Below are 72,089 nucleotides of genomic sequence, written 5' to 3'. Positions count from 1 at the left end.
CTTTGATCGTTTCCTGGATGACCAGTAGTAGTTTCCGATGCACATCTGGGGGCATTCTGTAATGTGTGGAATATCAGAGTGTTGATGAAACACAGAAATTGCATCGGGATTGAATACAACAGTCAACATGCGCACTTACCTCCATGGGAGTAATGTCTCAAACATTTACGCTTTGATGGTTTCCTGGAAGACCAGTAGTAGTTTCCGATGCACATCTGGGGGCATTCTGTAATGTGTGGAATATCAGAGTGTTGATGAAACACAGAAATTGCATCGGGATTGAATACAACAGTCACCATGCGCACTTACCTCCATGGGAGTAATGTCTCAACTATTTACGCTTTGATCGTTCCCTGGAAGACCAGTAGTATTTTCCGATGCACATCTCAGGCATTCTGTAATGTGTGGACTATCAGGATGTTGATGAAACACAGACATTGCTCGGGATTGAATACAACAGTCACCATGCGCACTTCCCTCCATGGGAGAAAGTCTCAAACAGTTTACGCTTTGATCGTTCAGTAGAAGACCAGTAGTAGTTTTCGATGCACATCTGGGGGCATTCACTAATGTGTGGAATATCAGAGCGTTGCTGAAACACAGAAATTGCATCGGGATTGAATACAACAGTCACCATGCTCATTTTTTTCCATGGGAGTAATGTGTCAAATAGTCTACGCTTTGATCGTTCCCTGGAAGACCAGTAGTAGTTTCTGATGCACATCTAGAGGCATTCTGAAATCTGTGGACTATCAGAGTGTTGTTGACACACATAAATTGCATCGGGATTGGATACAACACTCACCATGCGCACTTTCCTCCATGGGAGTAATGACACAAACAGTCTACGCTGTGATCGATTCCTGGAAGACCAGTAGTAGCTTCCGATGCGCATCTGGGGGCATTCTGTAATCTGTGGACCTTCAAAGTGTTGATGAAACACTGAAATTGCATCAGGATTGAATACAAAGGTCACCATGCGCATTTTCCTCCATGGGAGTAATGTCTCAAACACTCTACGATTTGATCGTTCCCTGGAAGACCAATAGTAGTTTCCGATGCACATCTGGAGGCATTCTGAAATCTGTGGACTATCAGAGTGTTGATGAAACACAGAAATTCCATCGGGATTGAATACAACAGTCACCATGCGCACTTTCCTCCAAAGGAGTAATGTCTCAAACAGTTTACGCTTTGATCGATTCCTGGAAGACCAGTAGTAGTTTCCGATGCACATCTGGATTCTTTCTGTAATCTGTTGACCTTCAAAGTGTTGATGAAACACAGAAATTGCATCGGGATTGAATACAACAGTCACCATGCGCACTTTCCTAAATGGGGGTAACGTCTCAAACAGTTTACGCTTTGATCGTTCCCTGGAAGACCAGTAATAGTTTCCGATGCATATCTGGTGTCATTGTGTAATCTGTGGACTATCAGAGTGTTGATGAAACACAGAAATTGCATCGGGATTGAATACAACAGTCACCATGCGCATTTCTTCCATGGGAGTAATGTCTCAAACAGTTTACGCTTTGATCGTTCCCTGGAAGACCAGTAGTAGTTTCCGATGCACATCTGGTGGCATTCTCTAATGTGTGGAATATCAAAGCGTTGATGAAACAGAGATATTGCATCGGGATTGAATACAACAGTCACCATGCGCATTTTCCTCCATGGGTGTAATGTCTCAAACAGTCTACGCTTTGATCATTCCCTGGAAGACCAGTAGTAGTTTCCGATGCACATTTGGAGGCATTCTGAAATCTGTGGACTATCAGAGTGTTGATGAACCACAGAAATTGCATCCGGTTTGTATACAACAGTCACCATGCGCACTTTCCTCCATGGGAGTAATGTCTCAAACATTTACGATTTGATCGTTCCTTGGAAGACCAGTAGTAGTTTCCGATGCACATCTCTGGCAATCTGTAACGTGTGGACTATCAGGGTGTTGATCAAACACAGAAATTGCATCGGGATTGAATACAACAGTCACCATGCGCACTTTCCTCAATGGAAGTAATGTCTCAAACAGTCTACACTTTGATCGTTCCCTGCAAGTCCAGTGGTAGTTTCCGATGCACATCTGGAGGCATTCTGTAATCTGTGGACCTTCTAAGTGTTGAAGAAACACAGAAATTGCATCGGGATTGAATACAACAGTCACCATGCGCACTTTCCTTCATTGGAGTAATGTCTCAAACAGTCTACGCTGTGATCGTTCCCTAGAAGACCAGAAGTAGTTTCCGATGCACATCTGGTGTCATTGTGTAATCTGTGGACTATCAGAGTGTTGATGAAACACAGAAATTGCATCGGGATTGAATACAACAGTAACCATGCGCACTTTCCTCCATGGGAGTAATGTCTCAAACAGTCTACGCTTTGATCGTTCCCTGCATGACCAGTAGTAGTTTCCGATGCTCATGTTGGGGCCTTCTGTAATGTGTGGACTAACAGAGTTTTGATGAAACACAGAAATTGCATCGGGATTGAATACAACAGTCACCATGCGCACTTTCCTTCATTGGAGTAATGTCTCAAACAGTCTACGCTGTGATCGTTCCCTAGAAGACCAGAAGTAGTTTCCGATGCACATCTGGTGTCATTGTGTAATCTGTGGACTATCAAAGCGTTGACGAAACACAGAAATTGCATCGGGATTGGATACAACAGTCACCATGCGCACTTTCCTCCATGGGAGTAATGTCTCAAAAAGTCTACGCTTTGATCGATTCCTGGAAGACCAGTAGTAGCTTCCGGTGCACATCTGGGGGCATTCTGTAATCTGGTGGCTTTCAAAGAGTTGATGAAACACTGAAATTGCATCGGGATTAAATACAAAGGTCACCATGCGCATTTTCCTCCATGGGAGTAATGTCTCAAACAGTCTACGCTTTGATCCTTCCAATGGAAGACCAGTAGTAGTTTCCGATGCACATCTGGAGGCATTCTGAAACCTGTGGACCAGCAGAGTGTTGATGAAACACAAAAATTGCATCCCGATTGTATGCAACAGTCACCATGCGCACTTTCCTCCATGGGAGTAATGTCTCAAACAGTTTACGCTTTGATCGTTTCCTGGAAGACCAGTAGTAGTTTCCGATGCACATCCGGGGGCATTCTGTAATGTGTGGAATATCAGAGTGTTGATGAAACACTGAAGTTGCATCGGGATTGAAACAACAGTCACCATTCGCACTTTCCTCCATGGGAGTAATGTCTCAAACAGTCTACGCGTTGATCGTTCCCTGGAAGACCAGTAGTAGTTTCCGATGCACATCTGGAGGCATTCTGTAATCTGTGGACTATCAGAGTGTTGATGAAACACAGAAATTGCATCGGGATTGAATGCAAAAGTCACCATGCCCACTTTCCTCCATGGGAGTAATGTCTCAAACAGTTTACGCTTTGATCGTTCCCTGGAAGACCAGTAGTAGTTTCCGATGCACATCTGGGGGCATTCTCTAATGTGTGGAATATCAAAGCGTTGACGAAACACAGAAACTGCATCGGGATTGGATACAACAGTCACCATGCGCACTTTCCTCCATGGGAGTAATGTCTCAAAAAGTCTACGCTTTGATCGATTCCTGGAAGACCAGTAGTATTTTCTGATGCACATCTCAGGCATTCTGTAATGTGTGGACTATCAGGATGTTGATGAAACACAGACATTGCTCGGGATTGAATACAACAGTCACCATGCGCACTTCCCTCCATGGGAGAAAAGTCTCAAACAGTTTACGCTTTGATCGTTCAGTAGAAGACCAGTAGTAGTTTTCGATGCACATCTGGGGGCATTCACTAATGTGTGGAATATCAGAGCGTTGCTGAAACACAGAAATTGCATCGGGATTGAATACAACAGTCACCATGCTCATTTTCCTCCATGGGAGTAATGTGTCAAATAGTCTACGCTTTGATCGTTCCCTGGAAGACCAGTAGTAGTTTCTGATGCACATCTGGAGGCATTCTGAAATCTGTGGACTATCAGAGTGTTGTTGACACACATAAATCTCACCGGGATTGGATACAACACTCACCATGCGCACTTTCCTCCATGGGAGTAATGACACAAACAGTCTACGCTGTGATCGATTCCTGGAAGACCAGTAGTAGCTTCCGATGCGCATCTGGGGGCATTCTGTAATCTGTGGACCTTCAAAGTGTTGATGAAACACTGAAATTGCATCAGGATTGAATACAAAGGTCACCATGCGCATTTTCCTCCATGGGAGTAATGTCTCAAAAACTCCACGATTTGATCGTTCCCTGGAAGACCAATAGTAGTTTCCGATGCACATCTGGAGGCATTCTGAAATCTGTGGACTATCAGAGTGTTGATGAAACACAGAAATTCCATCGGGATTGAATACAACAGTCACCATGCGCACTTTCCTCCAAAGGAGTAATGTCTCAAACAGTTTACGCTTTGATCGATTCCTGGAAGACCAGTAGTAGTTTCCGATGCACATCTGGATTCTTTCTGTAATCTGTTGACCTTCAAAGTGTTGATGAAACACAGAAATTGCATCGGGATTGAATACAACAGTCACCATGCGCACTTTCCTAAATGGGGGTAACGTCTCAAACAGTTTACGCTTTGATCGTTCCCTGGAAGACCAGTAATAGTTTCCGATGCACGTCTGGTGTCATTGTGTAATCTGTGGACTATCAGAGTGTTGATGAAACACAGAAATTGCATCGGGATTGAATACAACAGTCACCATGCGCACTTTCCTCAATGGAAGTAATGTCTCAAACAGTCTACACTTTGATCGTTCCCTGCAAGTCCAGTAGTAGTTTCCGATGCACATCTGGAGACATTCTGTAATCTGTGGACCTTCTAAGTGTTGAAGAAACACAGAAATTGCATCGGGATTGAATACAACAGTCACCATGCGCACTTTCCTTCATTGGAGTAATGTCTCAAACAGTCTACGCTGTGATCGTTCCCTAGAAGACCAGAAGTAGTTTCCGATGCACATCTGGTGTCATTGTGTAATCTGTGGACTATCAGAGTGTTGATGAAACACAGAAATTGCATCGGGATTGAATACAACAGTAACCATGCGCACTTTCCTCCATGGGAGTAATGTCTCAAACAGTCTACGCTTTGATCGTTCCCTGCATGACCAGTAGTAGTTTCCGATGCTCATGTTGGGGCCTTCTGTAATGTGTGGACTAACAGAGTTTTGATGAAACACAGAAATTGCATCGGGATTGAATACAACAGTCACCATGCGCACTTTCCTCCATGGGACTAATGTCTCAAACAGTCTACGCTTTGATCGTTCCCTCGAAGAGCAGTAGTAGTTTCCGATGCACATCTGGTGTCATTCTGATATCTGTGGACTATCAGAGTGTTGATGAAACACAGAAATTGCATCGGGATTGAATACAAAAGTCACCATGCGCACTTTCCTCCATGGGAGTAATGTCTCAAACAGTTTACGCTTTGATCGTTCCCTGGAAGACCAGTAGTAGTTTCCGATGCACATCTGGGGGCATTCTCTAATGTGTGGAATATCAAAGCGTTGACGAAACACAGACATTGCATCGTGATTGGATACAACAGTCACCATGCGCACTTTCCTCCATGGGAGTAATGTCTCAAAAAGTCTACGCTTTGATCGATTCCTGGAAGACCAGTAGTAGCTTCCGGTGCACATCTGGGGGCATTCTGTAATCTGGTGGCTTTCAAAGAGTTGATGAAACACTGAAATTGCATCGGGATTAAATACAAAGGTCACCATGCGCATTTTCCTCCATGGGAGTAATGTCTCAAACAGTCTACGCTTTGATCCTTCCCATGGAAGACCAGTAGTAGTTTCCGATGCACATCTGGAGGCATTCTGAAACCTGTGGACCAGCAGAGTGTTGATGAAACACAAAAATTGCATCCCGATTGTATGCAACAGTCACCATGCGCACTTTCCTCCATGGGAGTAATGTCTCAAACAGTTTACGCTTTGATCGTTTCCTGGAAGACCAGTAGTAGTTCCCGATGCACATCCGGGGGCATTCTGTAATGTGTGGAATATCAGAGTGTTGATGAAACACTGAAGTTGCATCGGGATTGAAACAACAGTCACCATTCGCACTTTCCTCCATGGGAGTAATGTCTCAAACAGTCTACGCGTTGATCGTTCCCTGGAAGACCAGTAGTAGTTTCCGATGCACATCTGGAGGCATTCTGTAATCTGTGGACTATCAGAGTGTTGATGAAACACAGAAATTGCATCGGGATTGAATGCAAAAGTCACCATGCGCACTTTCCTCCATGGGAGTAATGTCTCAAACAGTTTACGCTTTGATCGTTCCCTGGAAGACCAGTAGTAGTTTCCGATGCACATCTGGGGGCATTCTCTAATGTGTGGAATATCAAAGCGTTGACGAAACACAGAAACTGCATCGGGATTGGATACAACAGTCACCATGCGCACTTTCCTCCATGGGAGTAATGTCTCAAAAAGTCTACGCTTTGATCGATTCCTGGAAGACCAGTAGTAGCTTCCGATGCACATCTGGGGGCATTCTGTAATCTGTTGGCTTTCGAAGAGTTGATGAAACACTGACATTGCATCGGGATTAAATACAAAGGTCACCATGCGCATTTTCCTCCATGGGAGTAATGTCTCAAACAGTCTACGCTTTGATCGTTCCCTGGAAGACCAGTAGTAGTTTCCGATGCACATCTGGAGACATTCTGAAACCTGTGGACCAGCAGAGTGTTGATGAAACACAAAAATTGCATCCCGATTGTATACAACAGTCACCATGCGCACTTTCCTCAATGGGAGTAATGTCTCAAACAGTTTACGTTTTGATCGTTTCCTGGAAGACCAGTAGTAGTTTCCGATGCACATCCGGGGGCCTTCTGTAATGTGTGGACTATCAGAGTGTGGTTGAAAAACAGAAATTGCATCTGGATTGTATACAACAGTCACCATGCGCAATTTTCCTCCATGGGAGTAACGTCTCAAACAGTCTACCATTTGATCTTGCCCTGGATGACCATTAGTAGTTTCCGATGCACATCTGGGGGAATTCTGTAATGTGTGGAATATCAGATTGTTGATGAAACACAGAAATTGCATCGGGATTGAATACAACAGTCACAATGCGCACTTTCATCCATGGGAGTAATGTCTCAAACAGTCTACGCTTTGATCGTTCTCTGCAAGCCCAGTATTAGTTTCTGATGCACATCTGGAGACATTCTGTAATCTGTGGACCTTCAAAGTGTTGATGAAACACAGAAATTGCCGCGGGATTGAATACAACAGTCACCATGCGCACTATCCTCCATGGGAGTAATGTCTCAAACACTTTACGCTTTGATCGTTTCCTGGAAGACCATTAGTAGTTTCCGATGCACATCTGGTGTCATTCTGTAATCTGTGGACTATCAGAATGTTGATGAAACACAAAAATTGCATCGGGATTGAATACAACAGTCACCATGCGCACTTTCATCCATTGGAGTAATGTCTCAAACAGTCTACGCTTTGATCGTTCTCTGGAAGACCAGTAGTAGTTTTCGATGCTCATCTTGGGGCCTTCTTTAATGTGTGGACTATCAGAGTGTTGTTGAAACACAGAAATTGCATCGGGATTGGATACAACAGTCACCATGCTCAATTTTCTCCATGGGACTAATGTCTCATGCAGTCTACGCTTTGATCGTTCCCTGCATGACCTGTAGTAGTTTCCGATGCACATCTGGAGGCTTTCTGTAATCTGTTGACTTTCAAAGTGTTGATGAAACACAGAAATTGCATCGGGATTGAATACAACAGTCACCATGCGCACTTTCCTCCATGGGAGTAATGTCTCAAACAGTTTACGCTTTGATCGTTCCCTGGAAGACCAGTAGTAGTTTCCGATGCACATCTGGGGGCATTCTGTAATGTGTGGAATATCAAAGCGTTGACGAAACACAGAAATTGCATCGGGATTGGATACAACAGTCACCATGCACACTTTCCTCCATGGGAGTAATGTCTCAAAAAGTCTACGCTTTGATCGATTCCTGGAAGACCAGTAGTAGTTTCCGATGCACATCTGGGGGCATTCTGTAATCTGTTGGCTTTCAAAGAGTTGATGAAACACTGACATTGCATCGGGATTAAATACAAAGGTCACCATGCGCATTTTCTCCATGAGAGTAATGTCTCAAACAGTCTACGCTTTAATCGTTCCCTGGAAGACCGGTAGTAGTTTCCGATGCACATCTGGAGGCATTCTGAAACCTGTGGACCAGCAGAGTGTTGATGAAACACAAAAATTGCATCCCGATTGTATACAACAGTCACCATGCGAACTTTCCTCCATGGGAGTAATGTCTCAAACAGTTTACGCTCTGATCGTTTCCTGGAAGACCAGTAGTAGTTTCCGATGCACATCCGGGGGCCTTCTGTAATGTGTGGACTATCCGAGTGTGGTTGAAAAACATAAATTGCATCTGGATTGTATACAACAGTCACCATGCGCAATTTTCCTCCATGGGAGTAACGTCTCAAACAGTCTACCATTTGATCTTGCCCTGGATGACCATTAGTAGTTTTCGATGCACATCTGGGGGAATTCTGTAATGTGTGGAATATCAGATTGTTGATGAAACACAGAAATTGCATCGGGATTGAATACAACAGTCACAATGCGCACTTCATCCATGGGAGTAATGTCTCAAACAGTCTACGCTTTGATCGTTCCCTGGAAGACCAGTAGTAGTAATCGATGCAGATCTTGGGTCCTTCTGTAATGTGTGGACTATCAGAGTGTTGATGAAACACAGAAATTGCATCGGGATTGGATACAACAGTCACCATGCGCAATTTTCCTCCATGGGACTAATGTCTCAAGCAGTCTACGCTTTGATCGTTCCCTGCAAGACCAGTAGTAGTTTCCGATGCACATCTGGAGGCTTTCTGTAATCTGTTGACTTTCAAAGTGTTGATGAAACACAGAAATTGCATCGGGATTGAATACAACAAACACCATGCGCACTTTCCTCCTTGTGAGTAATGTCTCAAAAAGTCCACGATTTGAACGTTCCCTGGAAGACCAGTAGTAGCTTCTGATGCACATCTGGGGAAATTCTGTAATGTGCGGCTTATCAGAGCGTTGATGAAACACAGAAATTGCATCGGGATTAAATACAACTGTCAGCATGCCCACTTTCCTCCATAGGAGTAATGTCTCAAACAGTTTACATTTTGATCGTACCCTGGAAGACCAGTAGTAGTTTCCGATGCACATCTGGGGGCATTCTGTAATGTGTGGACTATCAGATTGTTGATGAAACACAGAAATGGCATCGGGATTGAATACAACAGTCACCATGCGCTCTTTCCTCCATGGGAGTAATGTCTCAAACAGTCTACGCTTTGATCGTTCTCTGCAAGACCAGTATTAGTTTCTGATGCTCATCTGGAGACATTCTGTAATCTGTGGACCTTCAAAGTGTTGATGAAACACAGAAATTGCCGCGGGATTGAATACAACAGTCACCATGCGCACTATCCTCCATGAAAGTAATGTCTCAAACGTTTTACGCTTTGATCCTTTCCTGGAAGACCATTAGTAGTTTCCGATGCACATCTGGTGTTATTCTGTAATCTGTGGACTATCAGAATGTTGATGAAACACAAAAATTGCATCGGGATTGAATACAACAGTCACCATGCGCACTTTCATCCATTGGAGTAATGTCTCAAACAGTCTACGCTTTGATCGTTCTCTGGAAGACCAGTAGTAGTTTTCGATGCTCATCTTGGGGCCTTCTGTAATGTGTGGACTATCAGAGTGTTGTTGAAACACAGAAATTGCATCGGGATTGGATACAACAGTCACCATGCTCAATTTTCTCCATGGGACTAATGTCTCAAGCAGTCTACGCTTTGATCGTTCCCTGCATGACCTGTAGTAGTTTCCGATGCACATCTGGAGGCTTTCTGTAATCTGTTGACTTTCAAAGTGTTGATGAAACACAGAAATTGCATCGGGATTGAATACAACAGTCACCATGCGCACTTTCCTCCATGGGAGTAATGTCTCAAACAGTTTACGCTTTGATCGTTCCCTGGAAGACCAGTAGTAGTTTCCGATGCACATCTGGGGGCATTCTGTAATGTGTGGAATATCAAAGCGTTGACGAAACACAGAAATTGCATCGGGATTGGATACAACAGTCACCATGCGCACTTTCCTCCATGGGAGTAATGTCTCAAAAAGTCTACGCTTTGATCGATTCCTGGAAGACCAGTAGTAGTTTCCGATGCACATCTGGGGGCATTCTGTAATCTGTTGGCTTTCAAAGAGTTGATGAAACACTGACATTGCATCGGGATTAAATACAAAGGTCACCATGCGCATTTTCCTCCATGAGAGTAATCTCTCAAACAGTCTACGCTTTGATCGTTCCCTGGAAGACCGGTAGTAGTTTCCGATGCACATCTGGAGGCATTCTGAAACCTGTGGACCACCAGAGTGTTGATGAAACACAAAAATTGCATCCCGATTGTATACAACAGTCACCATGCGAACTTTCCTCCATGGGAGTAATGTCTCAAACAGTTTACGCTCTGATCGTTTCCTGGAAGACCAGTAGTAGTTTCCGATGCACATCCGGGGGCCTTCTGTAGTGTGTGGACTATCCGAGTGTTGATGAAACACAGAAATTGCATCGGGATTGGATACAACAGTCACCATGCTCAATTTTCTCCATGGGACTAATGTCTCAAGCAGTCTACGCTTTGATCGTTCCCTGCATGACCAGTAAGAGTTTCCGATGCACATCTGGAGGCTTTCTGTAATCTGTTGACTTTCAAAGTGTTGATGAAACACAGAAATTACATCTGGATTGAATACAACAGTAAGCATGCGCACATTCCCCCATGGGAGTAATGTCTCAAACAGTTTACGCTTTGATCGTTCCCTGGAAGACCAGTAGTAGTTTCCAATGAACACCTGGGGGCTTTTGTAATGTGTGGACTATCAGAGCGTTGTTGAAAAACAGAAATTGCATTTGGATTGTATACAACAGTCACCATGCGCAATTTTCCTCCATGGAAGTAACGTCTCAAACAGTCTACCTTTTGATCTTGCCCTGGATGACCATTAGTAGTTTCCGATGCACATCTGGGGGAATTCTGTAATGTGTGGAATATCAGATTGTTGATGAAACACAGAAATTGCATCGGGATTGAATACAACAGTCACAATGCGCACTTTCATCCATGGGAGTAATGTTTCAAACAGTCTACGCTTTGATCGTTCCCTGGAAGACCAGTAGGAGTAACCGATGCAGATCTTGGGTCCTTCTGTAATGTGTGGACTATCAGAGTGTTGATGAAACACAGAAATTGCATCGGGATTGGATACAACAGACACCATGCGCAATTTTCCTCCATGGGACTAATGTCTCAAAGAGTCTACGCTTTGATCGTTCTCTGCAAGACCAGTATTAGTTTCTGATGCACATCTGGAGGCATTCTGTAATCTGTGGACCTTCAAAGTGTTGATGAAACACAGAAATTGCCGCGGGATTGAATACAACAGTCACCATGCGCACTTTCCTCCATGGGAGTAATGTCTCAAACACTTTACACTTTGATCGTTTCCTGGAAGACCATTAGTAGTTTCCGATGCACATCTGGTGTCATTCTGTAATCTGTGGACTATCAGAATGTTGATGAAACACAAAAATTGCATCGGGATTGAATACAACAGTCACCATGCGCACTTTCATCCATTGGAGTAATGTCTCAAACAGTCTACGCTTTGATCGTTCCCTGGAAGACCAGTAGTAGTTTTCGATGCTCATCTTGGGGCCTTCTGTAATGTGTGGACTATCAGAGTGTTGTTGAAACACAGAAATTGCATCGGGATTGGATACAACAGTCACCATGCTCAATTTTCTCCATGGGACTAATGTCTCAAGCAGTCTACGCTTTGATCGTTCCCTGCATGACCTGTAGTAGTTTCCGATGCACATCTGGAGGCTTTCTGTAATCTGTTGACTTTCAAAGTGTTGATGAAACACAGAAATTGCATCGGGATTGAATACAACAGTCACCATGCGCACTTTCCTAAATGGGAGTAATGTCTCAAACAGTTTACGCTCTGATCATTCCCTGGAAGACCAGTAATAGTTTCCGATGCACATCTGGGGGCCTTCTGTAATGTGTGGACTACAAGAGTGTTGATGAAACACTGAAATTGCATCGGGAGTTTATACAACAGTCACCATGCGCACTTTCCTCCATGGGAGTAATGTCTCAAACAGTCTACGTTTTGATCGTTTCCTGGAAGACCAGTAGTAGTTTCCGATGCACGTCGGGGGGCATTCTGTAATGTGTGGAATATCAGAGTGTTGATGAAACACAGAAATTGCATCGGGATTGAATACAACACTCACCATGTGCACTTTCCTCCATGGGAGTAATGTCTGAAACATTTACGCTTTGATCGTTCCCTGGAAGACCACTAGTAGTCTCCGATGCACATCTCTGGCATTCTGTAATGTGTGGACTATCAGGATGTTGATGAAACACAGACATTGCATCGGGATTGAATACAACAGTCACCATGCGCACTTTCCTCCATGGGAGTAATGTCTCAAACAGTTTACGCTTTGATCGTTCCCTGGAAGACCAGTAGTAGTTTCCGATGCCTATCTAGAGGCATTCTGTAATCTGTGGACTATCAGAGTGTTGTTGACACACATAAATGGCATCGGGATTGGATAGAACAGTCACCATGCGCACTTTCCTTCATGGGAGTAATGTCTCAAGCAGTCTACGCTTTAATCGTTCCCTGGAAGACCTGTAGTAGTTACCGATGCAGATCTTGGGTCCTTCTGTAATGTGAGGACTATCAGAGTGTTGATGAAACACAGAAATTGCATCTGGATTGAATACAACAGTCAGCATGCGCACATTCCCCCATGGGAGTAATGTCTCAAACAGTTTACGCTTTGATCGTTCCCTGGAAGACCAGTGGTATTTTCCAATGAACATCTGTCGCCTTTTGTAATGTGTGGATTATCAGAGTGTTGTTGAAAAACAGAAATTGCATCTGGATTGTATACAACAGTCACCATGCGCAATTTACCTCCATGGGAGTAACGTCTCAAACAGTCTACGCTTTGATCTTGCCCTGGAAGACCATAAGTAGTTTCCGATGCACATCTGGGGGAATTCTGTAATGTGTGGAATATCAGATTGTTGATGAAACACAGAACTTGCATCGGGATTGAATACAACAGTCACAATGCGCACTTTCATCCATGGGAGTAATGTCTCAAACAGTCTACGCTTTGATCGTTCCCTGGAAGACCAGTAGTAGTAACCGATGCAGATCTTGGGTCCTTCTGTAATGTGTGGACTATCAGAGTGTTGATGAAACACAGAAATTGCATCGGGATTGGATACAACAGTCACCATGCGCAATTTTCCTCCATGGGACTAATGTCTCAAGGAGTCTACGCTTTGATCGTTCCCTGCAAGACCAGTAGTAGTTTCCGATGCACATCTGGAGGCTTTCTGTAACCTGTTGACTTTCAAAGTGTTGATGAAACACAGAAATTGCATCGGGATTGAATACAACAGTCACCATGCGCAATTTTCCACCATGGGACTAATGTCTCAAGGAGTCTACGCTTTGATCGTTCCCTGGAAGACCAGTAATAGTTTCCGATGCACATCTGGGGGGCTGCTGTAATGTGTGGACAATCAGAGCGTTGATGAAACACTGAAATTGCATCGGGATTGAATACAACCGTCACCATGTGCACTTTCCTCCAAAGGAGTAATGTCTCAAACAGTTTACGCTTTGATCGTTCCCTGGAAGACCAGTAGTAGTTTCCGATGAGCATCTGGGATCATTCTGTAATGTGTGGACTATCGGAATGTTGTTGAAACACATAAATTGCATCGGGATTGAATACAACAGTCACCATGCGCACTTTCCTTCATGGGAGTAATGTCTCAAACAGTCTAAGCTTTGATCGATTCCTGGAAAACCAGTAGTTGTTTACGATGCACATCTGGAGCCTTTCTGTAATCTGTTGACTTTCAAAGTGTTGATGAACACAGAAATTGCATCGGGATTGAATCCATCAGTCACCATGTGCACTTTCCTCCATGGGAGCAATGTCTCAAACAGTTTACGCTTTGATCGTTCCCTGGAAGACCAGTAGTAGTTTCCGATTCACATCTGTGGGCCTTCTGTAATGTGTGGACTATCAGAGTGTTGATGAAACACAGAAATTGCATCAGGATTGAATACAACAATCAGCATGCACACATTCCCCCATGGGAGTAATGTCTCAAACAGTTTACGCTTTGATCGTTCCCTAGAAGACCAGTAGTAGTTTCCAATGAACATCTGGGGGCTTTCGTAATGTGTGGACTATCAGAGTGTTGTTGAAAAAAAAAAATTGCATCTGGATTGTATACAACCGTCACCATGCGCAATTTTCCGCCATGGGAGTAACGTCTCAAACAGTCTACGGTTTAATCGTACCCTGGAAGACCATTAGTAGTTTCCGATGCACATCTGGGGGAATTCTGTAATGTGTGGAATATCAGATTGTTGATGAAACACAGCAATTGCATCGGGATTGTATACAAAAGTCACAATGCGCACTTTCATCCATGGGAGTAATGTCTCAAACAGTCTACGCTTTGATCGTTCCCTGGAAGACCAGTAGTAGTTACCGAAGCAGATCTTGGGTCATTCTGTAATGTGTGGACTATCAGAGTGTTGATGAAACACAGAAATTGCATAGGGATTGGATGCAACAGTCACCATGCGCAATTTTCCTCCATGGGACTAATGTCTTAAGCAGTCAACGCTTCGATCGTTCCCTGCAAGACCAGTAGTAGTTTCCGATGCACATCTGGAGGCTTTCTGTAATCTGTTGACTTTCAAAGTGTTGATGAAACACAGAAATTGCATCGGGATTGAATACAACAGTCACCATGCGCACTTTCCTCCATGGGAGTAATGTCTCAAAGAGTCTACGCTTTGAACGTTTCCTGGAAGACTAGTAGTAGTTTCCGATGCACATCTGGGGGCATTCTGTAATGTGTGGAATATCAGAGTGTTGATGAAACACAGAAATTGAATCGGGATTGAATACGACAGTCACCATGTGCACTTTCCTCCAGCGGAGTAATGTCTCAAACATTTACGCTTTGATCGTTCCCTTGAAGACCAGTAGTAGTTTCCGATGCTATTCTCTGGCATTCTGTAATGTGTGGACTATCAGGATGTTGATGAAACACAGACATTGCTTCGGGAGTGAATACAACAGTCACCATGCGCACTTTCCTCCATGGGAGTAGTGTCTCAAACAGTCTACGCTTTGATCGTTCTCTGCAAGACCAGTATTAGTTTCTGATGCACATCTGGAGGCATTCTGTAATCTGTGGACCTTCAAAGTGTTGATGAAACACAGAAATTGCCGCGGGTTTAAATACAACAGTCACCATGCGCACTTTCCTCCATGGGAGTAATGTCTCAAACACTTTACGCTTTGATCGTTTCCTGGAAGACCATTAGTAGCTTCCGATGCACATCTGGTGTCATTCTGTAATCTGTGGACTATCAGAATGATGATGAAACACAAAAATTGCATCGGGATTGAATACAACAGTCACCATGCGCACTTTCATCCATTGGAGTAATGTCTCAAACAGTCTACGCTTTGATTGTTCCCTGGAAGACCAGTAGTAGTTTTCGATGCTCATCTTGGGGCCTTCTGTAATGAGTGGACTATCAGAGTGTTGTTGAAACACAGAAATTGCATCGGGATTGGATACAACAGTCACCATGCTCAATTTTCTCCATGGGACTAATGTCTCAAGCAGTCTACGATTTGATCGTTCCCTGTATGACCCGTAGTAGTTTCCGATGCACATCTGGAGGCTTTCTGTAATCTGTTGACTTTCAAAGTGTTGATGAAACACAGAAATTGCATCGGGATTGAATACAACAGTCACCATGCGCACTTTCCTAAATGGGAGTAATGTCTCAAACAGTTTACGCTTTGATCATTCCCTGGAAGACCAGTAATAGTTTCCGATGCACATCTGGGGGCCTTCTGTAATGTGTGGACTATCAGAGTGTTGATGAAACACTGAAATTGCATTGGGATTGTATACAACAGTCACCATGCGCACTTTCCTCCATGGGCGTAATGTCTCAAACAGTCTACGCTTTGATCGTTTCCTGGAAGACCAGTAGTAGTTTCCGATGCACGTCGGGGGGCATTCTGTAATGTGTAGAATATCAGAGTGTTGATGAAACACAGAAAATGCATCGGGATTTAATACAACAGTCACCATGTGCACTTTCCTCCATGGGAGTAATGTCTCAAACATTTACGCTTTGATCGTTCCCTGGAAGACCACTAGTAGTCTCCGATGCACATCTCTGGCATTCTGTAATGTGTGGACTATCAGAATGTAGATGAAACACAGACATTGCATCGGGATTGAATACAACAGTCACCATGCGCACTTTCCTCCATGGGAGTAATGTCTCAAACAGTTTACGCTTTGATCGTTCCCTGGAAGACCAGTAGTAGTTTCCGATGCCTATCTAGAGGCATTCTGTAATCTGTGGACTATCAGAGTGTTGTTGACACACATAAATGGCATCGGGATTGGATAGAACAGTCACCATGCGCACTTTCCTTCATGGGAGTAATGTCTCAAGCAGTCTACGCTTTAATCGTTCCCTGGAAGACCAGTAGTAGTTACCGATGCAGATCTTGGGTCCTTCTGTAATGTGAGGATTATCAGAGTGTTGATGAAACACAGAAATTGCATCTGGATTGAATACAACAGTCAGCATGCGCACATTCCCCCATGGGAGTAATGTCTCAAACAGTTTACGCTTTGATCGTTCCCTGGAAGACCAGTAGTATTTTCCAATGAACATCTGTCGCCTTTTGTAATGTGTGGTATTTCAGAGTGTTGTTGAAAAACAGAAATTGCATCTGGATTGTATACAACAGTCACCATGCGCAATTTTCCTCCATGGGAGTAACGTCTCAAACAGTCTACGCTTTGATCTTGCCCTGGAAGACCATTAGTAGTTTCCGATGCACATCTGGGGGAATTCTGTAATGTGTGGAATATCAGATTGTTGATGAAACACAGAACTTGCATCGGGATTGAATACAACAGTCACAATGCGCACTTTCATCCATGGGAGTAATGTCTCAAACAGTCTACGCTTTGATCGTTCCCTGGAAGACCAGTAGTAGTAACCGATGCAGATCTTGGGTCCTTCTGTAATGTGTGGACTATCAGAGTGTTGATGAAACACAGAAATTGCTTCGGGATTGGATACAACAGTCACCATGCGCAATTTTCCTCCATGGGACTAATGTCTCAAGGAGTCTACGCTTTGATCGTTCCCTGCAAGACCAGTAGTAGTTTCCGATGCACATCTGGAGGCTTTCTGTAACCTGTTGACTTTCAAAGTGTTGATGAAACACAGAAATTGCATCGGGATTGAATACAACAGTCACCATGCGCACTTTCCTAAATGGGAGTAATGTCTCAAACAGTTTACGCTTTGATCGTTCCCTGGAAGACCAGTAATAGTTTCCGATGCACATCTGGGGGGCTGCTGTAATGTGTGGACAATCAGAGCGTTGATGAAACACTGAAATTGCATCGGGATTGAATACAACCGTCACCATGTGCACTTTCCTCCAAAGGAGTAATGTCTCAAACAGTTTACGCTTTGATCGTTCCCTGGAAGACCAGTAGTAGTTTCCGATGAACATCTGGGGGCATTCTGTAATGTGTGGACTATCTTAATGTTGTTGAAACACATAAATTGCATCGGGATTGAATACAACAGTCACCATGCGCACTTTCCTCCATGGGAGTAATGTCTCAAACAGTCTAAGCTTTGATCGATTCCTGGAAGACCAGTAGTTGTTTACGATGCACATCTGGAGGCTATCTGTAATCTGTTGACCTTCAAAGTGTTGATGAAAGCAGAAATTGCATCAGGATTGAATACAACAGTCACCATGCGCACTTTCCTAAATGGGAGTAATGTCTCAAACAGTTTACGCTTTGATCATTCCCTGGAAGACCAGTAGTGGTTTCCAATGAACATCTGGGGGCCTTCTGTAATGTGTGGACTATGAGAGTGTTGATGAAACACTGAAATTGCATCGGGATTGAATACAACAGTCACCATGCGCAATTTTCCACCATGGGAGTAACGTCTCAAACAGTCTACGCTTTGATCGAGCCCTGGAAGACCATTAGTAGTTTCCGATGCACATCTGGGGGAATTCTGTAATGTGTGGAATATGAGATTGTTGATGAAACACAGAAATTGCATCGGGATTGAATACAACAGTCACAATGTTCACTTTCATCCATGGAAGTAATGTCTCAAACAGTCTACGCTTTGATCGTTCCCTGCAAGACCAGTAGTAGTTTCCGATGCACATCTGGAGGCTTTCTGTAATCTGTTGACTTTCAAAGTGTTGATGAAACACAGAAATTGCATCGGGATTGAATACAACAGTCACCATGCGCACTTTCCTAAATGGGAGTAATGTCTCAAACAGTTTACGCTTTAATCGGTCCCTGGAAGACCAGTAATAGTTTCCGATGCACATCTGGGGGCCTGCTGTAATGTTTGGTCTATCAGAGTGTTGATGAAACACTGAAATTGCATCGGGATTGAATACAACCGTCACCATGTGCACTTTCCTCCAAAGGAGTAATGTCTCAAACTGTTTACGCTTTGATCGTTCCCTGGAAGACCAGTAGTAGCTTCCGATGAACATCTGGGGGCATTCTGTAATGTGTGGACTATCAGAATGTTGTTGAAACACATAAATTGCATCGGGATTGAATACAACAGTCACCAACGCACTTTCCTCCATGGGAGTAATGTCTCTAACAGTCTAAGCTTTGATCGAATCCTGGAAGACCAGTAGTAGTTTACGATGCACATCTGGAGGCTTTCTGTAATCTGTTGACTTTCAAAGTGTTGATGAACACAGAAATTGCATCGGGATTGAATCCAACAGTCACCATGCGCACTTTCCTAAATGGGAGTAATGTCTCAAACAGTTTACGCTTTGATCGGTCCCTGGAAGACCAGTAGTAGTTTCCAATTCACATCTGTGGGCCTTCAGTAATGTGTGGACTATCAGAGTGTTGATGAAACACAGAAATTGCATCGGGATTGAATACAACAGTCAGCCTGCACACATTCCCCCATGGGAGTAATGTCTCAAACAGTCTGCGCTTTGATCGTTCCCTGGAAGAGCTGTAGTAGTTACCGATGCAGATCTTGGGTCATTCTGTAATGTGTGGACTATCAGAGTGTTGATGAAACACAGAAATTGCATCGGGATTGGATACAACAGTCACCATGCGCAATTTTCCTCCATGGGACTAATGTCTCAAGCAGTCTACGCTTCGATCGTTCCCTGCAAGACCAGTAGTAGTTTCCGATGCACATCTGGAGGCTTTCTGTAATCTGTTGACTTTCAAAGTGTTGATGAAACACAGAAATTGCATCGGGATTGAATACAACAGTCACCATGCACACTTTCCTCCATAGGAGTAATGTCTCAAAGAGTCTACGCTTTGAACGTTTCCTGGAAGGCTAGTAGTAGTTTCCCATGCACATCTGGGGGCATTCTGTAATGTGTGGAATATCAGAGTGTTGATGAAACACAGAAATTGAATCGGGATTGAATACAACAGTCACCATGTGCACTTTCCTCCCTCGGAGTAATGTCTCAAACATTTACGCTTTGATCGTTCCCTGGAAGACCAGTAGTAGTTTCCGATGCTATTCTCTGGCATTCTGTAATGTGTGGACTATCAGGATGTTGATGAAACACAGACATTGCATCGGGATTGAATACAACAGTCACCATGCGCACTTTCCTCCATCGGAGTAATGTCTCAAAAAGTCTACGATATGATCGATTCCTGGAAGACCAGTAGTAGGTTCCGATGCACATCTGGAGGCTTTCTGTAATCTGTTGACCTTCAAAGTGTTGATGAAAGCAGAAATTGCATCAGGATTGAATACAACAGTCACCATGCGCACTTTCCTAAATAGGAGTAATGTCTCAAACAGTTTACGCTTTGATCATTCCCTGGAAGACCAGTAATAGTTTCCGATGCACATCTGGGGGCCTTCTGTAATGTTTGGACTATGAGAGTGTTGATGAAACACTGAAATTGCATCGGGATTGAATACAACAGTCACCATGCGCACTTTCCTCCATGGGAGTAATGTCTCAAACAGTCTACGCTTCGATCGTTTCCTGGAAGACCAGTAGTAGTTTCCGATGCTATTCTCTGGCATTCTGTAATGTGTGGAATATCAGAGTATTGATGAAACACAGAAATTGCATCGGGATTGAATACAACAGTCACCATGTGGACTTTCCTCCATGGGAGTAATGTCTCAAACATTCACGCTTTAATCGTTCCCTGGAATACCAGTAGTAGTTTCCGATGCACATCTGGAGGCTTTCTGTAATCTGTTGACTTTCAAAGTGTTGATGAAACACAGAAATTGCATCGGGATTGAATACAACAGTCACCATGCGCACTTTCCTAAATGGGAGTAATGTCTCAAACAGTTTACGCTTTAATCGGTCCCTGGAAGACCAGTAATAGTTTCCGATGCACATCTGGGGGCCTGCTGTAATGTTTGGTCTATCAGAGTGTTGATGAAACACTGAAATTGCATCGGGATTGAATACAACCGTCACCATGTGCACTTTCCTCCAAAGGAGTAATGTCTCAAACTGTTTACGCTTTGATCGTTCCCTGGAAGACCAGTAGTAGCTTCCGATGAACATCTGGGGGCATTCTGTAATGTGTGGACTATCAGAATGTTGTTGAAACACATAAATTGCATCGGGATTGAATACAACAGTCACCAACGCACTTTCCTCCATGGGAGTAATGTCTCTAACAGTCTAAGCTTTGATCGAATCCTGGAAGACCAGTAGTAGTTTACGATGCACATCTGGAGGCTTTCTGTAATCTGTTGACTTTCAAAGTGTTGATGAACACAGAAATTGCATCGGGATTGAATCCAACAGTCACCATGCGCACTTTCCTAAATGGGAGTAATGTCTCAAACAGTTTACGCTTTGATCGGTCCCTGGAAGACCAGTAGTAGTTTCCAATTCACATCTGTGGGCCTTCAGTAATGTGTGGACTATCAGAGTGTTGATGAAACACAGAAATTGCATCGGGATTGAATACAACAGTCAGCCTGCACACATTCCCCCATGGGAGTAATGTCTCAAACAGTCTGCGCTTTGATCGTTCCCTGGAAGAGCTGTAGTAGTTACCGATGCAGATCTTGGGTCATTCTGTAATGTGTGGACTATCAGAGTGTTGATGAAACACAGAAATTGCATCGGGATTGGATACAACAGTCACCATGCGCAATTTTCCTCCATGGGACTAATGTCTCAAGCAGTCTACGCTTCGATCGTTCCCTGCAAGACCAGTAGTAGTTTCCGATGCACATCTGGAGGCTTTCTGTAATCTGTTGACTTTCAAAGTGTTGATGAAACACAGAAATTGCATCGGGATTGAATACAACAGTCACCATGCACACTTTCCTCCATAGGAGTAATGTCTCAAAGAGTCTACGCTTTGAACGTTTCCTGGAAGGCTAGTAGTAGTTTCCCATGCACATCTGGGGGCATTCTGTAATGTGTGGAATATCAGAGTGTTGATGAAACACAGAAATTGAATCGGGATTGAATACAACAGTCACCATGTGCACTTTCCTCCCTCGGAGTAATGTCTCAAACATTTACGCTTTGATCGTTCCCTGGAAGACCAGTAGTAGTTTCCGATGCTATTCTCTGGCATTCTGTAATGTGTGGACTATCAGGATGTTGATGAAACACAGACATTGCATCGGGATTGAATACAACAGTCACCATGCGCACTTTCCTCCATCGGAGTAATGTCTCAAAAAGTCTACGATATGATCGATTCCTGGAAGACCAGTAGTAGGTTCCGATGCACATCTGGAGGCTTTCTGTAATCTGTTGACCTTCAAAGTGTTGATGAAAGCAGAAATTGCATCAGGATTGAATACAACAGTCACCATGCGCACTTTCCTAAATAGGAGTAATGTCTCAAACAGTTTACGCTTTGATCATTCCCTGGAAGACCAGTAATAGTTTCCGATGCACATCTGGGGGCCTTCTGTAATGTTTGGACTATGAGAGTGTTGATGAAACACTGAAATTGCATCGGGATTGAATACAACAGTCACCATGCGCACTTTCCTCCATGGGAGTAATGTCTCAAACAGTCTACGCTTCGATCGTTTCCTGGAAGACCAGTAGTAGTTTCCGATGCTATTCTCTGGCATTCTGTAATGTGTGGAATATCAGAGTATTGATGAAACACAGAAATTGCATCGGGATTGAATACAACAGTCACCATGTGGACTTTCCTCCATGGGAGTAATGTCTCAAACATTCACGCTTTAATCGTTCCCTGGAATACCAGTAGTAGTTTCCGATGCACATCTGGGGGCATTCTGTAATGTGTGGAACATCGGAGAGTTGATGAAACACAGAAATTGCATCGGGATTGAATACAACAGTCAACATGCGCACTTTCCTAAATGGTTGTAATGTCTCAAACAGTTTACACTTTGATCGTTCCCTGTAAGGCCAGTAATAGTTTCCGATGCACATCTGGGGGCCTTCTGTAATGTGTTAACTATCAGAGTGTTGATGAAACACTGAATTTACATCGGGATTGAATACAACAGTCACCATGCGCACTTTCCTCCATGGGAGTAATGTCTCAAACAGTCTACGATTTGATCGTTCCCTGGAAGACCAGTAGTAGTTTCCGATGCCTGTCTAGAGGCATTCTGTAATCTGTGGACTATCAGAGTGTTGTTGACACACATAAATTGCATCGGGATTGGATACAACAGTCACCATGCGCACTTTCCTCCATGGGAATAATGTCTCAAGCAGTCTACGCTTTGATCGTTCCCTGCAAGACCAGTAGTAGTTTCCGATGCACATCTGGAGGCTTTCTGTAATCTGTTGACTTTCAAAGTGTTGATGAAACACAGAAATTGCATCGGGATTGAATACAACAGTCACCATGCGCAATTTTCCTCCATGGGAGTAACGTCTCAAATAGTCTACGCTTTAATCGTGCCCTGGAAGACCATTAGTAGTTTCCGATGCACATCTGGGGGAATTCTGTAATGTGTGGAATATCAGATTGTTGATGAAACACAGAAATTGCATCGGGATTGAATACAACAGTCACAATGCGCACTTTCATCCATGGGAGTAATGTCTCAAACAGTCTACGCTTTGATCGTTCCCTGGAAGACCAGTTGTAGTTACCGATGCAGATCTTGGGTCATTCTGTAATGTGTGGACTATCAGAGTGCTGATGAAACACAGAAATTGCATCGGGATTGGATACAACAGTCACCATGCGCAATTTTCCTCCATGGGAATAATGTCTCAAGCAGTCTACGCTTTGATCGTTCCCTGCAAGACCAGTAGTAGTTTCCGATGCACATCTGGAGGCTTTCTGTAGTCTGTTGACTTTCAAAGTGTTGATGAAACACAGAAATTGCATCGGGATTGAATACAACAGTCACCATGCGCACTTTCCTCCATGGGAGTAATGTCTCAAAGAGTCTACGCTTTGATCGTTTCCTGGAAGACCAGTAGTAGTTTCCGATGCACATCTGGGGGCATTCTGTAATTTGTGGAATATCAGAGTGTTGATGAAACACAGAAATTGAATCGGGATTTAATACAACAGTCACCATGTTCACTTTCCTCCCTCGTAGTAATGTCTCAAACATTTACGCTTTTATCGTTCCCTGGAAGACCAGTAGTAGCTTCCGATCTATTCTCTGGCATTCTGTAATTTGTGGACAATCAGAGTGTTGATGAAACACAGAAATTGCATCGGGATTGTATACAACAGTCACCATGCGCACTTTCCTCCATTTGAGTAATGTCTCAAACAGTCTACGCTTTGATCGATTCCTGGAAGGCCAGTAGTAGGTTCCGATGCACATCTGGAGGCTTTCTGTAATCTGTTGACCTTCAAAGTGTTGATGAGAGCAGAAATTGCATCAGGATTAAATACAACATTCACCATGCGCACTTTCCTAAATGGGAGTAATGTCTCAACAGTTTACGCTTTGATCGTTCCCTGGAAGACCAGTAGTAGTTTCCGATGCACATCTGGAGGCATTCTGTAATGTGTTGACCTTCAAAGTGTTGATGAAACACAGATATTGCCGCGGGATTGAATACAACAGTCACCATACACACTTTCATCCATGGGAGTAATGTCTCAAACAGTCAACTCTCTTTGATCGTACACTGGAAGACCAGTAGTAGTTTCCGATGCACATCTTGGGGCCTTCTGTAATGTGTGGACTATCAGAGTGTTGATGAAACACAGAAATGGCATCGCGATTGAGTACAACAGTCACCATGCGCACTTTCCTCCATGGGAGTAATGGCTCAAACATTGTACGTTTTGATCGATTCCTGGAAGACCAGTAGTAGTTTCCGATGCACATCTGGAGGCATTCTGTAATCTGTGGACCTTCAAAGTATTGATAAAACACTGAAATTGCATCGGGATTGAATACAACAGTCACCAAGAGCACTTTCCTACATTCTAGTAATGTCTCAAACAGTCTGCGCTTTGATCGTTCCCTGGAAGAAGAGTAGTAGTTTCCGATGCACATCTGGAGGCATTCTGAAATCTGTGGACTATCAGAGAGTTGATGAAACACAGAAATTGCGTCGGGATTGTGTACAACAGTCACTATGCGCGTTTCCTCAATGGGAGTAATGTCTCAAAGAGTTTACGTTTTCATCGTTTCCTGGAAGACCAGTAGTAGTTTCCGATGCTCATCTTGGGGCATCCTATAATGTGTGGTCTATCAGAGTGTTGATGAAACACAGAAATTGCATCGGGACTGAGTACAACAGTCACCATGCGCACTTTCCTCCATGGGAGTAATGGCTCAAACAGTCTACGCTTTGATCGATTCCAGGAAGACCAGTAGTAGTTTCCGATGCACATCTGGAGGCATTCTGTAATCTGTGGACCTTCAAAGTGTTGATGAAACACTGAAATTGCATCAGGATTGACTACAACAGTCACCATGCGCCCTTTTCTCCATGCAAGTAATGTCTCAAACAATCTACGTTTTGATCGTTCCCTGGAAGACCAGTAGCAGTTTCCGATGCACATCTGGAGGCTTTCTGAAATCTGTGGACTATCAGAGTGTTGATGAAACACAGAAATTGCTTCGGGATTGTATACAACAGTCACCATGCGCACTTTCCTAAATGGTTGTAATGTCTCAAACAGTTTACACTTTGATCGTTCCCTGTAAGGCCAGTAATAGTTTCCGATGCACATCAGGGGGCCTTCTGTAATGTGTTAACTATCAGAGTGTTGATGAAACACTGAATTTACATCGGGATTGAATACAACAGTCACCATGCGCACTTTCCTCCATGGGAGTAATATCTCAAACAGTCTACGATTTGATCGTTCCCTGGAAGACCAGTAGTAGTTTCCGATGCCTATCTAGAGGCATTCTGTAATCTGTGGACTATCAGAGTGTTGTTGACACACATAAATTGCATCGGGATTGGATACAACAGTCACCATGCGCACTTCCCTCCATGGGAGTAATGTCTCAAACAGTTTACGCTTTGATCGTTCCCTAGAAGACCAGTAGTAGTTTCCAATGAACATCTGGGGGCTTTTGTAATGTGTGGACCATCAGAGTGTTGTTGAAAAACAGAAATTCCATCTGGATTGTATACAACAGTCACCATGCGCAATTTTCCTCCATGGGAGTAACGTCTCAAATAGTCTACGCTTTAATCGTGCCCTGGAAGACCATTAGTAGTTTCCGATGCACATCTGGGGGAATTCTGTAATGTGTGGAATATCAGATTGTTGATGAAACACAGAAATTGCATCGGGATTGAATACAACAGTCACAATGCGCACTTTCATCCATGGGAGTAATGTCTCAAACAGTCTACGCTTTGATCGTTCCCTGGAAGACCAGTTGTAGTTACCGATGCAGATCTTGGGTCATTCTGTAATGTGTGGACTATCAGAGTGCTGATGAAACACAGAAATTGCATCGGGATTGGATACAACAGTCACCATGCGCAATTTTCCTCCATGGGAATAATGTCTCAAGCAGTCTACGCTTTGATCGTTCCCTGCAAGACCAGTAGTAGTTTCCGATGCACATCTGGAGGCTTTCTGTAATCTGTTGACTTTCAAAGTGTTGATGAAACACAGAAATTGCATCGGGATTGAATACAACAGTCACCATGCGCACTTTCCTCCATGGGAGTAATGTCTCAAAGAGTCTACGCTTTGATCGTTTCCTGGAAGACCAGTAGTAGTTTCCGATGCACATCTGGGGGCATTCTGTAATTTGTGGAATATCAGAGTGTTGATGAAACACAGAAATTGAATCGGGATTTAATACAACAGTCACCATGTTCACTTTCCTCCTTCGGAGTAATGTCTCAAACATTTACGCTTTGATCGTTCCCTGGAAGACCAGTAGTAGCTTCCGATGCTATTCTCTGGCATTCTGTAATTTGTGGACTATCAGAGTGTTGATGAAACACAGAAATTGCATCGGGATTGAATACAACAGTCACCATGCGCACTTTCCTCCATTTGAGTAATGTCTCAAACAGTCTACGCTTTGATCGATTCCTGGAAGGCCAGTAGTAGGTTCCGATGCACATCTGGAGGCTTTCTGTAATCTGTTGACCTCCAAAGTGTTGATGAGAGCAGAAATTGCATCAGGATTGAATACAACATTCACCATGCGCACTTTCCTAAATGGGAGTAATGTCTCAACAGTTTACGCTTTGATCGTTCAATGGAAGACCAGTAGTAGTTTCCGATGCACATCTGGAGGCATTCTGTAATGTGTTGACCTTCAAAGTGTTGATGAAACACAGATATTGCCGCGGGATTGAATACAACAGTCACCATACACACTTTCATCCATGGGAGTAATGTCTCAAACAGTCAACTCTCTTTGATCGTACACTGGAAGACCAGTAGTAGTTTCCGATGCACATCTTGGGGCCTTCTGTAATGTGTGGACTATCAGAGTGTTGATGAAACACAGAATTTGCCTCGGGATTGAATACAACAGTCATCATGCGCATTTTCCTCCATGGCAGTAATGTCTCAAACAGTCTACGCTTCGATCTTTACCTTTAAGATCAGTAGTAGTTTCCGATGCACATCTGGAGGCATTCTGTAATCTGTAAACTATCAGAGTGTTGTTCAAACACAGAAATTACAACGCTATTGAATACAACAGTCACCATGCATACTTTCCTCCATTTGAGTAATGTCTCGAACAGTCTATGCTTTGATCGTTCCCTGGAGGAAGAGTAGTAGTTTCCGATGCACATCTGGGGGTATTCTGTAATGTGTGGAATATCAGAGTGTTCATGAAACACAGAAATTGCATCGGGATTGAATACAACAGCCACCATGCGCACTTTGCTCCATGGGAGTAATGTCTCAAAACATTTACGCTCTGATCGTTCCCTGGAAGAACAGTAGTAGTTTCCGATGCACATCTCTGGCATTCTGTAATGTGTAGACTATCATGGTGTTGATGAAACACAGAAATTGTATCGGGATTGAATACAACAGTCACCATGCGCACTTTCATCCATGGGAGTAATGTCTCAAACAGTCAACCTTTGATCGTTCCCTGGAAGACATGTAGTAGTTTGCATCTTGGGGCATCCTGTAATGTGTGGTCTATCAGAGTGTTGATGAAACACAGAAATTGCATCGGGACTGAGTACAACAGTCACCATTCGCACTTTCCTCCATGGGAGTAATGGCTCAAACAGTCTACGCTTTGATCGATTCCTGGCAGACCAGTGGTAGTTTCCCATGCACATCTGGAGGCATTCTGTAATCTGTGGACCTTCAAAGTATTGATGAAACACTGAAATTGCATCGGGATTGAATACAACAGTCACCATGCGCACTTTCCTCCATTGGAGTAATGTCTCAAACAGGCTACGCTTTGATCGTTCCCTGGAAGAAGAGTAGTAGTTTCCGATGCACATCTGGAGGCATTCTAAAATCTGTGGACTATCAGAGTGGTGATGAAACACAGAAATTGCATAGGGATTGTATACAACAGTCACTATGCGCACTTTCCTCCATGGGAGTAATGTCTCAAACAGTTTACGCTTTGATCGTTCCCTGGAAGACCAGTAGTAGCTTCCGATGCACATGTGTGGGCATTCTGTAATGTGTGGACCTTCAAAGTGTTGACGAAACACTGAAATTGCATCAGGATTGACTACAACAGTCACCATGCGCACTTTTCTCCATGGGAGTAATGTCTCAAACAATCTACGTTTTGATCGTTCGCTGGAAGACCAGTAGCAGTTTCCGATGCACATCTGGAGGCTTTCTGAAAAATGTGGACTATCAGAGTGTTGATGAAACACAGAAATTGCTTCGGGATTGTATACAACAGTCACCATGCGCACTTTCCTCCATGGGAGTAATGTCTCAAACAGTTTACGCTTTGATCGTTCCCTGCAAGACCAGTAGTAGTATCCGATGCACATCTGGGGGCATTCTGTAATGTATGGAATAGCAGAGCGTTGATGAAAGACAGAAATTGCATCGGGGTTAAATACATCAGTCACAATGCCCACTTTCCTCCATGGGAGTAATGTCTAAAACAGTCTACGCCTTGATCGTTCCCTGCAAGACCACTAGTAGTTTCCGATGCAGATCTGGAGGCATTCTGTAATCTGTGGACCTTCAAAGTGTTGATGAAACACAGATATTGCCTCGGGATGAATACAACAGTCATCATGGGCATTTTCCTCCATGGTAGTAATGTCTCAAACAGTATACGCTTCGATCTTTCCCTTTAAGATCAGTAGTAGTTTCCGATGCACATCTGGAGGCATTCTGTAAACTGTAAACTATCAGAGTGTTGTTCAATCACAGATATTAGATCGCTATTGAATACAACAGTCACGAAGCGCACTCTCCTCCATGGGAGTAATGTCTCAAACAGTTTATGCTTTGTTCGTTCCCTGGAAGACCAGTAGTAGTTTCCGATGCACATCTGTTTGCATTCTGTAATGTGTGGACTATCAGAGTGTTGATGAAACACAGAAATTGCATCGGGATTGAATACAACAGTCACCATGCGCACTTTCCTCCATGGGATTAATGTCTCAAACATCGACGCATTGATCGTTCCCTGGAAGACAGGTAGTAGTTTCCGATGCACATCTGGAGGCATTCTGTAATCTGTGGACTATCAGACTGTTGTTGAAACACAGAAATTGCATCGGGATTGAATGCAACAGTCACCATGCGCACTTTCCTCCATGGGAATAATGTCTCAAACAGTCTACGATTTGATCGTTCCCTGGAAGGCCAGTAGTAGTTTTCCATGCCTATCTGGAGGTATTCTGTAATCTGTGGACTATCAGAGTGTTGTTGAAACACATAAATTGCATCGGGATTGGATACAACTGTCACCATGCGCAATTTTCCTCCATGGGACTAATGTGTCGAACAGTTTACGCGATGATCGATTCCAGGAAAACCAGTAGTAGTTTCCGATACACATCTGGAGGCATTCTGTAATGTGTGGACCTTCAAAGTGTTGATGAAACACTGTAATTGCATCTGGATTGAATACAACAGTCACCATGCGCACTTTCCTACATGGGAGTAATGTCTCAAACAGTCTACGCTTTGATCGTTCCCTGCAAGACCAGTAGTAGTTTCCGATGCACATCTTGGGGCCTTCTGTAATGTGTGGACTAAGAGTGTTGATGAAACACAGAAATTGCATCGGGATTGAGTACAACAGTCAACATGCGCACTTTCCTCCATGGGAGTAATGTCTCAAACAGTTTACACTTTGATCGTTCCCTGGAAGATCAGTAGTAGTTTCCGATGCTCATCTGGGGGCATTCTGTAATGTGTGGAATATCAGAGCGTTGATGAATCACAGAAATTGCATCGGGATTGAGTACAACAGTCACCATGCGCACTTTCTTCCATGGGAGTAATGGCTCAAACAGTGTACGCTTTGATCGATTTCTGGAATACCAGTAGTAGTTTCCGATGCACATCTGGAGGCATTCTTTAATCTGTGGACCTTCAAAGTATTGATAAAACACTGAAATTGCATCGGGATTGAATACAACAGTCACCATGAGCACTTTCCTCCATTCTAGTAATGTCTCAAACAGTCTGCGCTTTGATCGTTCCCTGGAAGAAGAGTAGTAGTTTCCGATGCATATCTGGAGGCATTCTGAAATCTGTGGACTATCAGAGAGTTAATGAAACACGGAAATTGCATCGGGATTGTATACAACAATCACCATGCGCACTTTCCTCCATGGGAGTAATGTCTCAAACCGTCTACGCTTTGATCGTTCCCTGGAGGAAGAGTAGTAGTTTCCGATGCAGATCTGGAGGCAATCTGTAATGTGTGGAATATCAGAGTGTTGATGAAACACAGAAATTGCATCGGGATTGAATACAACAGCCACCATGCGCACTTTCCTCCATAGGAGTAATGTCTCAAAACATTTACGCTTTGATCGTTCCCTGGAAGACCAGTAGTAGTTTCCGATGCACATCTCTGGCATTCTGTAATGTGTGGACTATCATGGTGTTGATGAAACACAGAAATTGTATCGGGATTGAATACAACAGTCACCATGCGCACTTTTCTCCATGGGAGTAATGTCTCAAAAAATCTACGTTTTGATCGTTCACTGGAAGACCAGTAGGAGTTTCCGATGCAGATCTGGAGGCATTCTGTAATCTGTGGACCTTCAAAGTGTTGATGAAACACAGAAATTGCCTCGGGATTGAATACAACAGTCATCAAGGGCATTTTCCTCCATGGTAGTAATGTCTCAAACCATCTACGCTTCGATCTTTCCCATTAAGATTAGTAGTAGTTTCCGATGCACATCTGGAGGCATTCTGTAAACTGTAAACTATCAGACTGTTGTTCAAACACAGATATTAGATCGCTATTGAATACAACAGTCACGAAGCGCACTCTCCTCCGTGGGAGTAATGTCTCAAACAGTTTATGCTTTGATCGTTCCCTGGAAGAACAGTAGTAGTTTCCGATGCACATCTGTTTGCATTCTGTAATGTGTGGACTATCAGAGTGTTGATGAAACACAGAAATTGCATCGGGATTGAATACAACAGTCACCATGCGCACTTTCCTCCATGGGATTAATGTCTCAAACAGTCGACGCTTTGATCGTTCCCTGGAAGACCAGTAGTAGTTTCCGATGCACATCTGGAGGCATTCTGTAATCTGTGGACGATCAGACTGTTGTTGAAACACAGAAATTGCATCGGGATTGAATGCAACAGTCACCATGCGCACTTTCCTCCACGGGAGTGATGTCTCAAACAGTCTACGATTTGATCGTTCCCTGGAAGACCAGTAGTAGTTTTCGATGCCTATCTGGAGGTATTCTGTAATCTGTGGACTATCAGAGTGTTGTTGAAACACAGATATTAGATCGCTATTGAATACAACAGTCACGAAGCGCACTCTCCTCCGTGGGAGTAATGTCTCAAACAGTTTATGCTTTGATCGTTCCCTGGAAGAACAGTAGTAGTTTCCGATGCACATCTGTTTGCATTCTGTAATGTGTGGACTATCAGAGTGTTGATGAAACACAGAAATTGCATCGGGATTGGATACAACAGTCACCATGCGCAATTTTCCTCCATGGGACTAATGTGTCGAACAGTTTACATTTTGATCGATTCCAGGAAGACCAGTAGTAGTTTCCGATGCACATCTGGAGGCATTCTGTAATCTGTGGACCTTCAAAGTGTTGATGAAACACTGAAATTGCATCAGGATTGAATACAACAGTCACCATGCGCACTTTCCTCCATGGGAGTAATGTCTCAAACAGTCTACGCTTTGATCGTTCCCTGCAAGACCAGTAGTAGTTTCCGATGCACATCTGGAGGCATTGCGTAATCTGTGGACCTTCAAAGTGTTGATGAAACACAGAAATTGCCGCGGCATTGAATACAACAATCACCATACACACTTTCAACAATGGGAGTGATGTCTCAAACAGTCAACGCTCTTTGATCGTACCCTGGAAGACCAGTAGTAGTTTCCGATGCACATCTTGGGGCCTTCTGTAATGTGTGGACTATCAGAGTGTTGATGAAGCACAGAAATTGCATCGGGATTGAGTACAACAGTCACCATGCGCACTTTCCTCCAAGGGAGTAATGGCTCGAACAGTCTACGCTTTGATCGATTCCTGGACGACCAGTAGTAGTTTCCGATGCACATCTGGAGGCATTCTGTAACCTGTGGACCTTCAAAGTATTGATGAAACACTGAAATTGCATCGGGAATGAATACAACAGTCACCATGCGCACTTTCCTCCATTCTAGTAATATCTCAAACAGTCTACGCTTTGATCGTTCCCTGGAAGAAGAGTAGTAGTTTCCGATGCACATCTGGAGGCATTCTGAAATCTGTGGTCTATCAGGGTGGTGATGAAACACAGAAATTGCATCCGGATTGTATACAACAGTCACCATGCGCACTTTCCTCCATGGGAGTAATGTCTCAAACAGTTTACGCTTTGATCGTTCCCTGGAAGACCAGTAGTAGTTTCCGATGCACATCAGGGGGCATTCTGTAATGTGTGGAATATCAGAGCGTTGATGAAACACAGAAATTGCATCGGGATTAAATACAACTGTCACCATGCGCACTTTCCTCCATGGGAGTAATGTCTCAAACAGTTTACGCTTTGATCTTTTCCTGGAAGACCAGTAGTAGTTTCCGATGCACATCTGGGGGCATTCTGTAATCTGTGGACTATCAGAGTGTTGATGAAACACAGAAAATGCATCGGGATAGAGTACAACAGTCACCATGCGCAATTTCCTCCACGGGAGTAATGGCTCAAACAGTCTACGCTTTGATCGATTCCTGGAAGACCAGTAGTAGGTTCCGATGCACATCTGGAGGCATTCTAAAATCTGTGGACTATCAGAGTGGTGATGAAACACAGAAATTGCATCGGGATTGTATGCAACAGTCACCATGCGCACTTTTCTCCATGGGAGTAATGTCTCAAAAAATCTACGTTTTGATCGTTCACTGGAAGACCAGTAGCAGTTTCCGATGCACATCTGGAGGCATTCTGAAATCTGTGGACTATCAGAGTGTTGATGAAACACAGAAATTGTTTCGGGATTGTATAAAAAAGTCACCATGCGCACTTTCCTCCATGGGAGTAATGTCTCAAACAGTTTACGCTTTGATCGTTCCCTGCGAGACCAGTAGTAGTATCCGATGCACATCTGGGGGCATTCTGTAATGTGTGGAATAGCAGAGCGTTGATGAAGACAGAGATTGCATCGGGGTTAAATACAACAGTCACAATGCCCACTTTCCTCCATGGGAGTAATCTCTCAAACAGTTTACGCTTTGATCCTTCCCTGGAAAACCAGTAGTAGTTTCCGATGCACATCTGGGGGTATTCTGTAATGTGTGGAATATCAGAGCGTTGATGAAACACGGAAATTGCATCGGGATTAAATACAACAGTCACCATGCGCACTTTCCTCCATGTGAGTAATGGCTCAAACAGTCTACGTTTTGATCGATTCCTGGAAGACCAGTAGTAGTTTCCGACCCACATGTGGAGGCATTCTGTGATCTGTGGGCCTTCAAAGTGTTGATGAAACACAGAAATTGCATCGGGAATGAATACAACAGTCACCATGCGCACTTTCCTCCTTGGGAGTAATGTCTCAAACAGTCTACGCCTTGATCGTTCAATGCACGACCACTACTAGATTCCGATGCAGACCAGGTGGCATTCTGTAACTTGTGGATCTTCAAAGTGTTGATGAAACACAGAAATTGCCTCGGGATTGAATACAACAGTCATCATGCGCATTTTGTTCCATGGCAGTAATGTCTCAAACAGTCTACGCTTCGATCTTTCCTTGTAAGATCAGTAGTAGTCTCCGATGCACATCCGGAGGCATTCTGTAATCTGTAAACTATCAGAGTGTTGTTCAAACACAGAAATTATATCGCTATTGAATACAACAGTCACCATGCGTTCTTTCCTCCATGGGAGTAATGTCTCAAACAGTTTACACTTTGATCGTTCCCTGGAAGACCAGTAGTAGTTTCCGATGCACATCTGGTGTAATTCTGTAATGTGTGGAGTATCAGAGTGTTGATGAAACGCAGAAATTGCATCGGGATTGAATACAACAGTTACCATGCGCACTTTCCACCTAGGGAGTAATGTCTCAAACAGTCTACGCTTTGATCGTTCCCTGCAAGACCGCCAGTAGTTTCCGATGCAGATCTGGAGGCATTCTGTAATCTGTGGACCTTCAAAGTGTTGATGAAACACAGAAATTGCCTCGGGATTGAATACAACAGTCATCAATGGCATTTTCCTCCATGGTAATAATGTCTCAAACCATCTACGCTTCGATCTTTCCCATTAAGATTAGTAGTAGTTTCCGATGCACATCTGGAGGCATTCTGTAAACTGTAAACTATCAGACTGTTGTTCAAACACAGATATTAGATCGCTATTGAATACAACAGTCACGAAGCGCACTCTCCTCCGTGGGAGTAATGTCTCAAACAGTTTATGCTTTGATCGTTCCCTGGAAGAACAGTAGTAGTTTCCGATGCACATCTGTTTGCATTCTGTAATGTGTGGACTATCAGAGTGTTGATGAAACACAGAAATTGCATCGGGATTGAATACAACAGTCACCATGCGCACTTTCCTCCATGGGATTAATGTCTCAAACAGTCGACGCTTTGATCGTTCCCTGGAAGACCAGTAGTAGTTTCCGATGCACATCTGGAGGCATTCTGTAATCTGTGGACGATCAGACTGTTGTTGAAACACAGAAATTGCATCGGGATTGTATGCAACAGTCACCATGCGCACTTTCCTCCACGGGAGTGATGTCTCAAACAGTCTACGATTTGATCGTTCCCTGGAAGACCAGTAGTAGTTTTCGATGCCTATCTGGAGGTATTCTGTAATCTGTGGACTATCAGAGTGTTGTTGAAACACATAAATTGCATAGGGATTGGATACAACAGTCACCATGCGCAATTTTCCTCCATGGGACTAATGTGTCGAACAGTTTACACTTTGATCGATTCCAGGAAGACCAGTAGTAGTTTCCGATGCACATCTGGAGGCATTCTGTAATCTGTGGACCTTCAAAGTGTTGATGAAACACTGAAATTGCATCAGGATTGAATACAACAGTCACCATGCGCACTTTCCTCCATGGGAGTAATGTCTCAAACAGTCTACGCTTTGATCGTTCCCTGCAAGACCAGTAGTAGTTTCCGATGCACATCTGGAGGCATTGCGTAATCTGTGGACCTTCAAAGTGTTGATGAAACACAGAAATTGCCGCGGGATTGAATACAACAATCACCATACACACTTTCAACAATGGGAGTGATGTCTCAAACAGTCAACGCTCTTTGATCGAACCCTGGAAGACCAGTAGTAGTTTCCGATGCACATCTTGGGGCCTTCTGTAATGTGTGGACTATCAGAGTGTTGATGAAACACAGAAATTGCATCGGGATTGAGTACAACAGTCACCATGCGCACTTTCCACCAAGGGAGTAATGGCTCGAACAGTCTACGCTTTGATCGATTCCTGGACGACCAGTAGTAGTTTCCGATGCACATCTGGAGGCATTCTGTAACCTGTGGACCTTCAAAGTATTGATGAAACACTGAAATTGCATCGGGATTGAATACAACAGTCACCATGCGCACTTTCCTTCATTCTAGTAATATCTCAAACAGTCTACGCTTTGATCGTTCCCTGGAAGAAGAGTAGTAGTTTCCGATGCACATCTGGAGGCATTCTGAAATCTGTGGTCTATCAGAGTGGTGATGAAACACAGAAATTGCATCCGGATTGTATACAACAGTCACCATGCGAACTTTCCTCCATGGGAGTAATGTCTCAAACAGTTTACGCTTTGATCGTTAACTGGAAGACCAGTAGTAGTTTCCGATGCACATCAGGGGGCATTCTGTAATGTGTGGAATATCAGAGCGTTGATGAAACACAGAAATTGCATCGGGATTAAATACAACAGTCACCATGCGCACTTTCCTCCATGGGAGTAATGTCTCAAACAGTTTACGCTTTGATCTTTTCCTGGAAGACCAGTAGTAGTTTCCGATGCACATCTGGGGGCATTCTGTAATCTGTGGACTATCAGAGTGTTGATGAAACACAGTAATTGCATCGGGATAGAGTACAATAGTCACCATGCGCAATTTCCTCCACGGGAGTAATTGCTCAAACAGTCTACGCTTTGATCGATTCCTGGAAGACCAGTAGTAGGTTCCGATGCACATCTGGAGGCATTCTAAAATCTGTGGACTATCAGAGTGGTGATGAAACACAGAAATTGCATCGGGATTGTATGCAACAGTCACCATGCGCACTTTTCTCCATGGGAGTGATGTCTCAAAAAATCTACGTTTTGATCGTTCACTGGAAGACCAGTAGCAGTTTCCGATGCACATCTGGAGGCATTCTGAAATCTGTGGACTATCAGAGTGTTGATGAAACACAGAAATTGCTTCGGGATTGTATAAAAAAGTCACCATGCGCACTTTCCTCCATGGGGGTAATGTCTCAAACAGTTTACGCTTTGATCGTTCCCTGCAAGACCAGTAGTAGTATCCGATGCACATCTGGGGGCATTCTGTAATGTGTGGAATAGCAGAGCGTTGATGAAGACAGAAATTGCATCGGGGTTAAATACAACAGTCACAATGCCCACTTTCCTCCATGGGAGTAATCTCTCAAACAGTTTACGCTTTGATCCTTCCCTGGAAAACCAGTAGTAGTTTCCGATGCACATCTGGGGGTATTCTGTAATGTGTGGAATATCAGAGCGTTGATGAAACACGGAAATTGCATCGGGATTAAATACAACAGTCACCATGCGCACTTTCCTCCATGTGAGTAATGGCTCAAACGGTCTACGCTTTGATCGATTCCTGGAAGACCAGTAGTAGTTTCCGATGCACATGTGGAGGCATTCTGTGATCTGTGGGCCTTCAAAGTGTTGATGAAACACAGAAATTGCATCGGGAATGAATACGACAGTCACCATGCGCACTTTCCTCCTTGGGAGTAATGTCTCAAACAGTCTACGCCTTGATCGTTCAATGCACGACCACTACTAGATTCCGATGCAGATCTGGTGGCATTCTGTAACCTGTGGATCTTCAAAGTGTTGATGAAACACAGAAATTGCCTCGGGATTGAATACAACAGTCATCAAGCGCATTTTGTTCCATGGCAGTAATGTCTCAAACAGTCTACGCTTCGATCTTTCCCTTTAAGATCAGTAGTAGTCTCCGATGCACATCCGGAGGCATTCTGTAATCTGTAAACTATCAGAGTGTTGTTCAAACACAGAAATTACATCGCTATTGAGTACAACAGTCACCATGCGTTCTTTCCTCCATGGGAGTAATGTCTCAAACAGTTTACACTTTGATCGTTCCCTGGAAGACCAGTAGTAGTTTCCGATGCACATCTGGTGTAATTCTGTAATGTGTGGAGCATCAGAGTGTTGATGAAACGCAGAAATTGCATCGGGATTGAATACAACAGTTACCATGCGCACTTTCCACCTAGGGAGTAATGTCTCAAACAGTCTACGCTTTGATCGTTCCCTGCAAGACCGCCAGTAGTTTCCGATGCAGATCTGGAGGCATTCTGTAATCTGTGGACCTTCAAAGTGTTGATGAAACACAGAAATTGCCTCGGGATTGAATACAACAGTCATCAAGGGCATTTTCCTCCATGGTAGTAATGTCTCAAACCATCTACGCTTCGATCTTTCCCATTAAGATTAGTAGTAGTTTCCGATGCACATCTGGAGGCATTCTGTAAACTGTAAACTATCAGACTGTTGTTCAAACACAGATATTAGATCGCTATTGAATACAACAGTCACGAAGCGCACTCTCCTCCGTGGGAGTAATGTCTCTAACAGTTTATGCTTTGATCGTTCCATGGAAGACCAGTAGTAGTTTCCGATGCACATCTGGAGGTATTCTGTAATCTGTGGACTATCAGAGTGTTGTTGAAACACATAAATTGCATCGGGATTGGATACAACAGTCACCATGCGCAATTTTCCTCCATGGGACTAATGTGTCGAACAGTTTACACTTTGATCGATTCCAAGAAGACCAGTAGTAGTTTCCGATGCACATCTGGAGGCATTCTGTAATCTGTGGACCTTCGAAGTGTTGATGAAACACTGAAATTGCATCAGGATTGAATACAACAGTCACCATGCGCACTTTCCTCCATGGGAGTAATGTCTCAAACAGTCTACGATTTTGATCGTTCCCTGCAAGACCAGTAGTAGTTTCCGATGCACATCTGGAGGCATTGCGTAATCTGTGGACCTTCAAAGTGTTGATGAAACACAGAAATTGCCGCGGGATTGAATACAACAATCACCATACACACTTTCAACAATGGGAGTAATGTCTCAAACAGTCAACGCTCTTTGATCGTACCCTGGAAGACCAGTAGTAGTTTCCGATGCACATCTTGGGGCCTTCTGTAATGTGTGGACTATCAGAGTGTTGATGAAACACAGAAATTGCATCGGGATTGAGTACAACAGTCACCATGCGCACTTTCCTCCAAGGGAGTAATGGCTCGAACAGTCTACGCTTTGATCGATTCCTGGACGACCAGTAGTAGTTTCCGATGCACATCTGGAGGCATTCTGTAACCTGTGGACCTTCAAAGTATTGATGAAACACTGAAATTGCATCGGGATTGAATACAACAGTCACCATGCGCACTTTCCTCCATTCTAGTAATATCTCAAACAGTCTACGCTTTGATCGTTCCCTGGAAGAAGAGTAGTAGTTTCCGATGCACATCTGGAGGCATTCTGAAATCTGTGGTCTATCAGAGTGGTGATGAAACACAGAAATTGCATCCGGATTGTATACAACAGTCACCATGCGCACTTTCCTCCATGGGAGTAATGTCTCAAACAGTTTACGCTTTGATCGTTCCCTGGAAGACCAGTAGTAGTTTCCGATGCACATCTGGGGGCATTCTGTAATGTGTGGAATATCAGAGCGTTGATGAAACACAGAAATAGCATCGGGATTAAATACAACAGTCACCATGCGCTCTTTCCTCCATGGGAGTAATGTCTCAAACAGTTTACGCTTTGATCTTTTCCTGGAAGACCAGTAGTAGTTTCCGATGCACATCCGGGGGGATTCTGTAATCTGTGGACTATCAGAGTGTTGATGAAACACAGGAATTGCATCGGGATAGAGTACAACAGTCACCATGCGCAATTTCCTCCATGGGAGTAATGGCTCAAACAGTCTACGCTTTGATCGATTCCTGGAAGACCAGTAGTAGTTTCCGATGCACATCTGGAGGCATTCTGTTAACTGTGGACCTTCAAAGTACTGATGAAACACTAAAATTGCATCGGGATTGAATACAACAGTCACCATGCGCACTTTCCTCCATTCTAGTAATATCTCAAACAGTCTACGCTTTGATCGTTCCCTGGAAGAAGAGTAGTAGTTTCCGATGCACATCTGGAGGCATTCTGATATCTGTGGTCTATCAGAGTGGTGATGAAACACAGAAATTGCATCGGGATTGTATACAACAGTCACCATGCGCACTTTCCTCCATGGGAGGAATGTCTCAAACAGTTTACGCTTTGATCGTTCTATGGAAGACCAGTAGTAGTTTCCGATGCACATCTGGGGGCATTCTGTAATGTGTGGAATATCAGAGCGTTGATGAAACACAGAAATTGCCGCGGGATTGAATACAACAGTCACCATACGCACTTTCATCCATGGGAGTAATGTCTCAAACAGTCAACGCTTTGATCGTTCAGTGGAAGACCAGTAGTAGTTTCCGATGCACATCTCGGGGCCTTCTGTAATGTGTGGACTATCAGAGTGTTGATGAAACACAGAAATTGCATCGGGATTGAGTACAAGAGTCACCAAACGCACTTTCCTCCATGGGAGTAATGGCTCAAACAGTCTACGCTTTGATCGATTCCTGGAAGACCAGTAGTAGTTTCCGATGCACATCTGGAGGCATTCTGTAATCTGTGGACTTTCAAAGTATTGATGAAACACTGAAATTGCATCAGGATTGAATACAACAGTCACCAAGCGCACTTTCCTCCATGGGAGTAATGGCTCAAACAGTGTACGCTTTGATCGATTCCTGGAAGACCAGTAGTAGTTTCCGATGCACATCTGGATGCATTCTGTACTCTGTGGACCTTCAAAGTATTGATGAAACACTGAAATAGCATCGGGATTGAATACAACAGTCACCATACGCACTTTCCTCCATTGGAGTAATGTCTCAAACAGTCTACGCTTTGATCGTTCCCTGGAAGAAGAGTAGTAATTTCCGATGCACATCTGGAGGCATTCTAAAATATGTGGACTATCAGAGTGGTGATGAAACACAGAAATTGCATCGGGATTGTATACAACAGTCACCATGCGCACTTTCCTCCATGGGAGTAATGTCTCAAACAGATTACGCTTTGATCGTTCCGTGGAAGACCAGTAGTAGTTTCCGATGCACATCTGTGGGCATTCTGTAATGTGTGGACTATCAGAGTGTTGATGAAACACAGAAATTGTATCGGGATTGAACACAACAGTCACCATGAGCAGTTTCCTCCATGGGGGTAATTTCTCAAACAGTTTACGCTTTGATCGTTCCCTGCAAGACCAGTAGTAGTTTCCGATGCACATCTGGAGGCATTCTGTAATCTGTGGACCTTCAAAGTGTTGATGAAACACAGAAATTGCCGCGGGATTGAATACAACATTCACCATGCGCGCTTTCCTCCATGTGAGTAATGTCTCAAACCCTCTACGCTTTGATCGTTCCCTGGAAGACCAGTAGTAGTTTCCGATGCACATCTGGAGGCATTCCGTAATCTGTGGACGTTCAAAGTGTTGATGAAACACTGACATTGCATCAGGATTGACTACAACAGTCACCATGCGCACTTTTCTCCATGGGAGTAATGTCTCAAACAATCTACGTTTTGATCGTTCCCTGGAAGACCAGTAGCAGTTTCCGATGCACATCTGGAGGCATTCTGAAATCTGTGGACTATCAGAGTGTTGATGAAACACAGAAATTGCTTCGGTAATGTATACAACAGTCACCATGCGCACTTTCCTCCATGGGAGTAATGTCTCAAACAGTTTACGCTTTGAACGTTCCCTGCAAGACCAGTAGTAGTATCCGATGCACATCTGGGGGCATTCAGTAATGTGTGGAATAGCAGAGCGTTGATGAAAGACAGAAATTGCATCGGGGTTAAATACAACAGTCACAATGCCCACTTTCCTCCATGGGAGTAATGTCTCAAACAGTTTACGATTTGGTCCTTCCCTGGAAGACCAGTAGTAGTTTCCGATGCACATCTGGGAGTATTCTGTAATGTGTGGAATATCAGAGCGTTGATGAAACACGGAAATTGCATCGGGATTAAATACAACAGTCACCATGTGCACTTTCCTCCATGTGAGTAATGGCTCAAACAGTCTACGCTTTGATCGATTCCTGGAAGACCAGTAGTAGTTTCCGATGCACATGTGGAGGCATTCTGTGATCTGTGGACCTTCAAAGTGTTGATGAAACACAGAAATTGCATCGGGAATGAATACAACAGTCACCATGCGCACATTACTCCTTGGGAGTAATGTCTCAAACAGTCTACGCCTTGATCGTTCCCTGCAAGACCACTAGTAGCTTCCGATGCAGATCTGGTGGCATTCTGTAATCTGTGAATCTTCAAAGTGTTGATGAAACACAGAAATTGCCTCGGGATTGAATACAACAGTCATCATGCGCATTTTCCTCCATGGCAGTAATGTCTCAAACAGTCTACGCTTCGATCTTTCCCTTTAAGATCAGTAGTATTTTCCGATGCACATCTGGAGGCATTCTGTAATCTGTAAACTATCAGAGTGTTGTTCAAACACAGAATTTACATCGCTATTGAATACAACAGTCACCATGCGTACTTTCCTCCATGGGAGTAATGTCTTAAACAGTTTACAATTTGATCGTTCCCTGGAAGACCAGTAGTAGTTTCCGATGCACATCTGGTGTAATTCTAAAATGTGTGGAGTATCAGAGTGTTGATGAAACGCAGAAATTGCATCGGGATTGAATACAACAGTTACCATGCGCACTTTCCTCCTTGGGAGTAATGTCTCAAACAGTCTACGCTTTGATCGTTCCCTGCAAGACCGCTAGTAGTTTCCGATGCAGGTCTGGAGGCATTCTGTAATCTGTGAATCTTCAAAGTGTTGATGAAACACAGAAATTGCCTCGGGATTGAATACAACAGTCATTATGGGCATTTTCCTCCATGGTAGTAATGTCTCAAACAGTCTACGCTTCGATCTTTCCCTTTAAGATCAGAAGTATTTTCCGATGCACATCTGGAGGCATTCTGTAATCTGTAAACTATCAGAGTGTTGTTCAAACACAGATATTAGATCGCTATTGAATACAACAGTCACGAAGCGCACTCTCCTCCATGGGAGTAATGTCTTAAACAGTTTATGCTTTGATCGTTCCCTGGAAGACCAGTAGTAGTTTCCGATGCACATCTGTTTGCATTCTGTAATGTGTGGACTATCAGAGTGTTGATGAAACACAGAAAGTGCATCGGGATTGAATACAACAGTCACCATGCGCACTTTCCTCCATAGGAGTAATGTCTCACACAGTTTACGATTTGATCGTTCCCTGGAAGACCAGTAGTAGTTTCGATGCACATCTTGGGGCATCCTGTAATGTGTGGACTATCAGAGTGTTGATGAAACACTGAAATTGCATCGGGATTGAATACAACTGTCACCATGCGCACTTTCCTCCATTGGAGTAATGTCTCAAACAGTCTACGCTTTGATCGTTCCTTGGAAGAAGAGTGGTAGTTTCCGATGCACATCTGGAGACATTCTGAAATCTGTGGAATATCAGAGTGTTGTTGAAACACAGAAATTGCATCGGGATTGTATACAACAGTCACCATGCGAACTTCCCTCCATGGGAGTAATGTCTCAAAAAGTTTACGAGTTGATCGATCCCTGGAAGACCGGTAGTAGTTTCCGATGCACATCTGGGGGCATTCTGTAATGTGTGGAATATCAGAGCGTTGATGAAACACAGAAATTGCATCGCTATAAAATACAACAGTCACCATGCGCACTTTCCTCCATGGGAGTAATGTCTCAAACAGTTTACGTTTTGATCGTTCCCTGGAAGACCATTAGTAGTTTCCGATGCACATCTGGGGGCATTCTGTAATGTGTGGACTACCAGATTGTTGATGAAACACAGAAATTGCATCGGGATTGAATACAACAGTCACCATGCGCACTTTAATCCATGGTAGTAATGTCTCAAACAGTCAATGCTTTGATCGTTCCCTGGAAGACCAGTAGTAGTTTCCGATTCACATCTGGGGGCATCCTGTAATGTGTGGAATATCAGAGCGTTGATGAAACACAGAAATTGCATCGGGATTAAATACAACAGTTACCATGCGCACTTTCCTCCATGGGAGTAATTCAAACGGTTTACGCTTTGATCTTTTCCTGGAAGACCAGTAGTAGTTTCCGATGCACATCTGGGGGCATTCTGTAATCTGTGGACCTTCAAAGTGTTGATGAAACACTGAAATTGCATCAGGATTGAATACAACAGTCACCAAGCGCACTTTCTTCCATGGGAGTAATGTCTCAAACAGTCTACGCTTTGATCGTTCCCTGCAAGACCAGTAGTAGTTTCCGATGCACATCTGGAGGCATTCCGTAATCTGTGGACCTTCAAAGTGTTGATGAAACATAGAAATTGCCGCGGGACTGAATACAACAGTCACCATACACACTTTCATCTATGGGAGTAATGTCTCAAACAGTCAACGCTCTTTGATCGTACCCTGGAAGACCAGTAGTAGTTTCCGATGCACTTCTTGGGGCCTTCTGTAATGTGTGGACTATCAGAGTGTTGATGAAACACAGAAATTGCATCAGGATTGAGTACAACAGTCACCATGCGCACTTTCCTCCATGGGAGTAATGGCTCAAACAGTGTACGCTTTGATCGATTCCTGGAAGACCAGTAGTAGTTTCCGATGCACATCTGGAATCATTCTGTAATCTGTGGACCTTCAAAGTATTGATAAAACACTGAAATTGCATCGGGATTGAATACAACAGTCACCATGCGCACTTTCCTCCATTCTAGTAATGTCTCAAACAGTCTGCGCTTTGATCGTTTCCTTGAAGAAGAGTAGTAGTTTCCGATGCATATCTGGAGGCATTCTGAAATCTGTGGACTATCAGTGAATTGATGAAACACAGAAATGGCATCGGGATTGTATACAACAATCACCATGCGCACTTTCTTCCATGGGAGTAATGACTCAAACAGTCTACGCTTTGATCGTTCCCTGGAGGAAGAGTAGTAGTTTCCGATGCACATCTTGGGGCATTCTGTAATGTGTGGAATATCAGAGTGTTGATGAAACACAGAAATTGCATCGGGATTGAATACAACAGCCACCATGCGCACTTTCCTCCATGGGAGTAATGTCTCAAACCATTTACGATTTGATCGTTCCCTGGAAGACCAGTAGAAGTTTCCGATGCACATCTCTGGCATTCTGTAATGTGTGGACTATCATGGTGTTGATGAAACACAGAAATTGTATCGGGATTGAATACAACAGTCACCATGCGTACATTCATCCATGGGAGTAATGTCTCAAACAGTCAACGCTTTGATCGTTCCGTGGAAGACCTGTAGCAGTTTTCAATGCACAACTTGGGGCATCCTGTAATGTGTGGACTATCAGAGTGTTGATGAAACACATAAATTGCATCGGGATTGAATACAACAGTCACCATACGCACTTTCATCCATGGGAGTAATGTCTCAAACAGTCAACGCTTTGATCGTTCAGTGGAAGACCAGTAGTAGTTTCCGATGCACATCTCGGGGCCTTCTGTAATGTGTGGACTATCAGAGTGTTGATGAAACACAGAAATTGCATCGGGATTGAGTACAACAGTCACCATACGCACTTTCCTCCATGGGAGTAATGGCTCAAACAGTCTACGCTTTGATCGATTCCTGGAAGACCAGTAGTAGTTTCCGATGCACATCTGGAGGCATTCTGTAATCTGTGGACTTTCAAAGTATTGATGAAACACTGAAATTGCATCAGGATTGAATACAACAGTCACCATGCGCACTTTCCTCCATTCTAGTAATATCTTAAACAGTCTACGCTTTGATCGTTCAATGGAAGAAGAGTAGTAGTTTATGATGCACATCTGGAGGCATTTGAAATCTGTGGTCTATCAGAGTGGTGATGAAACACAGAAATTGCATCGGGATTGTATACAACAGTCACCATGCGCACATTCCTCCATGGGAGTAATGTCTCAAACAGTTTACGCTTTGATCGTTCCCTGGAAGACCAGTAGTAGTTTCCGATGCACATCTGCGGGCATTCTGTAATGTGTGGAATATCAGAGCGTTGATGACACACAGAAATTGCATCGGGATTAAATACAACAGTCACCATGCGCACTTTCCTGCATAAGAGTAATGTCTCAAACAGTTTACGCTTAGATCTTTTCCTGGAAGACCAGTAGTAGTTTCCGATGCACGTCTGGGGGCATTTTGTAATCTGTAGACCTTCAAAGTGTTGATGAAACACAGAAATTGCAACTGGATTATAAATAACAGTCACTATGCGCACTTTCCTCCATGCGAGTAATGTCTCAAACAGTCTACGCTTTGATCGCTCCCTGCAAGACCAGTAGTAGTTTCCGATGCACATCTGGAGGCATTCCGTAATCTGTGGACCTTCAAAGTGTTGATGAAACACAGAAATTGCCGCGGGATTGAATACAACAGTCACCATACGCACTTTCATCCATGGGAGTAATGTCTCAAACAGTCAACGCTTTGATCGTTCAGTGGAAGACCAGTAGTAGTTTCCGATGCACATCTCGGGGCCTTCTGTAATGTGTGGACTATCAGAGTGTTGATGAAACACAGAAATTGTATCGGGATTGAGTACAACAGTCACCATACGCACTTTCCTCCATGGGAGTAATGGCTCAAACAGTCTACGCTTTGATCGATTCCTGGAAGACCAGTAGTAGTTTCCGATGCACATCTGGAGGCATTCTGTAATCTGTGGACTTTCAAAGTATTGATGAAACACTGAAATTGCATCAGGATTGAATACAACAGTCACCATGCGCACTTTCCTCCATTTTAGTAATATCTTAAACAGTCTACGCTTTGATCGTTCAATGGAAGAAGAGTAGTAGTTTATAATGCACATCTGGAGGCATTTGAAATCTGTGGTCTATCAGAGTGGTGATGAAACACAGAAATTGCATCGGGATTGTATACAACAGTCACCATGCGCACTTTCCTCCATGGGAGTAATGTCTCAAACAGTCAACCCTCTTTGATCGTACCCTGGAAGACCTGTAGTAGTTTCCGATGCACATCTTCTGGCCTTCTGTAATGTGTGGACTATCAGAGTGTTGATGAAACACAGATATTGCATCGGGATTGAGTACAACAGTCACCATGCGCAGTTTCCTCCATGGGAGTAATGGCTCAAACAGTGTACGCTTTGATCGATTCCTGGAAGACCAGTAGTAGTTTCCGATGCACATCTGGATGCATTCTGTACTCTGTGGACCTTCAAAGTATTGATAAAACACTGAAATTGCATCGGGATTGAATACAACATTAACCATGAGCACTTTCCTCCATTCTAGTAATGTCTCAAACAGTCTGCGCTTTGATCGTTCCCTGGAAGAAGAGTAGTAGTTTCCGAAGCATATCTGGAGGCATTCTCAAATCTGTGGACCATCAGAGAGTTGATGAAACACAGAAATTGCATCGGGATTCTCTACAACAATCACCATGCGCACTTTCCTCCATGGGAGTAATGTCTCAAACAGTCTACGCTTTGATCGTTCCCTGGAGGAAGAGTAGTAGTTTCCGATGCACATCTGTGTGCTTTCTGTAATGTGCGGAATATCAGAGTGTTGATGAAACACAGAAATTGCATCGGGATTGAATACAACAGCCACCATGCGCACTTTCCTTCATGGGAGTAATGTCTCAAAACATTTACGCTTTGATCTTTCCCTGGAAGACCAGTAGTAGTTTCCGATGCACATCTCTGGCATTCTGTAATGTGTGGACTATCATTGTGTTGATGAAACACAGAAATTGTATCGGGATTGAATACAACAGTCACCATGCGCACTTTCATCCATGGGAGTAATGTCTCAAACAGTCAACGCTTTGATCGTTCCCTTGAAGACCTGTAGTAGTTTCCGATGCACAACTTGGGGCATCCTGTAATGTGTGGACTATCAGAGTGTTGATGAAACACAGAAATTGCATCGGGACTGAGTACAACAGTCACCATGCGCACTTTCCTCCATGTGAGTAATGGCTCAAACAGTCTACGCTTTGATCGATTCCTGGAAGACCAGTAGTAGTTTCCGATGCACATGTGGAGGCATTCTGTGATCTGTGGACCTTCAAAGTGTTGATGAAACACAGAAATTGCATCGGGAATGAATACAACAGTCACCATGCACACTTTCCTCCTTGGGAGTAATGTCTCAAACAGTCTACGCCTTGATCGTTCCCTGCAAGACCACTAGTAGCTTCCGATGCAGATCTGGTGGCATTCTGTAATCTGTGAATCTTCAAAGTGTTGATGAAACACAGAAATTGCCTCCGGATTGAATACAACAGTCATCATGCGCAATTTCCTCCATGGCAGTAATGTCTCAAACAGTCTACGCTTCGATCTTTCCCTTTAAGATCAGTAGTATTTTCCGATGCACATCTGGAGGCATTCTGTAATCTGTAAACTATCAGAGTGTTGTTCAAACACAGAATTTACATCGCTATTGAATACAACAGTCACCATGCGTACTTTCCTCCATGGGAGTAATGTCTTAAACAGTTTACAATTTGATCGTTCCCTGGAAGACCAGTAGTAGTTTCCGATACACATCTGGTGTAATTCTAAAATGTGTGGAGTATCAGAGTGTTGATGAAACGCAGAAATTGCATCGGGATTGAATACAACAGTTACCATGCGCACTTTCCTCCTTGGGAGTAATGTCTCAAACAGTCTACGCTTTGATCGTTCCCTGCAAGACCGCTAGTAGTTTCCGATGCAGGTCTGGAGGCATTCTGTAATCTGTGGACCTTCAAAGTTTTGATGAAACACAGAAATTGCCTCGGGATTGAATACAACAGTCATCATGGGCATTTTCCTCCATGGTAGTAATGTCTCAAACAGTCTACGCTTCGATCTTTCCCTTTAAGATCAGTAGTAATTTCCGATGCACATCTGGAGGCATTCTGTAATCTGTAAACTATCAGAGTGTTGTTCAAACACAGATAATAGATCGCTATTGAATACAACAGTCACGAAGCGCACTCTCCTCCATGGGAGTAATGTCTTAAACAGTTTATGCTTTGATCGTTCCCTGGAAGACCAGTAGTAGTTTCCGATGCACATCTGTTTGCATTCTGTAATGTGTGGACCATCAGAGTGTTGATGAAACACAGAAAGTGCATCGGGATTGAATACAACAGTCACCATGCGCACTTTCCTCCATAGGAGTAATGTCTCACACAGTTTACGATTTGATCGTTCCCTGGAAGACCAGTAGTAGTTTCCGATGCACATCTTGGGGCATCATGTAATGTGTGGACTATCAGAGTGTTGATGAAACACTGAAATTGCATCGGGATTGAATACAACTGTCACCATGCGCACTTTCCTCCATTGGAGTAATGTCTCAAACAGTCTACGCTTTGATCGTTCCTTGGAAGAAGAGTAGTAGTTTCCGATGCACATCTGGAGACATTCTGAAATCTGTGGACTATCAGAGTGTTGATGAAACACAGAAATTGCATCGGGATTGAATACAAAAGTCACCATGCGCACTTTCCTCCATGGAAGTAATGTCTCAAACAGTTTACGTTTTGATCGTTCCCTGGAAGACCATTAGTAGTTTCCGATGCACATCTGGGGGCATTCTGTAATGTGTGGACTATCAGATTGTTGATGAAACACAGAAATTGCATCGGGATTGAATACAACAGTCACCATGCGCACTTTAATCCATGGTAGTAATGTCTCAAACAGTCAATGCTTTGATCGTTCCCTGGAAGACCAGTAGTAGTTTCCGATGCACATCTGGGGGCATCCTGTAATGTGTGGACTATCAGAGTGTTGATGAAACACTGAAATTGCATCGGGATTGAATACAACAGTCACCATGCGCACTTTCCTCCATTGGAGTAATGTCTCAAACAGTCTACGCTTTGATCGTTCCTTGGAAGAAGAGTAGTAGTTTCCGATGCACATCTGGAGACATTCTGAAATCTGTGGACTATCAGAGTGTTGATGAAACACAGAAATTGCATCGGGATTGGATACAACAGTCACCATGCGAACTTCCCTCCATGGGAGTAATGTCTCAAAAAGTTTACGCTTTGATCGTTCCCTGGAAGACCAGTAGGAGTTTCCGATGCACATCTGGGGGCATTCTGTAATGTGTGGAATATCAGAGCGTTGATGAAACACAGAAATTGCATCGCTATTTAATACAACAGTCACCATGCGCACTTTCCTCCATGGGAGATATGTCTCAAACAGTTTAGGCTTTGATCGTTCCCTGGAAGACTAGTAGTAGTTTCCGATGCACATCTGGGGGCATTCTGTAATGTGTGGACTATCAGATTGTTGATGAAACACAGAAATTGCATCGGGATTGAATACAACAGTCACCATGCGCACTTTAATCCATGGTAGTAATGTCTCAAACAGTCAATGCTTTGATCGTTCCCTGGAAGACCAGTAGTAGTTTCCGATGCACATCTGGGGGCATCCTGTAATGTGTGGACTATCAGAGTGTTGATGAAACACTGAAACTGCATCGGGATTAAATACAACGGTCCCCATGCCCACTTTCCTCCATGGGAGTAATGTCTCAAACTGTCTACGCTTTTATCGTTCCCTGCAAGACCAGTAGTAGTTTCCGATACACATCTGGAGGCATTCTGTAATCTGTGGACCTTCAAAGTGTTGATGAAACACAGAAATTGCCGCGGGATTGAATACAACAGTCACCATACGCACTTTCATCCATGGGAGTAATGTCTCAAACAGTCAACGCTTTGATCGTTCCCTGGAAGACCAGTAGTAGTTTCCGATGCACATCTTGGGGCCTTCTGTAATGTGTGGACTATCAGAGTGTTGATGAAACACAGAAATTGCATCGGGATTGAGTACAACAGTCACCATGCGCACATTCCTCCATGGGAGTAATGGCTCAAACAGTCTACGCTTTGATCGATTCCTGGAAGACCAGTAGTAGTTTCCGATGCACATCTCTGGCATTCTGTAATGTGTGGACTCTCAGGGTGTTGATGAAACACAGAAATTGTATCGGGATAGAATACAACAGTCACCATGCGCACCTTCATCCATGGGAGTAATGTCTCAAACAGTCAACGCTTTGATCATTCCCTGGAAGACCTGTAGTAGTTTCCGATGCACATCTTGGGGCATCCTGTAATGTGTGGACTATCACAGTGTTGATGAAACACAGGAATTGCATTGGGATTGAGTACAACAGTCACCATGCGCACTTTCCTCCATGGGAGCAATGGCTCAAACAGTCTACGCTTTGATCGATTCCTGGAAGACCAGTAGTAGTTTCCGATGCACATCTGGAGGCGTTCTGTAATCTGTGGACCTTCAAAGTATTGATGAAACACTGAAATTGCATCGGGATTGAATACAACAGTCACCATGCGCACTTTCCTCCATGGGAGTAATGTCTCAAACAGTTTACGCTTTGATCGTTTCCTGGAAGACCAGTAGTAGTTTCCAATGCACATCTGGGGGCATTCTGTAATGTGTGGACTATCAGAGTGTTGATGAAACACAGAAATTGTATCGGTATTGAACACAACAGTCACCATGAGCAGTTTCCTCCATGGGAGTAATTTCTCAAACAGTTTACGCTTTGGTCATTCCCTGCAAGACCAGTAGTAGTTTCCGATGCACATCTGGAGGCATTCTGAAATCTGTGGACTATCAGAGTGTTGATGAAACACAGAAATTGCATCGGGATTGTATACAACAGTCACCATGCGCACTTTCCTCCATGGGCGTAATGTCTCGAACAGTTTACGCTTTGATCGTTCCCTGCAAGACCAGTAGTAGTATCCGATGCACATCTGGGGGCATTCTGTAATGTGTGGAATATCAGAGCGTTGATGAAAGACAGAAATTGCATCGGGGTTAAATACAACAGTCACAATGCCCACTTTCCTCCATGGGAGTAATGTCTCAAACAGTTTACGCTTTGATCCTTCCCTGGAAGACCAGAAGTAGTTTCCGATGCACATCTGGGGGCTTTCTGTAATGTGTGGAATATCAGAGCGTTGATGAAAGACAGAAATTGCATCGGGATTAAATACAACAGACACCATGCCCACTTTCCTCCATGGGAGTAATGTCTCAAACAGTTTACGCTTAGATCGTTCCCTGGAAGACCAGTAGTAGTGTCCGATGCACATCTGGGGCATTCTCTAATGTGTGGACTACAGATTGTTGATGAAACACTGAAATTGCTTCGGGATTGAATACAACAGTCACCATGCGCTCTTTCCTCCATGGGAGTAATGTCTCAAACAGTCAACGCTTTGATCGTTCCCTGGAAGACCAGTAGTAGTTTCCGATGCACATCTTGGGGCCTTCTGTAATGTGTGGACTATCAGAGTGTTGATGAAACACAGAAATTGCATCGGGATTGAGTACAGCAGTCACCATGCGCACATTCCTCCATGGGAGTAATGGCTCAAACAGTCTACGCGTTCATCGATTCCTGGAAGACCAGTAGTAGTTTCCGATGCACATCTCTGGCATTCTGTAATGTGTGGACTCTCAGGGTGTTGATGAAGCACAGAAATTGTATCGGATTGAATACAACAGTCACCATGCGCACCTTCATCCATGGGAGTAATGTCTCAAACAGTGAACGCTTTGATCGTTCCCTGGAAGACCTGTAGTAGTTTCCGATGCACATCTTGGGGCATCCTGTAATGTGTGGACTATCACAGTGTTGATCAAACACAGAAATTGCATCGGGATTGAGTACAACAGTCACCATGCGCACTTTCCTCCATGGGAGCAATGGCTCAAACAGTCTACGCTTTGATCGATTCCTGGAAGACCAGTAGTAGTTTCCGATGCACATCTGGAGGCGTTCTGTAATCTGTGGACCTTCAAAGTATTGATGAAACACTGAAATTGCATCGGGATTGAATACAACAGTCACCATGCGCACTTTCCTCCATGGGAGTAATGTCTCAAACAGTTTACGCTTTGATCGTTTCCTGGAAGACCAGTAGTAGTTTCCAATGCACATCTGGGGGCATTCTGTAATGTGTGGACTATCAGAGTGTTGATGAAACACAGAAATTGTATCGGGATTGAACACAACAGTCACCATGAGCAGTTTCCTCCATGGGAGTAATTTCTCAAACAGTTTACGCTTTGGTCATTCCCTGCAAGACCAGTAGTAGTTTCCGATGCACATCTGGAGGCATTCTGAAATCTGTGGACTATCAGAGTGTTGATGAAACACAGAAATTGCATCGGGATTGTATACAACAGTCACCATGCGCACTTTCCTCCATGGGCGTAATGTCTCAAACAGTTTACGCTTTGATCGTTCCCTGCAAGACCAGTAGTAGTATCCGATGCACATCTGGGGGCATTCTGTAATGTGTGGAATATCAGAGCTTTGATGAAAGACAGAAATTGCATCGGGGTTAAATACAACAGTCACGATGCCCACTTTCCTCCATGGGAGTAATGTCTCAAACAGTTTACGCTTTGATCCTTCCCTGGAAGACCAGAAGTAGCTTCCGATGCACATCTGGGGGCTTTCTGTAATGTGTGGAATATCAGAGCGTTGATGAAAGACAGAAATTGCATCGGGATTAAATACAACAGACACCATGCCCACTTTCCTCCATGGGAGTAATGTCTCAAACAGTTTACGCTTAGATCGTTCCCTGGAAGACCAGTAGTAGCGTCCGATGCACATCTGGGGCATTCTCTAATGTGTGGACTACAGATTGTTGATGAAACACTGAAATTGCTTCGGGATTGAATACAACAGTCACCATGCGCTCTTTCCTCCATGGGAGTAATGTCTCAAACAGTCTACGCTTTGATCGTTCCCTGCGAGACCATTAGTAGTTTCCGATGCACATCTGGTGTCATTCTGTAATCTGTGGTCTATCAGAATGTTGATGAAACACAGAAATTGTATCGGGATTGAATACAACAGACACCATGCGTACTTTCATCCATGGGAGTAATGTCTCAAACAGTCTACGCTTTGATCGATTCCTGGAAGACCAGTAGTTGTTTCCGATGCACATGTGGAGGCATTCTGTAATCTGTGGACTATCAGAGTATTGATGAAACACAGAAATTTCATCGGGATTGTATACAACAGTCACCATGCGCACTTTCCTCCATGGGAATAATGTCTCAAACAGTTTATGCTTTGATCATTCCCTGGAAGACCAGTAGTAGTTTCCGATGCACATCTGGGGGTATTCTGTAATGTGTGGAATATCAGAGCGTTGATGAAACACAGAAATTGCATCCGGATTAAATACAACAGTCACCATGCGCACTTTCCTCCACGTGAGTAATGTCTCAAACAGTTTACGTTTTGATCGATTCCTGGAAGACCAGTAGTAGTTTCCGATGCACATCTGGGGCATTCTGTATTGTGTGGACTATCAGAGTGTTGATGAAACACAGAAATTGTATCGGGATTGAACACAACAGTCACCATGAGCAGTTTCCTCCATGGGAGTAAAGTCTCAAACAGTCTACGCTTTGATCGTTCCCTGCGAGACCAGTAGTAGTTTCCGTTGCACATCTGGAGGCATTCTGTAATCTGTGGACTCTCAAAGTGTTGATGAAACACAGAAATTGCATCGGGAATGAATACAACAGTAACCATGCGCACTTTCCTCCATGGGAGTAATGTCTCAAACAGTCTACGCTTTGATCGTTCCCTGGAGGAGAAGTAGTAGTTTCCGATGCACATCTGGGGGCATTCTGTAATGTGTGGAATATCAGAGTGTTGATGAAACACAGAAATTACATCGGGATTGAATACAACAGCCACCATGCGCACATTCCTCCATGGGAGTAATGTCTCAAAACATTTACGCTTTGATCGTTCCCTGGAAGACCAGTAGTAGTTTCCGATGCACATCTCTGGCATTCTGTAATGTGTGGACTCTCAGGGTGTTGATGAAACACAGAAATTGTATCGGGATTGAATACAACAGTCACCATGCGCACTTTCATCCATGGGAGTAATGTCTCAAACAGTCAACGCTTTGATCGTTCGCTGGAAGACCTGTAGTAGTTTCCGATGCACATCTTGGGGCACCCTGTAATGTGTGGACTATCAGAGTGTTGATGAAACACAGAAATTGCATCGGGATTGAGTACAACAGTCACCATGCGCACTTTCCTCCATGGGAGCAATGGCTCAAACAGTCTACGCTTTGATCGATTCCTGGAAGACCAGTAGTAGTTTCCGATGCACAACTGGAGGCATTCTGTAATCTGTGGACCTTCAAAGTATTGATGAAACACTGAAATTGCATCGGGATTGAATACAACAGTCACCATGCGCACTTTCCTCCTTGGGAGTAATGTCTCAAACAGTTTACGCTTTGATCGTTTCCTGGAAGACCAGTAGTAGTTTCCAATGCACATCTGGGGGCATTCTGTAATGTGTGGACTATCAGAGTGTTGATGAAACACAGAAATTGTATCGGGATTGAACACAACAGTCACCATGAGCAGTTTCCTCCATGGGAGTAATTTCTCAAACAATTTACGCTTTGGTCATTCCCTGCAAGACCAGTAGTAGTTTCCGATGCACATCTGGAGGCATTCTGAAATCTGTGGATTATCAGAGTGTTGATGAAACACAGAAATTGCATCGGGATTGTATACAACAGTCACCATGCGCACTTTCCTCCATGGGCGTAATGTCTCAAACAGTTTACGATTTGATCGTTCCCTGCAAGACCAGTAGTAGTATCCGATGCACATCTGGGGGCATTCTGTAATGTGTGGAATATCAGAGCGTTGATGAAAGACAGAAATTGCATCGGGGTTAAATACAACAGTCACAATGCCCACTTTCCTCCATGGGAGTAATGTCTCAAACAGTTTACGCTTTGATCCTTCCCTGGAAGACCAGAAGTAGTTTCCGATGCACATCTGGGGGCTTTCTGTAATGTGTGGAATATCAGAGCGTTGATGAAAGACAGAAATTGCATCGGGATTAAATACAACAGACACCATGCCCACTTTCCTCCATGGGAGTAATGTCTCAAACAGTTTACGCTTAGATCGTTCCCTGGAAGACCAGTAGTAGTTTCCGATGCACATCTGGAGGCATTCTGAAATCTGTGGATTATCAGAGTGTTGATGAAACACAGAAATTTCATCGGGATTGTATGCAACAGTCACCATGCGCACTTTCCTCCATGGGCGTAATGTCTCAAACAGTTTACGATTTGATCGTTCCCTGGAAGACCAGTAGTAGTTTCCGATGCACAACTGGAGGCATTCTGTAATCTGTGGACCTTCAAAGTATTGATGAAACACTGAAATTGCATCGGGATTGAATACAACAGTCACCATGCGCTCTTTCCTCCATGGGAGTAATGTCTCAAACAGTCTACGCTTTGATCGTTCCCTGCGAGACCATTAGTAGTTTCCGATGCACATCTGGTGTCATTCTGTAATCTGTGGTCTATCAGAATGTTGATGAAACACAGAAATTGTATCGGGATTGAATACAACAGACACCATGCGCACTTTCATCCATGGGAGTAATGTCTCAAACAGTCTACGCTTTGATCGATTCCTGGAAGACCAGTAGTTGTTTCCGATGCACATGTGGAGGCATTCTGTAATCTGTGGACTATCAGAGTATTGATGAAACACTGAAATTTCATCGGGATTGTATACAACAGTCACCATGCGCACTTTCCTCCATGGGAATAATGTCTCAAACAGTTTATGCTTTGATCATTCCCTGGAAGACCAGTAGTAGTTTCCGATGCACATCTGGGGGTATTCTGTAATGTGTGGAATATCAGAGCGTTGATGAAACACAGAAATTGCATCGGGATTAAATACAACAGTCACCATGCGCACTTTCCTCCACGTGAGTAATGTCTCAAACAGTTTACGTTTTGATCGATTCCTGGAAGACCAGTAGTAGTTTCCGATGCACATCTGGGGCATTCTGTATTGTGTGGACTATCAGAGTGTTGATGAAACACAGAAATTGTATCGGGATTGAACACAACAGTCACCATGAGCAGTTTCCTCCATGGGAGTAATGTCTCAAACCGTCTACGCTTTGATCGTTCCCTGCGAGACCAGTAGTAGTTTCCGATGCAGATCTGGTGGCATTCTGTAATCTGTGGATCTTCAAAGTGTTGATGAAACACAGAAATTGTCTCGGGATTGAATACAACAGTCATCATGCGCATTTTCCTCCATGGTAGTAATGTCTCAAACAGTCCACGCATCGATCTTTCCCTTTAAGATCAGTAGTAGTTTCCGATGCACATCTGGAGGCATTCTGTAATCTGTAAACTATCAGAGTGTTGTTCAAACACAGAAATTACATCGCTATTAAATAATACAGTCACCATGCGTACTTTCCTCCATGGGAGTAGTGTCTCAAACAGTTTTCACTTTGATCGTTTCCTGGAAGACCAGTAGTAGTTTCCGATGCACATCTGAGGGCATTCTGTAATGTTTGGAATATCAGAGCGTTGATGAAACACAGAATTTGCATCGCTGTTAAATACAACAGTCACCATGCGCACTTAACTCCATGGGAGAAATGTCTCAAACAGTTTACGCTTGGATCGTTTCCTGGAAGACCAGTAGTAGTTTCCGATGCACATCTGGGGGCATTCTGTAATGTGTGGACTATCAGAGTGTTGATGAAACACAGAAATTGTATCGGGATTGAACACAACAGTCACCATGAGCAGTTTCCTCCATGGGAGTAATGTCTCAAACAGTCTAGGCTTTGATCATTCCCTGCAAGACCAGTAGTAGTTTCCGATGCACATCTGGAGGCATTCTGAAATCTGTGGACTATCAGAGTGTTGATGAAACACAGAAATTGCATCGGGATTGTATACAACAGTCACCATGCGCACTTTCCTCCATGGGCGTAATGTCTCAAACAGTTTACGCTTTGATCGTTCCCTGCAAGACCAGTAGTAGTATCCGATGCACATCTGGGGGCATTCTGTAATGTGTGGAATATCAGAGCTTTGATGAAAGACAGAAATTGCATCGGGGTTAAATACAACAGTCACGATGCCCACTTTCCTCCATGGGAGTAATGTCTCAAACAGTTTACGCTTTGATCCTTCCCTGGAAGACCAGAAGTAGTTTCCGATGCACATCTGGGGGCTTTCTGTAATGTGTGGAATATCAGAGCGTTGATGAAAGACAGAAATTGCATCGGGATTAAATACAACAGACACCATGCCCACTTTCCTCCATGGGAGTAATGTCTCAAACAGTTTACGCTTAGATCGTTCCCTGGAAGACCAGTAGTAGCGTCCGATGCACATCTGGGGCATTCTCTAATGTGTGGACTACAGATTGTTGATGAAACACTGAAATTGCTTCGGGATTGAATACAACAGTCACCATGCGCTCTTTCCTCCATGGGAGTAATGTCTCAAACAGTCTACGCTTTGATCGTTCCCTGCGAGACCATTAGTAGTTTCCGATGCACATCTGGTGTCATTCTGTAATCTGTGGTCTATCAGAATGTTGATGAAACACAGAAATTGTATCGGGATTGAATACAACAGACACCATGCGCACTTTCATCCATGGGAGTAATGTCTCAAACAGTCTACGCTTTGATCGATTCCTGGAAGACCAGTAGTTGTTTCCGATGCACATGTGGAGGCATTCTGTAATCTGTGGACTATCAGAGTATTGATGAAACACAGAAATTTCATCGGGATTGTATACAACAGTCACCATGCGCACTTTCCTCCATGGGAATAATGTCTCAAACAGTTTATGCTTTGATCATTCCCTGGAAGACCAGTAGTAGTTTCCGATGCACATCTGGGGGTATTCTGTAATGTGTGGAATATCAGAGCGTTGATGAAACACAGAAATTGCATCCGGATTAAATACAACAGTCACCATGCGCACTTTCCTCCACGTGAGTAATGTCTCAAACAGTTTACGTTTTGATCGATTCCTGGAGGACCAGTAGTAGTTTCCGATGCACATCTGGGGCATTCTGTATTGTGTGGACTATCAGAGTGTTGATGAAACACAGAAATTGTATCGGGATTGAACACAACAGTCACCATGAGCAGTTTCCTCCATGGGAGTAAAGTCTCAAACAGTCTACGCTTTGATCGTTCCCTGCGAGACCAGTAGTAGTTTCCGTTGCACATCTGGAGGCATTCTGTAATCTGTGGACTCTCAAAGTGTTGATGAAACACAGAAATTGCATCGGGAATGAATACAACAGTAACCATGCGCACTTTCCTCCATGGGAGTAATGTCTCAAACAGTCTACGCTTTGATCGTTCCCTGGAGGAGAAGTAGTAGTTTCCGATGCACATCTGGGGGCATTCTGTAATGTGTGGAATATCAGAGTGTTGATGAAACACAGAAATTACATCGGGATTGAATACAACAGCCACCATGCGCACATTCCTCCATGGGAGTAATGTCTCAAAACATTTACGCTTTGATCGTTCCCTGGAAGACCAGTAGTAGTTTCCGATGCACATCTCTGGCATTCTGTAATGTGTGGACTCTCAGGGTGTTGATGAAACACAGAAATTGTATCGGGATTGAATACAACAGTCACCATGCGCACTTTCATCCATGGGAGTAATGTCTCAAACAGTCAACGCTTTGATCGTTCCCTGGAAGACCTGTAGTAGTTTCCGATGCACATCTTGGGGCACCCTGTAATGTGTGGACTATCAGAGTGTTGATGAAACACAGAAATTGCATCGGGATTGAGTACAACAGTCACCATGCGCACTTTCCTCCATGGGAGCAATGGCTCAAACAGTCTACGCTTTGATCGATTCCTGGAAGACCAGTAGTAGTTTCCGATGCACAACTGGAGGCATTCTGTAATCTGTGGACCTTCAAAGTATTGATGAAACACTGAAATTGCATCGGGATTGAATACAACAGTCACCATGCGCACTTTCCTCCTTGGGAGTAATGTCTCAAACAGTTTACGCTTTGATCGTTTCCTGGAAGACCAGTAGTAGTTTCCAATGCACATCTGGGGGCATTCTGTAATGTGTGGACTATCAGAGTGTTGATGAAACACAGAAATTGTATCGGGATTGAACACAACAGTCACCATGAGCAGTTTCCTCCATGGGAGTAATTTCTCAAACAATTTACGCTTTGGTCATTCCCTGCAAGACCAGTAGTAGTTTCCGATGCACATCTGGAGGCATTCTGAAATCTGTGGATTATCAGAGTGTTGATGAAACACAGAAATTGCATCGGGATTGTATACAACAGTCACCATGCGCACTTTCCTCCATGGGCGTAATGTCTCAAACAGTTTACGATTTGATCGTTCCCTGCAAGACCAGTAGTAGTATCCGATGCACATCTGGGGGCATTCTGTAATGTGTGGAATATCAGAGCGTTGATGAAAGACAGAAATTGCATCGGGGTTAAATACAACAGTCACAATGCCCACTTTCCTCCATGGGAGTAATGTCTCAAACAGTTTACGCTTTGATCCTTCCCTGGAAGACCAGAAGTAGTTTCCGATGCACATCTGGGGGCTTTCTGTAATGTGTGGAATATCAGAGCGTTGATGAAAGACAGAAATTGCATCGGGATTAAATACAACAGACACCATGCCCACTTTCCTCCATGGGAGTAATGTCTCAAACAGTTTACGCTTAGATCGTTCCCTGGAAGACCAGTAGTAGTGTCCGATGCACATCTGGGGCATTCTCTAATGTGTGGACTACAGATAGTTGATGAAACACTGAAATTACTTCGGGATTGAATACAACAGTCACCATGCGCTCTTTCCTCCATGGGAGTAATGTCTCAAACAGTCTACGCTTTGATCGTTCCCTGCGAGACCATTAGTAGTTTCCGATGCACATCTGGTGTCATTCTGTAATCTGTGGTCTATCAGAATGTTGATGAAACACAGAAATTGTATCGGGATTGAATAGAACAGACACCATGCGCACTTTCATCCATGGGAGTAATGTCTCAAACAGTCTACGCTTTGATCGATTCCTGGAAGACCAGTACTTGTTTCCGATGCACATGTGGAGGCATTCTGTAATCTGTGGACTATCAGAGTATTGATGAAACACTGAAATTTCATCGGGATTGTATACAACAGTCACCATGCGCACTTTCCTCCATGGGAATAATGTCTCAAACAGTTTATGCTTTGATCATTCCCTGGAAGACCAGTAGTAGTTTCCGATGCACATCTGGGGGTATTCTGTAATGTGTGGAATATCAGAGCGTTGATGAAACACAGAAATTGCATCGGGATTAAATACAACAGTCACCATGCGCACTTTCCTCCACGTGAGTAATGTCTCAAACAGTTTACGTTTTGATCGATTCCTGGAAGACCAGTAGTAGTTTCCGATGCACATCTGGGGCATTCTGTATTGTGTGGACTATCAGAGTGTTGATGAAACACAGAAATTGTATCGGGATTGAACACAACAGTCACCATGAGCAGTTTCCTCCATGGGAGTAATGTCTCAAACCGTCTACGCTTTGATCGTTCCCTGCGAGACCAGTAGTAGTTTCCGTTGCACATCTGGAGGCATTCTGTAATCTGTGGACTCTCAAAGTGTTGATGAAACACAGAAATTGCATCGGGAATGAATACAACAGTCACCATGCGCACTTTCCTCCTTGGGAGTAATGTCTCAAAGATTCTACGCCTTAATCGTTTTTGCAAGACCACTATTAGTTTCCGATGCAGATCTGGTGGCATTCTGTAATCTGTGGATCTTCAAAGTGTTGATGAAACACAGAAATTGTCTCGGGATTGAATACAACAGTCATCATGCGCATTTTCCTCCATGGTAGTAATGTCTCAAACAGTCCACGCATCGATCTTTCCCTTTAAGATCAGTAGTAGTTTCCGATGCACATCTGGAGGCATTCTGTAATCTGTAAACTATCAGAGTGTTGTTCAAACACAGAAATTACATCGCTATTAAATAATACAGTCACCATGCGTACTTTCCTCCATGGGAGTAATGTCTCAAACAGTTTACACTTTGATCGTTTCCTGGAAGACCAGTAGTAGTTTCCGATGCACATCTGAGGGCATTCTGTAATGTTTGGAATATCAGAGCGTTGATGAAACACAGAATTTGCATCGCTGTTAAATACAACAGTCACCATGCGCACTTAACTCCATGGGAGAAATGTCTCAAACAGTTTACGCTTTGATCGTTTCCTGGAAGACCAGTAGTAGTTTCCGATGCACATCTGGGGGCATTCTGTAATGTGTGGACTATCAGAATGTTGATGAAACACAGAAATTGTTCCGGGATTGAACACAACAGTCACCATGAGCAGTTTCCTCCATGGGAGTAATGTCTCAAACAGTCTAGGCTTTGATCATTCCCTGCAAGACCAGTAGTAGTTTCCGATGCACATCTGGATTCATTCTGTAATCTGTGGACCTTCAAAGGGTTGATGAAACACTGAAATTGCATCAGGATTGAATACAACAGTCACCATGCCCACTTTCCGCCATGGGAGTAATGTCTCAAACAGTCTACGCTTTGGTCGTTCCCTGGAAGACCAGTAGCAGTTTCCGATGCACATCTGGAAGCATTCTGAAATCTGTGGACTATCATAGTGTTGGTGAAACACAGAAATTGCATCGCGATTGTATACAACAGTCACCATGCGCACTTTCCTCGATGGGAGTAATTTTCTCAAACAGTTTACGGTTTGATCGTTCCCTGGAAGACCAGTAGTAGTTTCCGATTCACATCTGGGGGCATTCTGTAATGTGTGGAATATCAGAGCGTTGATGAAAGACAGAAATTGCATCGGGATTAAATACAACAGTCACCATGCCCACTTTCCTCCATGGGAGTAATGTCTCAAATAGTTGACGCTTAGATCGTCCCCTGGAACACCAGTAGTAGTTTCCGATGCACATCTGGGGGAATTCTGACATGTGTGGACTATCAGATTGTTGATGAAACACAGAAATTGCATCGGGATTGAATACAACAGTCACCATGCGCACTTTAATCCATGGGAGTAATGTCTCAAACTGTCAACGCTTTGATCGTTCCCTGGAAGACCAGTAGTAGTTTCCGATGCACATCTTGGGGAATCCTGTAATTTGTGGACTATCAGAGTGTTGATAAACACAGAAATTGCATCGGGATTGAGTACAAAAGTCACCATGCGCACTTTCCTCCATGGGAGTAATGGCTCAAACAGTCTACGCTTTGATCGATCCCTGGAAGACCAATAGTAGTTTCCGATGCACATGTGGAGGCATTCTGTAATCTGTGGACTATCAGACTGTTGATGAAACACAGAAATTGCATCGGGATTGTATACAAGAGTCACCATGCGCACTTTCCTCCATGGGAATAATGTCTCAAACAGTTTATGCTTTGATCATTCCCTGGAAGACCAGTAGTTTTTTCCGATGCACATCTGGGGGTAATCTGTAATGTGTGGAATATCAGAGCGTTGATGAAACACAGAAATTGCATCGGGATTAAATACAACATTCACCATGCGCACTTTCCTTCATGGGAGTAAGGTCTCAAACAGTTTACGCTTTGATCGTTCCCTGGAAGACCAGTAGTAGTTTCGGATGCACATCTGGGGGCATTCTGTAATGGGGCGAATATCAGAGCGTTAATGAAACACAGAAATTGCATCGCGATTGAACACAACAGTCACCATGAGCACTTTCCTCCATGGGAGTAATGTCTCAAACAGTCAACGCTTTGATCGTTCCCTGCAAGACCAGTAGTAGTTTCCGATGCACATCTGGATGCATTCTGTAATCTGTGGACCTTCAAAGTGTTGATGAAGCACGGAAATTGCCGCGGGATTCAATACAACATTCACCATGCGCACTTCCCTCCATGTGAATAATGTCTCAAACCCTCTGCGCTTTGATCGTTTCCTGGAAGACCAGTAGTAGTTTTCGATGCACATCTGGAGGCATTCTGAAATCTGTGGACTATCAGAGTGTTGATGAAACACAGAAATTGCATCGGGATTGTATACAACAGTCACAATGCGCGCTTTCCTCCATGGGAGTAATGTCTCAAACAGTTTACACTTTGATCTTTCCCTGGAAGACCAGTAGTAGTTTCCGATGCACATCTGGGGGCATTCTGTAATTTGTGGAATATCAGAGCGTTGATGAAACACAGAAATTGCATCGGGATTAAATACAACAGTCACCATGCGCACTTTCCTCCATGGGAGGAAACTCTCAAAGAGTTTACGCTTTGGTCGTTTCCTGGAAGACCAGTAGTAGTTTCCGATGCACATCTGGGGGCATTCTGTAATGTGTGGACTATCAGAGTGTTGATGAGACACAGAAATTGTATCGGGATTGAACACAATAGTCACCATGAGCAGTTTCCTCCATGTGAGTAATGTCTCAAACACTCTACGCTTTGATCGTTCCCTGCAAGACCACTAGTAGTTTCCGATGCAGATCTGGTGGCATTCTGTAATCTGTGCATCTTCAAAGTGTTGATGAAACAGAGAAATTGTCTCGGGATTGAATACAACAATCTTCATGCGCATTTTCCTCCATGGTAGTAATGTCTCAAAAAGTCCACGCTTTGATCTTTCCATTTAAGATCAGTAGTAGTTTCCGATGCACATCTGGAGGCATTCTGTAATCTGTAAATTATCAGAGTGTAATTCAAACACAGAAATTACATCGCCATTGAATACAACAGTCACCATGCGTACTTTCCTCCATGGGAGTAATGTCTCAAACAGTTTACACTTTGATCGTTCCCTGGAAGACCAGTAGTAGTTTCCGATGCACATCTGGTGTAATTCTGTAATATGTGGAGTATCAGAGTGTTGATGAAACGCAGAAATTGCATCGGGATTGAATACAACAGTTACCATGCGCACTTTCCTCCATGGGAGTAATGTCTCAAACAGTCTACGCTTTGATCGTTCCCTGCAAGACTGCTAGTAGTTTCCGATGCAGATCTGGAGGCATTCTGTAATCTGTGGACCTTCAAAGTGTTGATGAAACACAGAAATTGCCCCGGGATTGAATACAACAGTCATCATGGTCATTTTCCTCCATGGTAGTAATGTCTCAATCAGTCTACACTTCGATCTTTCCTTTAAGATCAGTAGTAGTTTCCGATGCACATCTGGAGATATTCTGTAATCTGTAAACTATCAGAGTGTTGTCCAAACACAGATATTACATCGCTATTGAATACAACAGTCACCAAGCGCACTTTCCTCCATGGGAGGAAACAGTTTATGCTTTGATCGTTCCCTGGGAGACCAGTAGTAGTTTCCGATGCACATCTGTTTGCATTCTGTAATGTGTGGGCTATCAGAGTGTTGATGAAACACAGAAAGTGCATCGGGATTGAATACAACAGTCACCATGCGCACTTTCCTCCATAGGAGTAATGTCTCACACAGTTTACGCTTTGATCGTTCCCTGGAAGAACAGTAGTAGTTTCCGATGTACATCTGGAGGCATTCTGAAATCTGTGGACTATCAGAGTGTTGAAGAAACACAGAAAAAGCATCGGGATTGTATACAACAGTCACCATGCGAACTTTCCTCCATGGGAGAAATGTCTCAAACAGTTAACGCTTTGATCGTTCCATGGAAGACCAGTAGTAGTTTCCGATGCACATCTGGGGGCATTCTGTAATGTGTGGAATATCAGAGCGTTGATGAAAGACAGAAACTGCATCGGGATTAAATACAACAGTCACCATGCGCACTTTCCTCCATGGGAGTAATGTCTCAAAGAGTTTACGCTTTGATCGTTCCCTGGAAGACCAGTAGTGGTTTCCGATTCACATCTGGGGGCATTCTGTAATGTGTGGAATATCAGAGCGTTGATGAAAGACAGAAACTGCATCGGGATTAAATACAACAGTCACCATGCCCACTTTCCTCCATGGGAGTAATGTCTCAAACAGTTTACGCTTTGATCGTTCCCTGGAAGACCAGTAGTAGTTTCCGATGCACATCTGGGGGCATTCTGTAATGTGTGGACTATCAGATTGTTGATGAAACACTGAAATTGCATCGGGATTGAATACAACAGTCACCATGCGCACTTTCCTCCATTGGAGTAATGTCTCAAACAGTCTACGCTTTGATCGTTCCCTGGAAGACCAGTAGCAGTTTCCGTTGCACATCTGGAGGCATTCTGAAATATGTGGACTATCAGAGTGTTGATGAAACACAGAAATTGTATCGGGATTGAACACAACAGTCACCATGAGCAGTTTCCTCCATGGGAGTAATTTCTCAAACAGTCTACGCTTTGATCTTTCCCTGCAAGACCAGTAGTAGTTTCCGATGCACAACTGGATTCATTCTGTAATCTGTGGACCTTCAAAGTGTTGATGAAACACAGAAATTGCCGCAGGATTGAATACAACATTCACCATGCGCACTTTACTCCATGTGAGTAATGTCTCAAATCCTCTACGCTTTGATCGTTTCCTGGAAGACCAGTAGTTGTTTCCGATGCACATCTGGAGGCATTCTGTAATCTGTGGACCTTCAAAGTGTTGATGAAACACTGAAATTGCATCAGGATTGAATACAACAGTCACCATGCGCACTTTCGTCCATGGGAGTAATGGCTCAAACAGTCTACGCTTTGATCGATTCCTGGAAGACCAGCAGTAGTTTCCGATGCACATCTGGATGCATTCTGTAATCTGTCGGCTATCAGAGTGTTGATGAAACACAGAAATTGCATCGGGATTGTATACAACAGTCACCGTGCGCACTTTCCTCCATGGGAGTAATGTCTCAAACAGTTTACGCTTTGATCGTTCCCTGGAAGACCAGTAGTAGTTTCCGATGCACATCTGGGGGCATTCTGTAATGTGTCGAATATCAGAGCGTTGATGAAACACAGAAATTGCATCGCGATTGAACACAACAGTCACCATGAGCAGTTTCCTCCATGGGAGAAAAGTCTCAAACAGTCTACGCTTTGATCGTTCCCTGCAAGACCAGTAGTAGTTTCCGATGCACATCTGGATGCATTCTGTAATCTGTGGACCTTCAAAGTCTTGATGAAACACAGAAATTGCCTCGGGATTGAATACAACATTCACCATGCGCACTTCCCTCCATGTGAATAATGTCTCAAACCCTCTACGCTTTGATCGTTTCCTGGAAGACCAGTAGTAGTTTCCGATGCACATCTGGAGGCATTCTGAAATCTGTGGACTATCAGAGTGTTGATGAAACACAGATATTGCATCGGGATTGTATACAACTGTCACAATGCGCGCTTTCCTCCATGGGAGATATGTCTCAAACAGTTTACATTTTGATCGTTCCCTGGAAGACCAGTAGTAGTTTCCGATGCACATCTGGGGGCATTCTGTAATTTGTGGAATATCAGAGCGTTGATGAAACACAGAAATTGCATCGGGATTAAATACAACAGTCACCATGCGCACTTTCCTCCATGGGAGTAATGTCTCAAAGAGTTTACGCTTTGGTCGTTTCCTGGAAGACCAGTAGTAGTTTCCGATGCACATCTGGGGGCATTCTGTAATGTGTGGACTATCAGAGTGTTGATGAGACACAGAAATTGTATCGGGATTGAACACAATAGTCACCATGAGCAGTTTCTTCCATGGGAGTAATGACTCAAACACTCTACGCCTTGATCGTTCCCTGCGAGACCAGTAGTAGATTCCGATGCATATCTGTAGGCATTCTGTAATCTGTGGACCTTCAAAGTGTCGATGAAACACAGAAATTGCAGCGGGATTGAATACAACATTCACCATGCGCACTTTCCTCCATGTGAGTAATGTCTCAAACCCTCTACGTTTTGATCGTTTCCTGGAAGACCAGTAGTAGTTTCCGATGCACATCTGGAAGCATTCATTAATCTGTGGACCTTCAAAGTGTTGATGAAACACTGAAATTGCATCAGGATTGAATACAACAGTCACCATGCGCACTTTCCTCCATGGGAGTAATGTCTCAAACAGTCTACGCTTTGATCGTTCCCTGGAAGACCAGTAGCAGTTTCCGATGCACATCTGGAAGCATTCTGAAATCTGTGGACTATCAGAGTGTTGATGAAACAAAGAAATTGCATCGGGATTGTATACAACAGTCACCATGCGCACTTTCCTCCATGGGAGTTATGTCTCAAACAGTTTACGCTTTGATCGTTCCCTGGAAGACCAGTACTAGTTTCCGCTGCACATCTGGGGCATTCTGTCATTTGTCGACTATCAGATTGTTGATGAAACACAGAAATAGCATGGGGATTGAATACAACAGTCACCATGCGCTCTTTCCTCCATGGGAGTAATGTCTCCAACAGTCTACGCTTTGATCGTTCACTGCAAGACCAGTAGTAGTTTCCGATGCAGATCTGTAGGCATACTGTAATCTGTGGACCTTCAAAGTGTTGATGAAACACAGAAATTGCAGCGGGATTGAATACAACATTCACCATGCGCACTTTCCTCCATGTGAGTAATGTCTCAAACCCTCTACGTTTTGATCGTTTCCTGGAAGACCAGTAGTAGTTTCCGATGCACATCTGGAGGCATTCTGTAATCTGTGGACCTTCAAATTGTTCATGAAACACTGAAATTGCATCAGGATTGAATACAACAGTCACCATGCGCACTTTCCTCCATGGGAGTAATGTCTCAAACAGTCTACGCTTTGATCGTTCCCTGGAAGACCAGTAGTAATTTCCGATGCACATCTGGAGGCATTCTGAAATCTGTGGACTATCAGAGTGTTGATGAAACAAAGAAATTGCATCGGGATTGTATACAACAGTCACCATGCGAACTTTCCTCCATGGGAGTAATGTCTCAAACAGTTTACGCTTTGATCGTTCCCTGGAATACCAGTAGTAGTTTCCGATGCACATCTGGGACATTCTGTCATTTGTCGGCTATCAGAGTGTTGATGAAACACAGAAATTGCATCGGGATTGAATACAACAGTCACCATGCGCACTTACATCCATGGAAGTAATGTCTCAAACAGTCAACACTTTGATCGTTCCCTGGAAGACCAGTAGTAGTTTCCGATGCACATCTTGGGGCATCCTGTAATGTGTGGACTATCAGAGTGTTGATGAAACACAGAAATTGCATCGGGATTGAGTACAAGAGTCACCATGCGCACTTTCGTCCATGGGGGTAATGGCTCAAACAGTCTACGCTTTGATCGATTCCTGGAAGACCAGTAGTAGTTTCCGATGCACATCTGGAGGCATTCTGTAATCTGTGGGCAATCAGAGTGATGATGAAACACAGAAATTGCATCCTGATTGTATACAACAGTCACCATGCGCACTTTCCTCCATGGGAGTAATGTCTCAAACAGTTTATGCTTTGATCGTTCCCTGGAAGACCAGTAGTAGTTTCCGATGCACATCTGGTGTCATTCAGTAATCTGTGGACTATCAGAATGTTGATGAAACACAGAAATTGCATCGGGATTGAATACAACAGTTACCATGCGCACTTTCATCCATGGGGGTAATGTCTCAAACAGTCAACGCTTTGATCGTTCCCTGGAGGACCAGTAGTAGTTTCCGATGCACATCTGGGGGCATTCTGTAATGTGTGGAATATCAGAGCGTTGATGAAACACAGAATTTGCATCGGGATTAAATACAACCATCACCATGCGTACTTTCCTCCATGGGAGTAATGTCTCAAACAGTTTACGCTTTGATCGTTTCCTGAAAGACCAGTAGTAGTTTCCGATGCACATCTGGGGGCATTCTGTAATGTGTGGACTATCAGAGTGTTGATGAAACACAGATATTGTATCGGGATTGAGCACAACAGTCACCATGAGCAGTTTCCTCCATGGGAGTAATGTCTGAAACAGTCAACGATTTGATCGTTCCCTGCAAGACCAGTAGTAGTTTCCGATGCAGATCTGGAGGCATTCTGTAATCTGTGGACCTTCAAAGTGTTGATGAAACACTGAAATTGCCTCGGGATTGAATACAACAGTCATCATGCGCATTTTCCTCCATGTTAGTAATGTCTCAAACTGTCTACGATTCGATCTTTCCCTTTAAGATCAGTAGTAGTTTCCGATGCACATCTGGAGGCATTCTGTAATGTGTGGACTATCAGAGTGTTGATGAAACACAGAAATTGTATTGGGATTGAACACAACAGGCACCATGAGCAGTTTCCTCCATGGGAGTAATGTCTCAAACAGTCTACGGTTTGATCGTTCCCTGCAAGACCAGTAGTAGTTTCCGATGCATATCTGGAGGCATTCTGTAATCTGTGGATCTTCAAAGTGTTTATGAAACACAGAAATTGCCGCGGGATTGAATACAACATTCACCATGCGCACTTTCCTCCATGTGAGTAATGTCTCAAACCCTCTACGCTTTGATCGTTTCCTGGAAGACCAGTAGTAGTTTCCGATGCACATCTGGAGTCATTCTGAAATCTGTGGACTATCAGAGTGTTGATAAAACACAGAAATTTCATAGGGATTGTATACAACTGTCACCATGCGCACTTTCCTCCATGGGGGTAATGTCTCAAACAGTTTAAGATTCGATCGTTCCCTGGAAGACCAGTAGTAGTTTCCGATGCACATCTGGGGGCATTCTGTAATGTGTGGAATATCAGAGCGTTGATGAAACACAGAAATTGCATCGGGATGAAATACAACAGTCACCATGCGCACTTTCCTCCATGGGAGTAATGTCTCAAAGAGTTTACGTTTTGATCGTTTCCTGGAAGACCAGTAGTAGTTTCCGATGCACATCTGGGGGCATTCTGTAATGTGTGGACTATCAGAGTGTTGATGAAACGCAGAAATTGCATCGGGATTGAATACAACAGTTACCATGCGCACTTTCCTCCATGGGAGTAATGTCTCAAACAGTCTACGCTTTGATCGTTCCCTGCAAGACTGCTAGTAGTTTCCGATGCAGATCTGGAGGCATTCTGTAATCTGTGGACCTTCAAAGTGTTGATGAAACACAGAAATTGCCTCGGGATTGAATACAACAGTCATCATGGTCATTTTCCTCCATGGTAGTAATGTCTCAATCAGTCTACACTTCGATCTTTCCTTTAAGATCAGTAGTAGTTTCCGATGCACATCTGGAGATATTCTGTAATCTGTAAACTATCAGAGTGTTGTCCAAACACAGATATTACATCGCTATTGAATACAACAGTCACCAAGCGCACTTTCCTCCATGGGAGGAAACAGTTTATGCTTTGATCGTTCCCTGGAAGACCAGTAGTAGTTTCCGATGCACATCTGTTTGCATTCTGTAATGTGTGGACTATCAGAGTGTTGATGAAACACAGAAAGTGCATCGGGATTGAATACAACAGTCACCATGCGCACTTTCCTCCATAGGAGTAATGTCTCACACAGTTTACGCTTTGATCGTTCCCTGGAAGAACAGTAATAGTTTCCGATGTACATCTGGAGGCATTCTGAAATCTGTGGACTATCAGAGTGTTGAAGAAACACAGAAAAAGCATCGGGATTGTATACAACAGTCACCATGCGAACTTTCCTCCATGGGAGAAATGTCTCAAACAGTTAACGCTTTGATCGTTCCATGGAAGACCAGTAGTAGTTTCCGATGCACATCTGGGGGCATTCTGTAATGTGTGGAATATCAGAGCGTTGATGAAAGACAGAAACTGCATCGGGATTAAATACAACAGTCACCATGCGCACTTTCCTCCATGGGAGTAATGTCTCAAAGAGTTTACGCTTTGATCGTTCCCTGGAAGACCAGTAGTGGTTTCCGATTCACATCTGGGGGCATTCTGTAATGTGTGGAATATCAGAGCGTTGATGAAAGACAGAAACTGCATCGGGATTAAATACAACAGTCACCATGCCCACTTTCCTCCATGGGAGTAATGTCTCAAACAGTTTACGCTTTGATCGTTCCCTGGAAGACCAGTAGTAGTTTCCGATGCACATCTGGGGGCATTCTGTAATGTGTGGACTATCAGATTGTTGATGAAACACTGAAATTGCATCGGGATTGAATACTACAGTCACCATGCGCACTTTCCTCCATTGGAGTAATGTCTCAAACAGTCTAGGCTTTGATCGTTCCCTGGAAGACCAGTAGCAGTTTCCGTTGCACATCTGGAGGCATTCTGAAATATGTGGACTATCAGAGTGTTGATGAAACACAGAAATTGTATCGGGATTGAACACAACAGTCACCATGAGCAGTTTCCTCCATGGGAGTAATTTCTCAAACAGTCTACG

This window comes from Schistocerca gregaria, chromosome 3, assembly GCF_023897955.1.
Source record: "Schistocerca gregaria isolate iqSchGreg1 chromosome 3, iqSchGreg1.2, whole genome shotgun sequence".
NCBI lineage: Eukaryota > Metazoa > Arthropoda > Insecta > Orthoptera > Acrididae > Schistocerca > Schistocerca gregaria.
Note: the sequence above shows the minus strand (reverse complement) of the source record.